The sequence below is a fragment of the Sander lucioperca genome, chromosome 22, assembly GCF_008315115.2.
Source record: "Sander lucioperca isolate FBNREF2018 chromosome 22, SLUC_FBN_1.2, whole genome shotgun sequence".
NCBI classification, from domain to species: domain Eukaryota; kingdom Metazoa; phylum Chordata; class Actinopteri; order Perciformes; family Percidae; genus Sander; species Sander lucioperca.
This window is the reverse complement of record NC_050194.1, coordinates 17,899,928-17,972,016: the sequence shown is the minus strand read 5'-3', so window position 1 is coordinate 17,972,016 and position 72,089 is coordinate 17,899,928. Positions and strand designations below refer to the sequence as shown.

The following is a 72,089-nucleotide window of genomic DNA, read 5'->3' as shown; positions in this document are numbered from 1 at the left end:
TAAACACCATTGCAGAAAACTGGAGGTCTCATTGCTCTGAAGTACAAGTTCATCAGGCAGTTGGGTAGGTTCATCATTGGAGGATTACTGCAGGATGGAGCCCTTACAAAACACGGATCAAGTATGTATAAATGCCCATGTTGCTCACATATCTGTGATGTAAACAGTACAACAAACTGCTACCTCTTGTGACAAAATGAAAATCTAGCCTGAAATCAAAATCAAAGTAGTGACAGTGGCAGAAAAAGCAGTTGTTTTCTTACAATTGTAATCATTTAGAAGGTTAAAGGGGGTATTATTATCTCTGCACAGCCCATCTGAGCAGTGATGGGCTGAACACAAATAATGTGTGTCCCCAACAGAGGGAAGATGTGTGGCTGCGGCCGCTGGGGGTTGGAGACAATCCCACAGTGACCTGACCTTGACATGTCTGAGTGAAATGGTGGCGGAGGCTAATACCTCATCATATTGAGTTTGACTTTGAGCTCACTGTGGTTGGAGCCATAAAACAAAAAGGATAACAGTGTGGACAAACAGTCGTAAACCATGGACAATTAGCATACACTACCATCAAATAAATCATGTGGTTTGTCTTATTATGTTAAGGAAATATAGAAACTTACCATCCGCACTGCTGCTACGTGCTTTCGCTCATTTCTCTTGCATTTAGAAAAATATATTCAATAATCTAAATATTACTCTAAACGTGAACTCCTTAACTTGGATGATGTGGGATAGAATACATGTATATATCTTAGAAATACACCTAAGACATTTTTAAATTCCTAAGCTAACAATGTGAAAAGGACACGATTCTTCTCGGACAATAAAACCTCAAAACCAATGGGATGACCGCATCATAAAATGTCTACATCAGACAAAAAAAATGAAATGTCCACTTTTCTGAAATCCAAACATAACTCATCATATCAAGCCAAGACTGAAGCTTCAGACATTATTCAGTCCAGGAGGACAAGTGGAGTGGTGAGGGAGACACCTCATGTGAGCGCAGACCTTTATATATTACCTCCTGCTCCAAAGTAAGGACAAAGGGAATGAAGATGACTACCCTGTCACCGGAAAAAAACAGATGAACCAGACAGACCTGACTGAACTGTTCACTTACTGCAACCTGGGCCTCACACAACACACTTCAACCTAACTAACATGTTTTTTTTTATATATATATATATATATATATATATTTATTTATTTTTTTTTTTTTTTTTTTTTTATCAATAGCCATTCTTGTGGAGTACGTTCACCCATGCCTTATCTCTGCTTACAAAGTATGTCAAAAATGTATTGAGTCATTTTATTGTTTTTGTAGGTTGTTAATATTGTGTTGCAAAAATGATTGAAACTATAGATTATACAGATAATATATAATATTTATGATAATTCATTCTTATCAATCAGGAATAATACATATTAAACCAAAATAACACAAAATAAAATTCAGCCAGTGTTTTGCTTGCAGCTAGCACGATGCTTGCTTGCATTTGTTCTTTGAGTTGAGCTAGCCTGATAGTGAACCGTATTGTGAATGTACTGCTAGTGTAATACCGAAAAGATGTGTAGATTAGCGATAGTAGTTAGTTATAAATAACTTTGCTAACAAATAATTTGCTCTGCTTGATTGTTGAATGACATGCTGTGGTGTAAAGTGAATAAACTGCATCATCAGACATACAGTATTAGCTGGTTGGTTAGCCAAATAGTGGCTTGTTTTGTCCACAATTTCCCCTAACAAGCTCGTCATTGTTTGTGCCATTTCTCAGGTCTCACACAAAAAAATAAATAACAAGAAAACACGAATATCAGATATGACAGGTAAGGTACACCATTTATGACTTGAGCCAGCCTCAAAATGAGCAAATATTCATATTGAATGGACATTAGATGAATGCATCACTTAGGGTTCCCCAGTCCTCTAACAGTTAAGGCAATCTTAATCTTTATGTCGATAATGAAGATGTGTGTGATATCAACTAGTCAGGGTAATTAATAGGAATGTCAGTGACATTGTATTAATAGCATCATGCAAAGCATCAATTTAGCGTAAATTGTCGGTTTGACAAGCCATTTTAATTAAAACTATAACACAAGAATTAAAGGACCATGGTCGTCATTTTGGGAGACTATCAAATAATGTTACCATCTGGTATTTTTTGCATGTCTTCTCCCCGCTAATTATAAGGGATACTCAAAAGGTTAGAGGCACTTTGGCAGATGCAGTGATCACCACCATACTGTCCCTGCAATAACCCACAGGTCGTTACACTATACATAGTGAAGATATGATAGCCTGCAGTTCTATTATGATAGACGATAATTATGAATGACCAGAACTCTGAATGCCCTTAGATTATATTCTATCTTTACCGTATTTCATTATCCGTTTCTAGTTTTGTTTTCTTCTCAAACCTACAAGGTCGGGTGATACGCAAGCTCTAACCAAAATGCACTTCAGTCTTCAGTGAGCGGAGATCTGGCCCAGAAATCAATCTTCCTGACCACTCTCAGAGCCCGGGAGTGAGCTCAATATGGGCTCAATTCCTGTGGGCTGCTCCAGGGATGAATTGAAATAGCACTCCTGTACAGTAGTCTCACAGACAGTCTTTACAGGAAATGTTGCTTTTTATTAATTCGAATGCAGCAACTGTGCTTCAAGAGAGAGAGAGAGCACAAGAGCTCTCTGCATGTTGGTGGAGTTTCACAATTCTGCAGAGGTCACCTTCCTGATTGAGGAGGATAACACTGCTTATTAATAATTCACCTTATCAATTGTTGAAAGGTGTAATATATTACTTGTAGTAATGTAATATTGTCCTACAATTAGACTACTTTACTGTAGTGACCAGATTACCATGCCTTTTTTAATGGTATTGCCACAGTACTTTCTGTCACGAATTTAAAGTTTCCATGTTTACATATAGAGTATAGTACTGATAATGCTGGAAAGGCAAAACCTATGTAAGCACAAAACTGAAAACTTGAAATCAGCATAATAGCAGTTACATAAGCTTTTTTCACACAGCCTATTCAAGGCAGGAATGTTGAGCCGTTATTCCGCCTTGCCATTCTGTATAAAAAAGGTATGAGCGCAGAATGGGGGGACAGAGTTGTTCCGCCGTTAAGCCGGCACCCGCATTTTGTGTTACACGTCACGTCTTTTTGGCTTCCGGAATGCTGGCATGCTATGGAACATCACACACTGGGGCAGCATTATGCCGGTGTTGTTTTGTTCAGTGTAAAAGCCGGCGTACCGGTGGATCTTCTTTACAGAAGTATTGGAGAATCTCTGTGTAAAAGAGTCTGTAGAATCCTGGTCAGTACAAAACAGTTAGGGCATGTTTACACCCAAGTTGTATTTCTTGAACTATAGTTTTGCATTTTGCAGTATATGTCACTCGATTTACAGACTTTTTTATGGTGGTAGTAGTAGCAAATACTGTACGGTATATTTGGCCATAATCTGCCCATCTGATGCTGATTTGTGTTAATTAATTATGTCTGATGATTACAGTGTTTTTAAATAGTCAGTTTCTGTTCATGCTGCAATACTGTTGCTGCTTTTGAGATGATTGTTTCGCAGTGACTGAAAGGGAAGCGTAGTTTGTACAATTCCAGAAAAGGTTTCGAAAAATGTTGGAAAAGTTGCTTTGTCACATATATTGTACATAAGGACATTAAGGGCAGATGTTTAAGAGGAACCTAACAGCTAAAATGCTTGCATCCTTGGTTAGTTAGTCTCGTTACTGTAATGCAATGCTGGTGTGCAACTAAATAAATAGACATATGGCCATATGATTTGCCGTTTATTGTAATGGGTTTTACCTATCCTATTTGAAAAGGGATATGTTGAAACTCAAACCTCCATAGAATAAAAAAATCATCCAATAGATCATCCAATAGGAAATGAAAACATATATTTTAACTGTTCTAAAATACTTCAATGATGTGAACTGTTTTACTGTATTACAGGGATTTGTCAATTGTCTTATGGAAACCAAAATTAGTGAGTAAGTGAGTAAGCGAGCGAGCAATAGATGAGTCAGGTGAGAGAGTGATGGAGTGAGTAAATGAATGAGTGTAGTGAGTAATTGCAGCGAATGAGAGAGTGAGCAGCCTGACCTCTTTGCTGACTTGTGTTTTCAGTCACTCTCACTGGTTACTATGCGTCATGCTTTGTTTCATCTGACGTGCAATTATTTTTTCCATTAAATACACAACATGTATTTCACTTAGTTTTTTCTGAATGAAATTTCAATCAGAGGCCATTACACTCTACAGACAAAGTTTAGAAAAATAACAAGACGCAATGGAAAAGAAAATAATGCTCTGTCAATAGAGATGGAAAACACAAAAATAATCATTTGCGCGAAGCAGGTGATGCATATGTTAAAGTGTCAAGAAGCAGCGGAGAAATTAATAGCTTTCTGCCATAAGCATTCTCTGATAAATATGATTACATTTGCATACTTCATTTTACTCTTGATCTGCTGTCTCGGTGATTCTGGTGATTCTCGTTGTCCCTGTTCCAAAAGGAAAAGTAATTTCCATTACTGCTCAAACATGAAACAAGTATTTCGGGTCTCATTAGGGATTTCCCTGCTGCTCGTCCCGTTGACGACACAACACAGCAAACATATGTCAGCAAGACCATGTAGGATAATTATGCATCAAGAGTAAAGGAAATGGTTAAGTTTTGTGTTCACGTGGACGCAACGTTTAATTACCTAGACTATTTCTGCAATGTAAACACTGCAATGTAAATAATGTGTAAATCAATGATTTGAGGAGATGGTTGTGGGGTGGGTGGTGGATGGGTCTTCTAGGAAGCGTTTTGTGCCTCATTAACTTATCAATAAGGCCATCTGACATTGTCCTCTATTCGCCCTGATGAGGAAAGCTGTCCATTCTAGTGTAATAGCCCTGCGTTTGTCCACATCTTGACATGTGGCTAAAGAATCTGCACACAGATGCACAACCATGATAACATGGTTCACATTTGCTTAGTGCATTGGTTTTAAACTCTCATTTTGATGAAAGTTGCAAGCTATGTTTGAGGTGCCAACTGTAGATCTCATAGTGGCTTTCCATCATGTTAAGCTACTTTGTCAAGGTGTTGCTCTTGTGTTTATGCCATAGGTCATTGAACATATGGGTGCCCTCTGGTCTGAGTATATGCTTTTTATGTGGATGGAGACATGCAGTGATTGAGTTACCTTTTTGCCAATCCAGTAATGGACTTCAATAGTCCACTGCATCTTGGAAAGTGAGCTCTACAGCATCCCCAAGTACTCTGAGAAATGTTGCTTTCATATTAAAACGAGACCTTTTATCTCTATAAACGCCCGTTACAAAACTAAGAATGAAAAATCTTTTGGTTTCATACTGTAGGTCTTGTTATTATGTACCATCTATCTATAACGGCTCTTCAGAAAACAAAGATTAGAAACTTAATTTCTTACTTTAAAATAAAATATATTTATAAGTAATCATTGTTAACAAGTTGTACAAACTGTACTGTACAAACATTGTTAACATATGTCTTTGTCATGGATTGGAATCGACACACATATTCATGGTCTTCGTAGGGTGATTCTCTGGGCAACGATGTTTGCACTTTTCCCCTGCTGTTTTCCAGTTCAGGATTCCAATTAACCTGTGCAAAGCGTGACGCCAATCACAGGACGCTGTTATCGACAACGGGCATGAAAAGAATAATGCTGTTAGGATGATGTAGCTTACTGACGGGGACTCCTCCCTCACTGGTGACAGAGAAGTTTGCTCCAGTCATTTATCAAGTCTTCTCTGGCCACCGAGGGGCTGGCGAGTCCCAGGGCCGCCTGCTGCTTGGGGGGCCAGCATGCAATATGTGCATTTTAGGCCTCTAGTGGGCTGGCAAAAACTGCTGATGTGCTCACTGCTGCTAAGTTTGATGGATTTGTTGTTGTCATTTGCTTTGGTTCTGTTCCCCGCAACAAAACAAAGGGAATCATTAACTCTTTTGTGCTGCATGGGACTTTTATGGGTTAGGGATAATGCAAAACGAGATGGGGTACAGATGGGGTCAGCTGGAGCATTCTGTTGCCAGAGCCTTCCAGAATGGGGCGTTGAACATGCATGGATGATCCTGCATAGAGAGCTGATTACAGAATGATTTAGTGACCACTGATATCCCCTTTCTTTCTCAAGCTCCCATCATCGGGCTCATTTCAGCCGCGAGAGTGCAACTGGCAGTGCTTACCACTTATATTTATAGCCAGTTGCTGTTTAGCACCTCATGCGATGTTCTGGCCAGGCTCAAGACTGAGCCATTACAGTGCATCACCGTTAGAGGCTTGCAGTGTTTACTGATGCAGGCTTGGCAGAGGACTGCTCTACCATTTGAGGCTGCTGCCATGACTGTAAAGCTAAGTGCTGTCAACTGAAAAAGTCAACACTGATTTAACTAAACGAAAAACAGAGATTCTTTAGAAATGTGTAAATAAAAACTGAAATGAATCTGTTCATTGATCAATAGACAACATTTTGATAGATTATTCATTAGTTTCAACTTCTCAAAGGCTAGGATTTGCTTTTTTCTTTGCAATATCTGCAATATATATTATATAGTATTATTATAAGTTGTATCATTGTAAAAAACTCTTTTTGGGTTTTGGACTCTTGGTCAGACAAAACAAACATGCAATCTGGGCTCTGGGAAACTGTGATGGCAATTTTTTCATATTTGTAAATGACTAAAAGAATCAATTTATTGAGAAAATAATCTGCAATATTGATGTTGTGATGCATGGTTTTTATTTGTGTGTTTTTTTACCACATAAAGTAGGAATTTCTGACTATGAAACATTAATATTTAGGCTCCTGGGAAGATTGTACGACTTTAAAAGGTGAAGAGATGTCAGGCTGTGGTGACAGGTACAGTAACGATTGTGGCTGGGCAAAATACTAAGACAGAAAGTTAAATTCCTAAAAATGTAATAAAAATGTTTACAAACAACCCTATTAGCAAATACTGTATATGATCTTAGAAAAACTGAAAACATGCATTTAGTTAACGGTGTACAACATATATCTAAATGCTGAATTCCTGATGTTTCACCTTTAGAGAAAACAAAACGTTGAAAAATGTTGTGGATAATTGCATTTGTCCAACTGTTTGTAAAGTAACACAAACTGTAACCGATGAAGGGACGTGTTTGGTCGAAGGCAGGTGGCCATGCAGTTGCTAAACTTCAAGGTGAAGACTTACTTCCCCAAGGGAGGGTTGAAGATCAAGACAAATCCTCGTATTTTTCTCTGTCAAGTCATCACAGTCTGAGACGAAATACAAATTGAGATTGTAGCAAACGGCCTGCGACAGTCTGATGTTGACTGCAAGGGTTACAGGGGTGATTGAGTGTGTGTTTGACTGCTCGAGGGCGAGGGCTAACAGTACTGTTACACATACAAGGTCGTCTCAGAGAGAGTGTGGCCTCAGCACATAATCCCAGCATTCCTGACTACTATGAACACAGGCCCGCCACAACATTTATTAAAGTGGAAGGACATTACTTGGGGAATAAGATCATCAAGACAGATGGAAGTGTATGCTTTTGGCCAAGGAATGATCTACTGTATTTCAGTCACCTCTTGCGTTCAAATGGGCATGGCTTCTTCTCACTTCCGATAATCTTGCCTCCCAAAAACAGGCGTCATTGAACACTTTGACCAGCGTTGACTCATGTCGCCTATTGAGGGGTCAGTAGTGGTGATAATAATTCGATTTAGCTTAATGTCACATGAGCATCCAAGAAAAATGGCTACACTATACAGTAGCAATATTTTATCAATATTGACCAGAGGCTCAAGCCAACCTTGATATGTTCCCCTTACGCTCATCAATAACGCAAAAGAGGAAAGTTATTTCCCATATAAAACTAATCTTTCCTTTTTATTGTATTTTAATGAAACAGACTTGGTTCTAAGGCAGTAATTCATTCCATTTGTTATGTTTGGACAACTCATTATATTTATCATCCATTATCATTAGACTGAAATTTTAAGCTTCTTCTCCCTTGAGATGCAGTGCGTTTCTTCTCTTCAGTTTGCATTAAAACAAATGTGGACCTGCTGATGCATTAGATTAATGTGCTCACTCACTGCCTGCTACAAAGCACCAGTCCAGCTTGAAAACTAGACCAAATGTTTTGTCTTTTGAGCCTCACCCAGAAAGAAAACCAGTTTATGCTTTGCTTTTATTGTGCCTTCTGAAAAGCTGACTGATTGTTTTATCCTGTCAAACAAAAAGAAACGAACGCCTGTCAGTACAAGTTAATCTTCGCATGTAATGTAATGTCACCAAAACGCACAACAAAGCTGTCTAGTGTCAGTAATTATTGAATGTAAACATTACTCTCCTGGAAAAACAGAGAAGCCTGTGTTCATACACACCACATTATAGAATTGTTTGCCCAGAGATTAATTTGTCTGTTAATTTACTGACTAATATAATCATCCACACGTCAAGCATTAGCAGCACTGTTTTTGCCCGACTTTATGTTAACATTTACTAAATCATAATGCTAATGAGTTATTTAGACTTCCAGATCAAATTCAAAGTTCCTAATTCTTGCTGAGTCTGCTGCAACAGATCAAGCCATGTGCTAATTACAAAGTTTGCTTTTTTCCTGAATAAATAATGTTGATTAATTAGCAATTCAAAATAAGTGAAGATGATCTATGTAATATATATCACTGTCATGAAAACTTACTGAAACGTTTCATTTACATTGCCTGCGTACTTAATTACATGCATCCAAAATGTACAGATTTGATGGAGAATTAAGGGTGAAAGGTTTCGTGTAAAAACCTGCTGACTAAAAATGATCAGGATGTTGGGAGTTCTAAGCATCTAAACAATAGATGTAGTGGCTTCTAAGCATTTTCAGACATTACTCATAAAAACAATGTAAGCTCATTTCTCAGGTGGATGTACAGTGACCAAGATTTACACATCTTAATATAAATGTTAATATACATGTCTGTGAAATTGCTTCACCTCATGCAATGAAAACATTTACGGACCAGCATGAACGTGAGTGTAGCGTAAATAAACCATCACAAACTGATGACCTCCAAAATGACCACAAAGTTGAACACCTTTCCGACAGTCTCCACAAAAATGTGATATTTTAAGTTTTACAAAAGTAGGATTTATAGCAGGGCTGCTGTACCAGATTGCATTGCATTTTCAAGATGTCTATTGTTCTTGTGAAAGAGTAAGTAAATATGTATAGGTTATGGCTGCACCATTATTCGCAATTTTATCGAAATCGCAATACAGACTAGTGCAATATTGTAATCGCAGGGAGGACACGACATTTGTTAAAGGCAAAATATGTGTCAAACCATTCTGAATGAAGTATTGTGGTGCTGCAGAGAAGTCCCAGCTTACAAATGGTATCTTACAGACTAAAGAAAAAATTGTTTGGTACAGATCCTGGCAAAAACCACAATATCACCATATTTTAATTTTCATATTTTCCAATGAAAATGAGAATAATGATACTAAAATGATCATTCCCTCCCAAATAATCGCAATGAGATATTTCTCTCATATCGTGCAGCCCTAATATTGGTTCTTATTTGGCCAGCAAGCTGTCATATCATTTTTGCATTATATCATGCTGACCAAAAACGTTTAATTTTGCAATATACTATGAATAAAAAGCTCATGTTCCTAGTGTGTTACTGCCTTTTCCATGTAATGTAATTCAAATATTAAACAGTGAATGTGCATAAAGTAACTTAGGTAGATATATATCATGTACATACCTGAAGTGTGTAAAATCTTGTACCATGGAGGACCTCCATGGGCAGTTTGACCATCCAGGGCACTGGACAGAATTAATTCACTGTCAGTCCCTGGGGTATAAATGGGGTTGTCTTTCATAACCTAAAACAAACAAAAAACATTTTAGGTTGAATGTTTAACGTTAGCAATGTTAGCATCAACATCATGTTCCACTTGGTGACTGCTCTTTCAGGACATATTAGCTAAGTTACCCCCAGAGCGATTCCAACGTTTGCATTATAGTAGGCTACCGTTTGTCTAGCGCCTTTTCCTAGTAGGCTAATGCTACATGGATGTTTTATAAGAACAAAGTCCTGCCGTTTTGCAGTTAGCAAACTAAACTATTTACCACAGCCATCGTGCGCACTTGACGTTCGTTGCGTGCAACCAGTGACGTTATGGATTGCTTAGTGAGACTGTAGGTTCGTCCAATCAGATTTTTTATAGGCAGGACATTTGTCACTCATCCACCTGTCCGTCAGGGTCAATTCACAAACACGAAAAGCTCGAAATAAAAGCCAACATACGGAGATTTGATGATTATTAGTATAAGTACAAGTACTGTACAGTACTTAACTACAATTTTGAGGTACTTTACTTGAGTATTTATTCATTTTCTGCTAGGCTACTTTATATTTAGGCTATTCTCCACTACAATTCAGAGGCAACTATTGTGTTTTTTACTCCACTACATGTATGACTGTATTTATGTGTGTTACTTTGCAAATTAAAATTAATAGATCCAATACAAAACATAATCAACAAACAAATGCTTACTTAATATTATAGGCTAGTTTAAGATTTAAAAATAAAAAAAAACGTTATCCTAGGGGGAAATTCTACCCAGATTAAATAGCCTATGTAAAGTAGTCCTACTAGCTTCAACATTAAAGTAATTTTAACATTAATGCATCAATAACTATAATCCAATAATATAATATACATTATTCTGAAATGGGCATTTTTGCATAATGAGTAGCCTACTTTTAGTTTTGGTACTTAAAGTCTATTTTGATGCCAATACTTAAATAAAATGTAGAGGTTTGTAACAGAGTACTGTTAGTTTTGCTCACTGTAAGTACATGATCAGAGTACTTATTCCACATCTGCTGTATACAATTGTTCATAAAGAGTACACATATGTAACATTGTATGAAACATGCTCTTAGTGCCATGGTAGCCTATTTGTTAAAAGTGTGATGCCACCATGGGCCATTTATATGACAACCAGTACTAACAAAAGTGTAGACCCCACTACAAACATACAGTAGAAATAAACATCACAATGCCACTGTCAAATATAAGGCTAATGTAGAAAGATAATTATCATAAAAATGTCAGAATCCTCTGGCTTGCAGTCACCATGGTAAGTGGCACCTCCTCCAAGACTCCTTCCTTTTCAGTAAGATTACACTGAAATTGATATTTAGGTAAATGATAATCCCTGTGTGAGTAATGTTGTCAATTTTGCACCTAAATCCTATTTTGGTGGCCATCTGGGCTCACCAAATTGCTCCCTTGAGAGAGCAGAGGTTATAGGTAGTAATTATATAGAAGTCATTTACTTTGAGAGGTGTTTAGTGCTTATCTGCTTTGCAGTTAAAATGCTGACATGATGCCTACAATCCATCCACCCCCCCCCCCCCCCAAAAAAAAAATATTATTTGGCTTGACACGTATAGACGTACTGTTAACACACATTGATTTCTCTGAGAACTTTTATTGGGATCATTTTTATATAGTGGACATTGTACAACAAAATAATCAATAGTCAAAGCAAAACTGGATGAACAAAAGTGTTCATGCTGGGTTTCAGGGAAACCCGTGTAATCTTTATATCCTGCAAATATCTGTTCAGGTTCATTTCTGGGAGTAAGAATGGTTGGTGTTTATAGGTCTATAATTCAAAACTTTCCAGGCTCTTTCTTCATGCAGATTACATATGTGATCTGTGTGACAAATGTTAGACTAACACAGGCTTATCCGACATGCACTGTCTGTGCATTTCACTCACTTATTGCTGAGGCACTCTGTCAAATTGATTATCCAGTCAACTAATTCCCAGTCTATGTTTAGCTAAAGTATGATAGAATCATTGTGTCCCATGGGTGCAATTCTCATTTGTGTGTCTGTCTGTGTGAGTGAGTATTTATGTGAAAGAGGCTAACTAATCAACAAACTGGGCCAGAAGCTGACTATTGAGCAATCTGGGACAGTTCTGGGTGCGCTTCAGGGCTCATCACAGCCAAATGTAGTGTTTGATAGACAATAGCTATAAGGGACAGTAATCATAGAGAGGTTGTTAGACTGCTTCATCAAAACTGATCATCATATACAGCAGGTCATTTTACATGAACACTGCTGAATAAAGACTGTCCAGAGAGGTTTATGATGGTGTTGATGATGGTGTAAATTGAGGGCTTTGATGTAACTTCATGACATTTTATGTTTTGCTATAGAATGCAAAATGAGAACTGTTTTGTTATTTCCTCTTGTGTTTTTTATCTAATTTATTTTGTTTGTTTGTCAGTAAAGTTAAATAGCATGTCTGAAAAAACTATGGAATACATTTATCTTTTAAATTTTCTATTTGGTTCATAATGCCTAGACCATGAGGAGTAGAGGCAGATTTCACTCAAACCTTGGTTTACACAGATTTATTTTTTGTTCCTAAAATGTAATACAAATCTTCACTCAATTTCATACAGACATAATGTAGATGAAACAGGATCGTAGCTAGGATTTCATGAGGTGATGAGTCCCAGTCGTTTTTCTGTTCCTATGTATTTTCATATTTTATTTATTTATTTCCCAAGATGATCATCAAAAACCATCAAAGCCTTCTTCACACTGCCAGAAATAAAATGATCTATTTATCTGCTGGCCTACAGATTTCTGTAATAGCAGTCACATTAAATATACTAAGTTTAAAATACTAGAATCAGCATATTAAAGCCCTTGCTAGTCTTTTAAATTGTGGAATTCTGCCCAGGTTGCTGAAACTCACAAATCCATTTGTGAGTTTTCTGGGATTTCTGACACAACTTCACATAATTCCAAGATGCATGAAGGGAAACGTCTGAAAAGGTCAACCCCCATTTTTACCTCTCAAAACCCTCAAAATACCCAGAATGAAAGTACAGACGACAAGACCTCAGAGGCCTGAAAAGCCATTCACATATTATCAGTTGCCAAATTCTTGTTAGTGTGACCCTTTTTGACATTAACTGACCCTAAACTTGCAAATGAAACCAAATGAGATGAACAAATCTATCTAGAATAGTTCTGCAAAATATAAAGGTGGTGCAGCTTCAACTTGATACATTTAAATTGTTCTAATGGTTTACTTATATAATGGCTTCAGCCAACCAGTATGATTGGATTCAGTATGCAGATCCAAATTCAAACTTTCTAAACATTATCTATAATTGAAATAATACATGTGTGCAGTCCTAGTGAAGCTATAGTATACATTGTATTTCACTATGAGTGCATCATACTGTACTTCACTTGTTGTACTTGAACCACAACCTTACAGACTTATGCACAGCAGGTATCACTCAGGTAGAGCACAGTTCAATCGTTGGTCGCACTAGGACACCTTCTTTATTTTCTATTGAAGCAGAAATATCTTTATTACATTATCTGGTGTGTCTGGCCAAGCAGAGTCCATGGAGAGGAGAGCAGAGGGTGAAAGAGGTCATGTAGAACCAGACAGGGACACTGGCATGACACTGTGACATGTTCAGATTCCCTCCACTGAGCTGTGCCTTGCACAACAACATGAAACAAGGAAATGAGCCACAAACATTTTCCTGACCACCCCCCAACACCCACCCACCACCCAGCTACTCAAACACACAACACAAACTCACACACACAAACGCTATGCAAACACAAGGATGACAAGATAAAATAGCAATGAAAAAATAACCTTATCACAATGGAAGTCTCAGCTAGATTTTGATTGAGGATAATATACATACAGTATGTTTGAAAAGATCTCAGGTGGAAATATGAATTCCATGTCTTGTGCATGGGGCAGAGGTAGGATTGTTCAACTATAGACGGCAGTACTACAGCCATGTGTTCATCTTGTTTAGTGCACTGGGCTGACAAGACTCCACTGAAAGGGAATTATATGTCCTCCGCTGGGTCTTCTCTCTAAATGAGAGCCATTGCCCCTATTAGATAAAGGTTAATAGTCATTTGGTGAAGAAAACAGCAGATTTTATGTCTGAAACACAACCAAGCAATGGTTACATTTGTTGTCCACCTCATGAGACCCTTTCTGTTCTCAGAAACAACCCTAAATATTTAAATTTTGACTCTGTGAAAAGGTTTTATGTTCATTTTGTCTGTGCCCTGCAGGCAGGAATCAATGACATTTGAAATAATTGTTACAGGGGTAATCTCTGGAGGGAGAATGGGGCAAAACTATAGAGAAGATTTGAGTAAATTACTGTGTCAGCTTCTATTTATTTGCGACCGGATTGCCAGAGGCAGCTCTTCAAGATAGCCATTAGGAGTCAGGGCAATAAAGATAGAGCGTGTAGCCATTGTCGAAAAGTTAGCGTGTAATGCAGCAAGTTATCATCAAAGTGCTCCCTGTGGAGAGAGCAGGGCGCACACTGGGGAGAATACATGTGAAGAGAACCAATTATAGCTCCTCAAATCTCTCTTTCTCAGAGGGAGAGGTCATAAATAGGTTGCTATAGTTGTATACACTCTGTACTGTATGTAATTCCATACGGAGACACTTGTCTGACTCTATCATTAAAGATAACAGCCATCCTCAAACTCATGCTATACTTTTGGAGAGTACAGTAAAAAAAACAAGCATAAAAAAACAAAGGTTTAAACAAAGTAATGTCGTCTTGGAAAACATTCTCATGTATTTGCAATACAAATTACTTGTAATGACTGCAAAGTATAGGTGTGATATTAAAACACTCTGAGATTGAGAAATGTAAGGGACCTTATTTGGATATGAAGAAATCAATGGAAAAATGTTTACTTCCAGTGTATTGTCTACGGTATATACTGTGGAGTATCTGCTGTTATTGAGCATGTTGATGACCATAGAAACAGTAGTTTGACATAAATAAATAAATGAATGAATAAAAAAGATAAAAATAAAAACAATTGTAAGAGGTAGGAATACCTTGTGATGTTGACACCATTTTGAAACCATTTAAGTGCCAGCTCACATTTTCTTTCCGTTGCCACCCTAAGGTTCCCTGGACTTACTCCATGCATTAGAAATGTAATTGCCCACTAAACGTATTATGGTCCTTTAGTTTTCAAGTACAATCTAAAGATAATTGTTGTGCATCGTATTTTGTTAAGACCATAGCTAACACTAAGGTCTGAAGACATGTGCTTCACATTGTTTTTCTAGATATATGGGTTTTCATTGGCATGGAAGAGTTTACATTCTATACTCACAAATTACATATGGCGAGCTTTATGAGTTTTTCGAGTCTGATTCATAAATATCAGTCAGTATTCTTACATTTGACTGTTTTTAGGCCATAAAGCCCCCCGAAATTAAAATGGTATAGAGATAAAATGTACAGAAAATGAATATGCAAAATATGAAGAAATACAATATTAAGAAAAATGTACAGGGTGGTCAAAAAAGTCTTAGTGGGCGTGGCTTGTTGTCTTGGTAATCACTCTGAATATATCATTATGTAACAGATATCTACTCTGTTTCAGGCATATAGTCTCAGAATATGAATATTTCTTTTGGGATATCCTAATTAAAATGCTAATTTCATGAACAATGTGAAAGTACACAATTAGCTGCAAATTAAATCACATGAAGCTGCTTTGAATAAAAGGCCAAGCATTAACTGCTTAATCCTTTTTACTCTGTTTAAAATGAATCCTGACCTCTTTAACTACATTTCTGAGCATATTAAGGGAAGTAATGGTAAAACAATGAATATGTAAGAAAGTCATAATCCACAGAAAAGACACCTTTTTAATCCCCAGCCACTCAAATTTGGTATGATAACCAGTGGAGGCAGTGACTTTTAAATCTGGGATTTAAGAGAGGAGGGGGGAAAAGGATCAAACAATGAACAGGAAGTGGAGATGAAAAGGGAGGCTGCATTAATTAGATGACAGCAATGGGCTACAGCAGGGAAGACAAGGCAGGGAGAAAAGGGATTGGAACTGTTTGTAGGGTCTGCTAAACAAATGGTGCAGGTCCCTGCGGGAAAGAGATTATTATGGGCTCTGTGTCTGTCAAACATGTGAACACAATACAAAAAGGAGGCAGGGGGGGCCAGAGGCGGCGCTGCAGCCTCTGAGGGCCCACTAGGACCCGGGCTCTCCGCAGCAACACTGGCCCTGCCAAAGAATGTCTGTAATCCGCAGGCTGACTGAGGTGATCCCGTGGCTCTCCCCGGCAATGCAGCAGGCTTCCCTATTGTCAGGAACGCTCAAAGAGGACAGGGAGGAAGCCAGAGAGAGGAGAGGGGGAGGCGGAGGGGCACAGGGAAGGTGGTGTCCCGTTTTCAGCCCAGCCTTATGAGAGCTCCCTGCCATTGTCCGAAAATTACAATTGCACTTTTCTGATCTTTTGTGCACTCCTGTTGACAGTGGTTATTGACTAAGCGGTTGGACATGGAAAGGATATGACCCCCACCCTTACCCCCCTCCCTCCCTCCGTTTTCATCGTCTTTGGGGGGCCTCTGTGAACAAGAGAGGAAGCAGGTCTGAGGTTTACATGTAGCATTAGACTTAAAAAGGGTTTGAGGAGGCTTATGCGAAAAAGGAAGACAGAGAGGGGCGGAGGCTTTGGTTCTGACAAAGATGGTGGGAGACACAATGAGCAAGAGAGAAGTTGGAAGAAGAAGAAGAAGAAGAAGGAAAAGGAAAAAAGAACAGACTTTTTCCTAAAGATTTCCCCCTGTTTCTCCCTTCAAACAGATGCTAAGGCAGATGGCGGTGAATTAGCAGAAAATGGGCAAAGAAGAAATGAGACAGTATATTAGAGGTCGGGGAGGACGGACATGACGAAATAAAGATTAAAGTGCCACTACAGAGGGGAGGAAATCTCACCCATGGGTTGTGGGAGGTCTGAGGTGTCATCTCGGAAACATAATGTACAGCGGCTTTGGTGATGAGCGATGTGCTCTGGGCCTTGTGTAGCAAAAGACTCATCACACAGCAGCAGCAGCAGGACACTGTGTTTCTCAGTGTGGGACTCACAGGGTGAAAAACATCTTATTAATGTGATAATAGGGTTAAATTAGATTGGGTTAACAATGGAGACACAGAATTAGCAAACGGATGTTAATACAAGTCATTCTTTCGTATGTGTGAAAATAACATTTTCATATGTTACAAACTTCTTCATTATTAGGCCATTACAATAAATAATTCCTATTACTAAAACTAGAAAAAGAGAACATATTGTCAGGAAATGGATCAGTGTAAATGTGTGCAATATATACGCTTAGTACCATTAAGCACACTTTCTCAAAAGAAATCACAAGGTAAAATGTCATATTCACAGTCGTCATGTCGTCTAACCTCTTTTTGGCCTTGTACTACATTCTACAAATCTATAAATAGCAAGCAGTCCCCTGCTATTTCTGCAGAGTATCCATTAGTTTGAGAGATTGACAGAAATAAAAATAGTGAAAGCGCAGACTAGGTTAAGACTACACAACATTACAACCAGTAATTCTGGCTGCCTATTAGATTTATCTGTTGCAGGCTGAGGGAAAGCATGCACTTTGTCTTCAGACATGAAAACAGCATCTCAAGTGTTACAATTCCAGAGGGGCTAAAGTGGAATTGCTGTTTTTACATTTCTGTATCATTTTTTTGCCCATAAGGAATATGGATAACAAATGAAATATTCAGCCCCATTGTCTGATTTATTTCTTTTATTATCTGCAAATATCACCCCGGCAATTTAAAGGATAGCTCGCTTCATTCTGGGCCTTTTCGCTGGGGGCTTGACAGCCTATCAACTTTATACTGCATAAACAGGTCAGGATTGTGTGAGCATTCCTGTATGTTATACCTTAAGGTTTTTGAGCTCGCAGAATTTCTAAATAGAAATTGAAAAAAGAAAAAAAGAAAAAGAAAGGATTCTTAAGGGGATGGTACAGAGCCCCTTGCCCAAGAAATGATAAATTTGCACTGTGTCCGTTTTTGAAACGGAGGAACAAAATGTTATTAATTTCAAACCAACTGGAGACCTCCGTATCACAATTTCTCAGACTGTAAGTAATATGACTCTCCTGGAGAGAGGATGATTGACTGACAGGCGTTCCAGCTCGGCTTTTTGTGCGGGCTCGAGTGTTTTGGAGCATCCCTACACTCCAGTTTGTCTTGAAGCAGTCAAACGATATAATAAGCCCCTGTTCTTGTCTTCTGCTGGCGCTCTGACATCACTAAAACTATTAGTGTTTCATAACTGGCTGTAGATACACAATTAAGAGACTGCATCCAGGTTGGAGAAGTAAAGAAATAAGGGATTCTATGAGAAGTCTTGGACAAGCAAGGCCGTTTGTATTGGAATTGTATTTGATTGTGGCAGATAAACACTTCTAGTCTCATCCATGAGGTTCTAGTATGCTGGTTGGCTGTAATACAGTATATTCAATCCAGTTGGTATTAAATGAGTTGGTTGCAGAATTGGAGACAATTTTAGAGAATAATTGCACTGAACGATTATTGTTGGTGTACAAATGGCCTCTTAAAAGGGTTTGAAGTGGTTTGTCAAAAATATAAGTGAAAATGTGTAATTACCCTTTAAAATTGTTATTCTGTCATATTACATATAAAATATAGTAATGCTGTACATAACATTATTTAACCCCAGCTCTCTAGCAGCTCAAAAAAACCTACTTTACATTTGTTTTATCACCTTGATGCTTCATGACTTTTCCTAATATGAGAATTAGTTCTAAACACAATTTTGAACTGATACGTTGCTGTGAAACATGGATGGATTTTCATATGGTCTGTATATGTTAGTAGTGTTGACAGGTTGTTTTTTTTAACATTATTTCTGTTATTGGAGTTTTGTTTGTCCATAAGAGGTCTGACAGAGTTCAATATTTAGGATAATTTACTGCAAATTGATTTTTGGCAAACAACAGGAATATAGCTTTGTTCATGAATAGCCCATATAAGATATAGAACATTAAATATTTCCTTATTTGGTGTAATAGCAGTGCTTTATGGTCATTATCATGTGTCACCTTTATCAAATGTGGAAGCGTAGTTTGTGGCAAAGGGAAAGGTTACCACTTTCAACAGAAGAAAAGGAAAATGATTGATTTTGAAATTCGTATTATTATTTTTACACATACAACAGCAGGTAACACCAATGTCAACCAAACACAAATGTTCATCCAATGTTTTTCACTCGTAGAAAGTTTGGCATAAAATAAAGACAAAAGCCGTTAAACTTTGCCTCTGGAAGCCATATAAAAACAGTTTCATTGTTGTTGACCAATAACTGAGACATATTTATTGGCCTGTAGCCTGCCTCATAATAACCAGAATGCATTCCGAAAAAATATAACATGAAGTTGGCTTAGAGAAAAAGGTTTGCCCTACGACCTTGCTCTGCCTCTCTGTTCCTTCCAGGTACTCTGTCCCTTCTCTCTGCATTTCCAAACACACTGCATGGCTAAAGATAGTTTTTCCACCTTGAACCGATCTACATCCCCTCCCCAGAGAGCACCAGTCCCTCTTGTGAAACCTTACACAGTGTAGCATTTCTCACTTCCTAAAAGGGGAATCGAATGACAGGGCGGCAGAACATTCAGCAAGCCTCACTTTAAATCAAGATAAAAGACTGAAATGGAAAATAATAGAGGGAACAAACCCCTGGACGGCAAAGGGCCCCTAATGGAAACACATGGCTGAAGGCTGAGGTGTTGTCAGCAGCCAACACTGTGACATTCCCTTTTGATAATCTGGCCTGCCATAAAATTAGAATAGCAAATACCTCCTGACAAAGATGCATGTTCCTCCTCTATTGTGCCGTGATAAAAAAAGAAGAAAAAAAAAACTCCACTTGTGACTCTGAATGCCACAAACTTCAATTTAAATTTACAGCACTGCGAAAAGAGAAGTGATATGCACTCAAAAATTTTAATAACCTATTAAGTTACGACTTCAATTTCATTTTATGAATATTTTCCTTGGGGAGCGCCGCCATCACCAGAGAAAGATAGAAATTTAAAAAAGATAAATAGTGCCATTAATCTACAACAAAATGAGGAGTTATTTTTGCTCAGATCCTCTCGTAATTAGCTCCTTACACTTGATTCACTAGCCAGAAAATGACCATGTTGAGAAAATTAAAAATTTGATATTAAGTGGAATTTAACATAATATCATTTATCTTTATATATTCCTCAGCTGACAAGCGGCAGCCTTGGATGTTGATCGGGCTTTTGTGTCGGAGGCAGTGTGCGAGGACTTAGCATTATGAGAGGAGCAGGACTCTTAATGTGTGCCGGGTTAGCAGGTGCATATTGGTGGTTTTAGCTGCTTTCACTCTGAATGTTTATCCTACTAATGGTGCTGTCATTTGAAACAGGGACTTGCCATTTGTGTTGAAATGAGAATAGGACTGAAACACTATGTTATACTGTTTTATTCTATTATGAAGACAGATATCCAGTTATGAGTCCATTTTGGTCTAAAAAGGCAAATTGTGTAGTAAGGATGCTTAATAGAGTATACTCACTTTATTCACACTTTCTTAGAGTTTATAGTGAAACATATCCAACTTAATACTTTACTTTAAGACATACAATGGTAATTAACCAAATCATTCTAGGTACAATTCCAAAATAGGTGCATGGTCTTATTGGGACAATGAGTAAACATGGTTTGTCTGTGGCTCAGTGGGTGTTAAAATACCATGAACCAAAAATACCGTCTAGTGGGAATCAGTGCTAATGTTAGCAAGCTAGGCCTGTTAGCTTCTAGTTTTCAAGTGAAATACAAACATATCGCAAGATGGGTCTTCCCAAATGTTGAATGTTATAAAGGAGCATATCTCTTAAGTGGACTAGTTGAAAAAAATCTAATGGCATAGACTTTTAGGCTGGACTATGGAAGAAGTTGACAGCATGTCTCCTAGCAACACCAGCCCTCAAATGTCAGTTAACTGCTGCAATGGGAAACACCCATCCACAGGCCTGCACTGTTTCCACAAATATGTGAAAAAAACTATTCTATTCTAACATCTTTTAAAACTATATCTACATTTTATATTAATATATAATTATTTTTGGCACAAAAAGTAAGAAGTCAAATTTCAAGGTTGACTTTGAAAACAAATCTCAGCAGGCAGCGACACTATAAGCCATAAAGGGTTTACTGGTATAGAAACTTTCATTAAGGCTCAAGAAGTTAACATTCATTTTAAACACCAACAGTGGTAATGAATAATTCCAAAAGAACAAACAAATCCCATAACGATGCATTTAAAACGATGTAATCAATGACTGAAACATATAGAGACAGATTTGAATGGGACGCTCAGTTCTGTGCTGTTGGCTGCTGTGTATGGTTGTGTCATTTACTTAGTTCAAAAACATGATGGTCATCATCTCACAGCACAGCGGGCTATCCATTAAGATCTAATTGATCATCAGAAGGAATGGGAGGAAGAAATGGAGTTGATAATGGTGAGAGAAACCATTTTGTCTCCCTCCCATTACAAAGTAACAACATTCTTGTTTAGTTATTATTCTCCTGTGACTATGAAAACAAGAAGTGTGGAGCCACATGCTGCACTTTTCTATTGAAAAACTTGTGTTTCTTACAAATAGACCTGAGCAAATCTTGTAAATCTTGCCTGTAGATAGAGAAAAATAATGACATGAAAACACTTGACATGACAGGAAACAATGCAAGATTCATTCACTATTCCAACTCATACAATCATGTACCACAGCTGAGTTGTTTTGCAATGTGCATGATGTCACGGTAGTGAACCAAATTAGGGATACATGTAGTACAATGGAGCCTTCACGTCAAGTGGTTAATGCAGGTTCTCGTCACCCATGCCTGCTCCCCTAAAGCAAAAGCACATTACTGCTAGCTTTAAAACTAATAAACTCATTTCATAATAATATGTGCAGCTGGGCTGGTAATAAATCATTATGGGACTCCTTGTTCCCCCGATACAGTACTGAGGCAATGACCCCAATCAAGTGCTTGCAACAAATATTTGGAATTACAAGGTGTAGATGAATAATTTCACCAGAATCTGAGATTCTTGGAGGAGATAGACCATAATTTCATCTGCTTTAAGAAGAGAAAGTCTAGAATATTTTACAACTGAAAAGTGTACATTGACTCAGACTGCACTGCACTGTAGTGAAATATTGTAAATTTTATCGAAACAACATATGAGTGTTCCTTGGAATCTCAAAGATGTCAACTTTTAAGGAACCATAAAAATTGTCTTTTGTTTTTAGACATTATCTTCAGAGTTTTAGTTAATTTCTCAACCTGTAGAGAAGCATGCAATGAAATATTGTTTGGTATGGTTTCATTTGTATCCGTCATTATTGAAGAATGAACATAGCTCATATTGCACAATTATTTGCACTGAGAATGTTTACTTTCGCTACTTAAGTATATTTGACTGCTAAGACTTTTGTTGTTTCCTTCCACTCCCTAAAGCTCAGTTGCAATATGACTTGTGCTTGAAACTGTTAATATTTAATGCAAGAGCAGATTGAGATTCATAAGGAACATTTCAGGCTTCATTTTGGTCTTTTAAGGATCAAATTTAGTTTTTTTAACCTCATAAATGTACCTATCCCATGCCAATTCCACCATAATCCTCATATGAAAACTTTAGGTTTAAAGGATTGGGTTGCCTCAAACATGATCTCAGACTACATGGAGTTAAAAAGCCGGATATTAAAGATGACATCTTAAGTTTGGGATCAGGGAGTCCAGTTGACACACATTGGGGAAGTGTGAACATGGTAGTCAATCACTTGTAATAGCAAAGGAACAAAAGTGAATCCTGAGGATGCGCCAAACTCCACCACACACATTTTTCACCAGCCCCTCCCTCTAAACAAAACCAAGCAACCTTACATGCAACTCACATCCATTCAGCTCCCTGGGGTTTCAAACCAATCTCTCTTTCTCCAGCCAGTCTCTCTGCTTCAACCTGCAACAACCATCAAAGCCATTAATCCATCTGCCGAAGATGACTATGACTGATTTGGCCGCCAAACAATCAATTTGTATCTCTTTCACTCTCTGGATGTACAAAATATCATGAAAGAGTGTCAGTGGTAACAGTTCCACCAGAGTGAAATAATAGAGTAATAAGGCAATCAGCGTTTGACCTTGGAGGACAGCTAATTCATCTGCCCATCTGTCTTAATTATTTCCTCTGAAATGGATACAAAAGACAAACTGAACATTTCATTTGTTCTCAGATGACAATTTCATTTTTTATCTGCTGGTAAATGCCTCCATTTTTGACATGATGCAGCATTTCTTTGCAATGAATTCTGTACAGACTGAGTAGTCATTTCAAGGCCTGTACCTATATATATATATATATATATATATATATATATATATATATATATATATATATATATATATATCAGATTATGTTGTGAGGGGAATTTTTTTCCTTTATAATATACAGACTCAAAATCCTCTGAAAACGTCTCTTCATCAATTTCCCAACAATATTTGTTAGATCTTCTGTTTTGTATATCCTTTTAATTGTTCTGCAAAAAAAGGTCAAATTCAAAGAATTCATGGTGAACAGAAGCTTTTAGCAACAAAATAAAATCCACTTCAAATCTAAGTCAATTTTATTTTGCAGGTAGTGTTCAACTTCTTGGTTAGCTAACTGCACAGGCTAGTGGCTACTAACGTTGCTCTCACCAGTTGCCAAAACTGAACCATCTCCTACAGTATATAATACTAACACTTAAGTTTAGTGACACTACATGACATGCACTGAGGTGCCCTTAAAGACTAAATTTAGGGGGATAAATGTGTGTACAACTGTCATCTCTGCACAGGCTAGCAGTTAGCTACAGAAATGCTAACAAGCAGGGCTTTCCTGAGATTCCTAAACTAGGTTTTACTCTCATTGGATCTTATTGCCATACATATTGTATTATTATGAGTAAGTTCTTTGAACAACCACATTTTTTAATAGCATTTTATCATAAAATAACTTCAATATTGTGCATTTTGCTGCAGGTTTTTGGAAAAGCAAAAAAAGCATTTAGTGCCACAATCACAATGAAGGAAGGACTGATTTAGTAAGGAGAAGTTAATGAGGGATGTTTGCTCTTATCTGGATTTTATCAGTGTACTTTTAAAAAATAGTTTATACATTAAAATATATGAACATAGAGCTGCTACAGAATCTATTCCACACACAACAATTAACAATAAATACATTAGCTACTGTTTTCCAGCATTTCTATCAACCTTTGAAAAATTAATAATTTTTAGTTCATGTGAAGACTTCAGAGACTGAGGTGTCCTGCTTTTAACTTTTAATAACTTTCATAACAACTGGGGCTCTGCCTGTCCTTCAACACTGAATCACTCAAGGCTAAAAACTGTCTGCTGTCAGCTACAAAGTGCTGGTGAGCAGCAGTTGGAGCACTTGTAGCTCGTCAGTCTCGGTTGGTCTCCATCAGCGGGAGTTTTTTGAGAGTCTGACAGATGATTCAACATGTAGGTTCAGTGTTGGCTGTCGGTCAGCTGAGGGCAGTCAGTGTTTGACAGCTCTAAATGATGCTGTGGACGGGGAAAGAACAAATCTTTTCTAGTAGATGACTGATTTGACTTCATATGTTCCTTCACATCCTACTATTTATCTCTTGACCTGCATGATTTTTGTCTTGGTTTTGAGATACCAATAACTACACATTGGACCTCTTGGTGCTGACATTTGTTTTGTCGTTTTTTTGTTTGATTGTTTCCTTCTCAGTGTTGTTGTCCAGTCACTTGGGAACATGTAATCTAGCGAGCTATGGCTTTACATTATACTTTCTACAGTCTTTTTAGTCAAGAACTGCAGTTTCAAAAATCTGGTTCTTGGAATTTGTTGTTATTGTCTTTAAGGGTTAGGGTAAAATTAGCTACAGACTGCAGCCAAAACGTCCACAAAAAACTGCTGATTTAGGCTCAGTGGATGTTTTTTGTATTTTAAGATAAATTTACCACAATATTCATAATGACTCATGAGATAAAGAAAAAAGATTGTATTTTGTGAAATCAGTTGGTGGAAGTCAATGGGGACCTAAATAAATAATACTAAATGTAATGGACTAACAAACAAGTCACATTCTACAAAAACTCAATTGATTAGCTCTCTTAATGACTTCATTAAATGACCCATGCTTGATCAACAAGCATTTGCAGTTGGACAGAATTAAGTAGACGGTAAACCCCCCCAAAAATACCAGTTTATCCATCACTATATTTGTAGAATCCCACTTTTAAAAGTTTTTGGTCTTGGAAACTCATGGCTTGCGTCAAATTGTTGGAAATTAACAGATTATAAAATAGCCTACCAGTAGTAAATGCAACAAGCATGTACCTTTCATTCATAGATTCATAGAAAGCGTATTAGCTAAATTGACAAAGCAATACAAAGCTTTTGCATAGTTATCCCAGATAAAAGCCAAAGAGTGAAAAAAGCATTTGGCAGTGTGGATGCAAAACATAACTGTGAGTGTGATATACCTCAGTCTGATGCTGGGCTTCCAGCAGCCGTGGAGATAAAGCAGCTCATAGTGAGCCATGCGAGAATGCAAAGCAGGCCATCTGATAGCACGGAGCAGAAGGTAGGAAGGAGGCATGTGTCTGGGAGAGGCAGCCGAGGAGCATTTGTCAGGAGACAGTGACAAAAGGGGGTTGAAGGGGCCTTGCTCGACGCTATTCAGAGACAATTTGTAAGCCCGGCTGTTGAAGCCAGGCCAAAGACTTGCGAACAGCTGGAGCCCTGCCGTGATTGATAAATGTGGGCCTCCAAGAACTTCATTTTGATATGAATGAAGACAAAAGCGCGACAACATTCTGTGAGTGTTTAATATTACCGTCATTAAGTGGCGACAGTGGACAAACGCCCTGTCCTCAGCTGGGGATACACAACGCCAAAAGGGAGGTCAGTACCCCCTGGTAATTAACATTTTTATGACAAAACACACTTTTTGTAGCAGATTTGTAATTAATTCAGTTTTCAAGTCGAGTGATTAAAAGAGCATTTAATCAGGATTTGAAGGTTTTGAATTGCACCAAGGGAATAATTAACAAAAAAGCTCTTGATGATAAAACATTATTATGGGCTGAGATAGTGTGTGGGCTTTCTTTGTATGTCCATCAGTAAACATGTCACTGGTTTGTCATATTTTACTATCCAACAAAAAAAAGTTCTATTTTCTTTCTACATTTTCAGAAAGTAAAATAATTCTTTGATGCTTACAACCCTAAAAAATAGACAAAGACCTCTCTTTTCTCACATTGATATGTATGAGCACTAATCTAATTACACTGCAGGCCGTTTGTCACGCTAATCATGCAATAACCAAATTTGAACATGTATTGACAGCGCGCCATGAAAAGAGTTTTGCTGCTTCTCTGTCACAGGCTTTTGCAGATGTTGTGACCCATGCTGACATGGGTCATTAAGAGCGAGGGTGACCAGCTATGATCCGTTCACTTACTGGGTTCACTGACTTTTAAACCTGCAAGAAACATCTTTATCAACTGCTGACTTTTATTTCACTACATTATTGATAAGACATTTTATTCAAAGTGAAGTTTTTAAATAAAAGAAACAGGCAGGCAGGTGAAATTCAATGAGGTAATCCTTTTTTCTTATTGATTATGCTTTTTAAAATATGCTGTTTTATCAACATAACACAGGATTTCCCATCTCTTTTATTGAATTGAGAGTAAACTATGTACATTCATCCCTGACCTATTTAATGGCTGGATTGTCCCAAAGACCTACACAGGAAAATTGAAAAGTTTTCCATCATTAAGTGATATATATGGCTGTGACCGGAGTCCATAAAAATTGGGAATTGTTCTATTCTAATTTAAAATTCCATTTCAGACACTCCTCATAGTGACAAAGGAGAACATCCATCCAGTAATACAGTCGAGAATTTGCTGCCAGGATTCACGATGAATGAGTGAATATTGATGAAGTTGAAAACTCCGCCGGGTCCCTTTTTCTACATCACTTCAGTGGAGGATGGGATGGGGGGAAGGGCAGACTTATACTGGGTTTGGAGAGAGCCACCTTTCTCAATATTCAGAATCCCAGTGTTCTGTGCCGAGTCTCAAAAGGAGATCAATCTCACTTTGAAGCACTGGGGGCTTCATTTGTTTGTGAAGGATGTGAGGTGCTGCCTAAATGACTATGCCAATTCTTCAAAACCCACTTGCAGTTGACACTCGGTGCCTCTGCATTCATTGTTTTTTGGGGGCTCAAGTTCGCAGACGCGTGATAAAATTTGGCCCACTTTGGAAAGGCTTGCTCAGGATGAAGATCTCAGCACTTGGAAGTCGAAGATTTTACTCAACCGAACCCCAAATATTGCGTAGATCAGAACAGTGAATTATAATAGACACTGAACAAAGAATAGAAGGGAAAAAATCTACAGAAGAAACCATCATTAGCTTATCATTACAGCCTCATGAGTCTTTCTTGCAGTTGAACAAAAGAAAAAAAGTGTCTTCTTCAGCTTATAAGAGCTCTAACATATCTTATTTATTGTTTGTGGGTAGGGTTGGGCATTGTTTGGATTTGAACAATTCTGATTCCAATTCCGATTCTTCCTTTCGATTCCGGTTCTTATCGATTCTCGATTCCGATTCTTTGAGGGGTGGAGTTGAAACCGGTCACATGCCTATTTTCCCAAATAAGAGGAACGTTTTATTTTGATTCAATGGTGGTTTGCAGTTTTACAGGGCTTTTTCAATGTAAAATAAAGACAGACTAGAGCGCTGCTTACTGTGCTCCAAGGCTGCAACACAACAAGCGCCTGGCTGCTTCGGAAACCAAAACTTGTGCATGTTAAATTGGGAAGTGATGATCGGATTTGAAACCAAATCCTCTAAACGATTCCAAACGATTCCAATAAAGAAACGATTCTACTGGAATCGTAATTTTTGAAACGATTCCAAGTAGGAATCTATTCTCGATGCCCAATCCTATTTGTGGGGAATCTGGATGTACAAAATTATCCAAAAAGAATAAATAAGCATATTGAAGAAAAATACCAAAAACATATGTACTAATACAAAATGAGCAATAAGCCCCAACTTAAATGCGTTTAACATCCCAACAGTGTATATGATGATGACTGACTTTGGAACTCAAGTTTCAGTCCACAGAATATGTTGAATACCTTGAAAATGTTTGCAAAGTAGATGATTGGTTCACCTTTATTTGTTCCCCCAGTGTTTATTCCACCATACTTGACTTGTTGTCTCTTCATGTTGTTGTGCAGTCACTTAGGAAAATGTGATATGTTGCCTCAAGTGTGTTTTTACAGTCTTTTTGTCAAAATCCGCCTGCAAAAAAATCTGATTTTTGGAGTTTATGTTTCTGTTGAAACAACAGTTCAAAAGGAACTCCAAGGCAATGCGCAAAAAGGCAAGTCAGTGACTCTTTAGTTTAAAAAAAAGCTCTTAGGCGAGTCTCAACTCAACCCCCAGGTGCAAAATATTATGAATGAAAAAGAGCTTTTGTATCAGAGACTACAGGTACCTAAATATAAATAAATAAAAGCTCTACAGTACTTAAAACACATTGTGGGGATGAGACTTGCATTTTGTTGTTGTTTGTCTTTAAATGCAGAATCGCCTTCCTGCCAAACAATCCTTGGATATAAATGAAAAAAGATTTGGACCTTGACCGTTCATAGAGGAAATTAACACGTATTTTACATAAATTCATATAATGCAGTTTGTTTTATGTTTTCAGTGGGATCAGCACATTTTCTGCAGCCAGGTTTTTGGGGAAATGTTTCAACAATGTGAGTCTGCCAGTGGCATCCCACATAAATAAGTCTTCCCTCTGTCGCCGGTGCTTAAGTAGCAGCACGTCAAGCCATTCTTCTAACAGTTTTAGCAGTGCAATGGCCCATGCACTTTCCTCACAGTGTGTTTAGAAGAGGACCCTCCATGTCTGCTCAGTTGTGCCTGGTTTACCAACACTATTGATTGCAGGTGATGTTCTGGACAGAGTCCATCTGACCTCTGGAGGGGCTTAAATACATCATTGTCCAGAGAGGGACCTCCTGAGACTCTGGTTATACTGTGTGTGCAGCCCTGTGCCTCCCTCCCCAACACACTGATAAAGTGGCAACAAAAAAAGTCAACAGGACACATGGATAAGCACTTCTTACTCCTTTACATTGGTCTGCAAAATCTAAAAATGCAGCTGGAGGACAGAGAACTATGTTGGGTGATAGCCTACTCCTTAATGAAGCGGTTAACACGTCTTACGTTTGTCTTCTTTTAGCCTTTGGACATTAGAAATGTGATTTGAGACGCTGCAGCCGAGCTGGTTTATGTATGTTGCGATTCTTCAGTCAGTACACTTCAGACAATCTTGCTTGCTCTTGTCATAATCATGCTGCTCTTCTCGTTGCCTTGCTGTGAACTCTAATTGGCGTTATTAATCAGCAATCATGTTAACACTCTCCCTAATCTGTGTGGCACGCTTTTGTTCCATACACACCTCAGAGCCATTGATGGAAATCCAATGAGACATAGGTTTACCTGCCATGAAAGTACCTCAGCAGCAGTCATCAACACATTGTGGGGAGTGAGGGGGGAAGTACACTTTAAATTAATTAACATCAGACCTCTTGTAGCACTTAATTTCTGTAAACAAACATTGTAATATGCGGTAATTAATTAGATATGCCAAGCTTCCTTTCTGGTTCTCTTGTTGATCTTTCTTCTCGTAGTTCACTTTTTTGGGTCAAATTTTAGGGTTTATCGCTGGTGAGGATGGGAAACTGCAAACAAAAATGTCAGTCTCTACAAAGGAGATGCTACTTATTTTCCTTTTTAGCTCAACTTGCCTAATATAGTCTAATACACCAGAGGTAATGACAATTTTGGCAAAACCTTGCAAAACACATTGTTTTTCTCCAGTTTTCTAATATAATATAGGTATGGGAAAATTAAAACAACAGCTAGCTATTAAAGGCCTAATCCTTTTTTTTTTTATATTTACACAAATACACAATTAAGTTCATTTCACATACAGTTATTGAAAGGTCTGTCCAAATAATGATGTTTTTTGGTTGATCATAATTTAAATTAAATGTTTACTGATATAAACAAACCTTTAAAAGTGTCTGAACACAAGAATAACATAACTTATTACAGTAATTAATTTATGTAGTGTTAGGTTGTGTATTAGAATATTGATCCTGTTTTTAATTTTGATGGTGAGCCCTTTTGTTTAGAGTCATGTTAAAGATACAATCACAGATTCAATCATTTCATTTTTATGCAAAAGATATGTGTGCGTTCATTTCTCTGTGACACCTTTTCCAAAACTATAAGGGTCCCACTTTCTGTTTTCCTGATTTCCATTTCATATCTGCAACACTCACATGCCCAGCTCTGCATGAGAGCTGCTCATGGCTGATGATTTTCGAATCGATTTGCCATTCTCACAAACGAAGGGCACAAAAGGCTGAGCAATCAGTCCAAGGCTGGCTGCTTTTGGCCCAGAGAGAGGAGAGATACTCTGTGAGTGGAGGGCAAGCATGGCTGATCTGAATCATGAAGAATAATGTTTAGCCTGGCAGATGATTAGGGATGTTAATTTTTTTGGAGGGGGGGTGGGGGCAAAGGGGCTGGCACTTTGTGATGTCACTTTGGCTATCTGAAGAATCTGGCAGGGCTGATCCTGGCGAAACGCTGCTCAATTTGCTGGGGCTCCTGCTCCATTTGCCTGTTAATGAGCACTGTTGTTGGAGGTACCCATGTGTACCATGTCATGAGGCTAGCAGGCAGCACCTTCACCTGACGCTCTGACCACAGAGGAAAATGGCAGCCGCTGTGACAGATGTTTTCACAGTCCTGGGGAGAGAGCCATGGGAGACCTGTCCAGTCAGAGGGCCCGGACATATATCGGTGGCAACAACTGCTACAACATGTGTCTGCCTCAGATTACATCCAGCATGCACCGAAAACAAGGAGTCAGCTCTTTTCTTTAAAACAACATCAAAATGGCAAGAGTGGATCCCTCAGTACGACTAAATAAAGACAACAGTTAACTATGGTTAGAAAAATCTCCATAGGAGCAACAAAAGCAAATTTTTCTGGTTAGAACAAGAGTGGACAGGCACAACAATGTAAGTATTTATAGTAGATGTATCTGTTTGAATAGATAATTTGCTGTTGCCTGGTGTGTGATTCAGTGGGAGGAGCCCTCAGTGTCAGAGGATGGATAGCCAAGGTAAACTCATTACGTCACAGCATGACAACAGCACTTAATTACTAATGAAAGGGTGAGCACTCCACAGTCCACTTTTGCTGAGTGAGTCCAGGATTAGTATACCAGTATACCAGTGACATTGCCATTATTTTCCTTTGGAGTTTTTTTTTTGGGTATTACCTCTTTTACAGTGGAGATAGAGAGAAGGGGATGACATGCAACAAATGTACCAAACCAGGGATGTATCAATTACATGGTGTGTGTCTTAAACAACATGGGTACCAGGATCCTTTATTTTACACCCTCTTAATGACAAAAGCACTGATCTGAGATAAGTAAACAAATATGGTGTAATTCAGATTTTTTTTTTTATGTGACCTGTAGGCCACCTTTATTGGTCAAATTATTCAGTAGTTCACTAAATACAATTATTAAAAGAAAGTCTAGAATAGAAACCTGATTTTGTGTAGCATAAATATATGATGTCGTGTGAGCTTTTAGACTTGGATGGTCCTGAACCCCAGTTTGGGACCCACTGCCGTAAACAGCCATTGGTTTCCATTCATTTCCGTATGGCATGGTCAAAATCAATTGGCGGACTCTTGAAACTGGCTTGAATTGTGTAATTCATCACTGTGAATGCTGTCAAGTCAAATATAATGCACTGAAGATTTTTATACCATTTGGAAAATAAATGGAAATCAATGAAAACACCAACATATTAAAAAGTCTAAATTATCTGCAGAAATATGAAATACAGTGGTAGAAAGTAACCTTGCAAACAAGGTTGTGTACTGAAGGCAAACACAAGGAGGATTGTGGGATACAAGACGCCTCTAATTTGAGATTAAAGTTGGAGGTTGCTGTGGTTATTTATTGATGCCGCTGAGTGAAATGTGTCAATAGCTTGGCTATACATTGTAACTCTATTACACAGTGCATCATTAAACAAATCCATAAAACAGACAGGCAACCAGACCAAATTTTAATGACAAATGTGCTGATCTGAGATAAATATAAATACTGTGTAATTCAGCAAGGTTTCATGCCTGGTTAAGCATGTACATCTTTTGGCGGCCCACTAACTGATATTACTTCAGTGCAATATTTCAGAGCACATCAACATCCTGGTGAAATTAACTCTGATGTGTGAGCAGACCCAGGTCCGGCTATCCAAACTGTCTCGTGATTATATCGAGATAGATAGAGCAAGTTGTGCACAAAACTCCCCACAATCTACAAGCTGTCCTGGCAAATTTAAAGACAAAAAAAAAAAAAAAAATTAGAGAATCATTCTCTGCTGGAAAATAGGTAATAGATGCAACGCCCCGAGAGTGTTTTTGGAGGCAGTTGGTTTTTCCTCTGTCTGATTACTAAATCCAGGGTTGATATACAGATGTAAATATGCTGCTTAGGAGCCCCCTCCTCCTCCTCTACAATCCCTCCCTCCCTCTTCTCTTCCATCTGGCAGATAATAGTTTAAAATTCTTAATCCATGAGCAACCATTGAACATTAGTGAATTGCAAATTACAGATGTTTTACTGTCTCTCCCTCTTCTTTTTTTTCTGTTTTGATCTGTGCATCCCACTGTCACTCAGTGTCACGTACGCATCCCTCGCTCCTCTGCATTCATTAGACACCCTGTGCCATCATGGCACCATATGACACTGTCATCATTTGGTAATTAAACCTTTGCTCGTTTAAATATGAAAAGCTGGCAAGGGTGTGCTCATAAACAATGTTGCACAAACCAGATTTTCCAGACTAAAGGAGAATCCAAGCAACATCGTGCCAGAGATGGGTTTTTTTCTGTCTTTACTTGGAGCAAAACAGAAATGTAAAACATTGGAAAAAGTTGTTCTTGAGCCAAACACATCAGACTGTCACACATTCAAATTCATATTAACTGTTACTTTATTTAAAGCACAAAACAATCCACTTTGGATTACAAACTCCAGCTTTGAGTCTAATGTGACACCATACAGGTATATATTTTTATGGCCATAGGCACAGATTACAGCTCTCTCCTTTTTGTCCAGAAGTAAACAATGATAGTAAACCACTGGCTGACAACTTCCAATATGTGCACGATAACGTCATGATGGCCGAGGGATTTTTAAATTCTACACTAAAATGATAAACACAGCATATAACATCAATGTTGCACTTTCTATCCCCTAAACACAGTTATGTGTTTGATCAAGTTGGACCACCAGACAATAAAATCTCCCCGGTGCCTGAGGACAAGCGTCAACATCTCCCAGATTCTCATCTAAATTCACACTCGCCTCCATCACTGAAGATTTAGCCAAATGGCTTTCGAGAGGAGGAATGCCCGAACCATTACAAGCCAAACTACTGGCTTTTTATTACCACTAAACAATCTTCCTCGGAGCTGTCCTTTAGCATACCTCCGAGCTCGGCGCCATTGAGAAAGTGCGTGGGAGGAGGCCATTCAGTCACATTATGGCTTTCCATAGATCAAGGTCACAATTTTCATGATCATTACACCACGGAAGGTGACAGGAAGCATTTACAGAAGTGATCAGGAGCTTATGTGGGAGCTGCTCAGCCGTAGATTTCTGGGGAGAGGAATATATGTGTACACACAGCCTCACACACACCCACAGACACACAAACTAATCAGCAAATGTGCAGCTGACATTCCTCATATTATCATACCATCATTACAATGAAGATAACAAGCAAAGACAAAGAGGGAAAATCAAAGAAATCAACTTGTGTGTGGTAAAAAAAAAAATACATTTGTGAGTTCAAAGCCTGCCACCAGGAGGTGACTGCTACATTATGCATTCACATGCCATAGGCTAACACATGTCAGCGGCCCACTGGACAGAAGCTCTGTTTCCCATATTGCTGACATGTGATTGGAAGCTGTTGGCTGTCTGGTTGGGACAGAGGCAGCTGGCGGGACACCTCCAAGCCGCCTCGGGCTGATCTGTGATTTGCACAGAGACACACACACATGCACTGAGAGAGACACACGCTCACTGAAGGATTCAGACGTGGGATCAGCTTCTCCCATGGTGATGAACCCAGGGCCTTATGGGAGAACTGGTGTCACTGCAAGAGAGGCTTCTCTGGTGGTTGTTGTAGGTGAAGGGGAAAGTGGAGATTTTTTTTTGTTTAGTGACTTGTTTGAGCATAACAAAATAGAAATATTAGGAAATTTCATAGTTGGATAACAGGATGAACTTTGTAGAAAAAGTAAAGAAAAATCTCAAAACGTTCCTGACTTCAGTTTCCAATGCCCTTAGAATTTTTACTGTAATGCCTCCCCAGTCTTTGTTAAGTTCCAACCAGAGGGGCACACATTTAACTATTCATGTGGAAAGTTTGATGGGGGAAGAGAAGGGATTTAGCCCTTGTTCCCAGTACAATAAATGCAACACGGAGAATACTTTTGAAATTGACAAGATACAGTCCTATTTTTAATCCAGCACTGCAGGGCATATTTAACAATTACTTGCAAATCTGCATAATGAATGAGGAACGAGTGTGTATTTTAAGTCTTTAGCGCTTTACTCCCCAACTTAGCGTGTTATTGCAGGGGAGATAGAAAGACAACGTGTGTGAAATATTCTGAATATTTATGGTAATTCAGATTCTTTTGGAAATGAAACTAAGCAAAATAAAATGCTAAAATTCTGAAATTAGCTTTTGCACAGTAGATTTAAAAGCTTGTAATAATAACATTATATATAATAATACAATATGTAATGTTATTTTTTTGTAATTTGGCACTTCTTTCAAGTTTAAATGCAAATTAGATGTTAATTTTTCTTAATGATTTGTTGTACCTGAGGCATGGAAAAGCTCAGAAACTCAACTGTTTGACTGCTTATGTGCTCAGGGTATGAAAAGTAATTTAACAAAGTGTTTTCTAATCAAAGTAATGTAACCTGATCTCACTTGTATTTAGATGTTTAATACAATACAAAATCACTGATAACACTCAGTGTGTGTGTGTGTGTGTGTGTGTGTGTGTGTCAGATCATCAGCTGAAAGCCAACCTTCAGATATTATTATTATTATTATTAATTGGAGTTAAAACCAAACTGGATAATAGTTTGAAAGAGTGAGAGCAGCTCAAAGTCCTTCCTCTGTGTGTGTGTGTGTGTGTGTGTGTGTGTGTGTGTGTGTGTGTGTGTGTGTGTGTGTGCGCGCGCGCGCGCGTGCGTGTGCGTGTGCGTGTGCGCTCGCGTGTGTGTGTGTGTGTGTGTGTGTGTGTGTGTGTGTGTGTGTGTGTGTTTTATCATCTGAAATACGACCCTGACAGCTATAAACTTCCCCGTTGACTTTTACGTCTATTCTTAATTTTTGATGATTCCCATCAAAGACAGCACACGGTTAAATTGGCTGAATTAAACTGACGTTTTATTTATAAGTTCGCTTGAAAAATGTGTTTTGAATAGTATTAAATTGGCAATCGAACCACTAATAGAAACAAAATAATGCTACTTTTGTTTGATATAGTGTTTGAATTCGCTCTTTACAAATGTATTTAAGCTTTTAAAATGTATTCTACAAACACAAACAACATTTTTAGTTAAAGGTTATTGTTACTCACCAACACATCCCTGAACTTAAGAAAGACCACTAAAAATAAAAAATAAATTAAAAAATAATGTTTATGCGTGAGCTACACTGGTCGATCATCTCAATTTCCCACAATCCCACGAGAACCATGTGAAAGTTGAAAATGTATGTATGGACTTTGTAATCAAGGAGTTTTGAACGACAGAAGCACCGTTTTGACATATGCATGTTATTCTATATTTATTTACAGAATATTTGTTTAAAAAAAGATGTTTAGGTGCATTAAAGAGAGATGCAGCCTGACAACTGATAACAAACGATTGATAACAATAATGCCCACAATAATCCTATAATAAAATATGAATTTGTACACATTACTCATAGGCCTATATACAAATCAGAAAATACAGAAAACTAGGAATATTATAGCGACTTTTCGTTATGGGATGCTGAAGAGGACCAGTGTGTGTGTGTGTGTGTGTGTGTGTGTGTGTGTGTGTGTGTGTGTGTGTGTGTGTGTGTGTGTGTGTGTTAATCAATAGGCCACATTCTGAGGTTATAATGAGTTTATAACTCTGCAATATTAATATGCAGTTACTGCATAGAAGCAAACGCTCAAATAGACCTAACTGGCGATAAACGATATAAACAAAAAAAGATTTATTTTTTTTGCTGTAGCATGTTCCTCCACAGAACAAATACGCAAATAAAAAGTCAATAAATAAATAAATAATAATGATAAGAAACATAGATCACATTCTAATTTTACATTTAAACGAGGGGATCAATGGAAAACAGTTGTAATGATCCAATTAATTACGGGCAAAATTAAAAGCAAGTGCAAAATCAATCTTTCACGATGTCGAGGATGGAATCAAATTGATGCTCCATCTGTTCACGCCAGCAAAGATTTGTAGCCCGGGAGTATTTAGCTGCTCGCTGCTGGAGCACGTGGACACAGAGAGGACATCTAATATACAGTAACAGTGTCAAGAGATCTGTTAGTTAGTGTTACAGGACTATCTGTAGGTGGAGGCTGCAGCTGAACTTCTGAAACCTCATCCTGTTCCATTCAAAGAAAGCACCTACTCATTTGCATGTATTTTAATTATTTTTAATGTATATTTTTGACACATTTAGTCAAATAAAGAGCCTGCAAAGATTATTATTAGTGATTTTATTTAAGCATGCAGAACTCTATATATTTGTTGACATTATTCTCAGATTTTCAGAATGTGCAAATAGTCACAAATCAGCCTCGACGTCGCCACAAATTCATCCAAATCACCATAACTCTCCTGACAGAGCCCTCCCTTCAATCGAAAAGGATTAATATTCAACTTACAACCAGTGGTGTCAGCTCCCCTCTGCAGGGAAACTCAGATCGATTGGTGACGTTGGAATAACGCGAGACAACCAGCAGAGACTACACGGGAGGAGGAAAAAAACAACAACATAAATGACACCTCTCCCACCTCGAGAAATAAAAGTTCTTTACCAGCACACAGACGCCTCCATCATCCTCAGTTGCCTGAAAGTGTGAGCTGATGTTCGGCGGGTGGAGCTGCATGCTGGACCCTCGGTGCTGCTTCTTTCTTACCTCCTCCTCCTCCTTCTCCTCCTCCTCCTCCCCTCCATGCCACCTCTCCTCTCTGCACAGGCCATTAGGAAGCGGGGCAAAAGATAAATTGCTCTCTGTCAATACATAACACCTCTCCTAATGGGTGCACCCGGGCTCCAAAAACATTTTCCAAACTCTTGACATGCAATGGCATCGTCTTAAATACTGCAGTTATGTGTCAGAGTGGAAATGAGTCAGTCATTGTAGATTTAAATTATTTCAAAACAAACCTTAAGAAACGGATACATTTGGGCTGTTGTGTGGCTCCAGCGGTCAGATGACTAGAAGTATCACTATTTAATTATTAAAGGTAGAACTGCAAAAGAAGAGGTGATAATTGATTCAGCTTTTGTGTTGTTTAAATGTCTTTTTAGGAGCTCTCTGACCCCGTGTTGTAGCAGCTGAATGGAGCGGCCCCCCTCCTAAAAAGAGAGGGGTTACAAGGCCCGTCTGAGCCGTCAAACACACCGCACCGCACGTGCTGTTCAAACACAAACCAAACAAATCGTCAACAATGGTTTGGATATATGTTTGAAAAAAAAAAAAAAAATATCAGCATTTTGTTTGACCCCATCTCTCCTTCCCTCTGCTTAATTTTTACACAGAGCTGATCAAATTGTGGGGAGCAGGAGGGCACGAGAGAGAAAACTGAGGGAGGGGGTGATGATGGTGGGGGTGAGGGTCTTATAGGGGGGGAGAGGGAAAAAAAGAATGTAGCTTTAAGGGAAATGTGCAGCCGGGTGTGAAATTACAGCCTATAGTGCTACATATTGTACCAGAAGCTCACTCCAAAAACAGTAACAAAAAGAGAAATCATCCCCTAACCTGACCAGGAGGCAGAGCGCGAGATGTGGCCGTCTGCCCCTAAGAGATCCCCCCCCCAACCCCACCTACCCACCTACCTAACTACCCCCCCCAAAATATATATATATATATATATATATATATACAAATATGTGGCGAGAGCGCACGCATAAAAAAATAACAAGGAAAGTTAGACAGTCACCTGAAATTAATGTTTTTTACTCTGAAATTGTATTATTATTATGATTTCATTATGGTTTTTATATTATTATTTTTTTTCGTTGTCACTTCAGGCATGCAGAAATAAAAAAATAATTAATTGAAATTTCGAGCAACATAAGATTTTAATTTATTAATTGTTAATATTTGTAGTGTATTTGTGTATTATTTTAAATTTTTTGCTTTTATTGCTATTGCGTTTCCCTTGTAAAACACGTTGTAACTTTGTTAAGGAAAAAGCTGCACACATTGAGTGTATTATTGTATATTTATTTATTCTAATGCAGCTATTTATCTGGTAAATTAAACGGTGATATAAACACGTAAGAATAATTTGAGATATTACAAATGTCTATGTAAAACGAAGCACTTTGACTTTCACATGACTCCATCATGCATTGTTTAGTTTAACTTCCCATGATGAGATAACTTCATACTGCAGCTGTGGTCCAAGTCGTATCTGCTGTTTAATTCTTTGCATCACCTTATATGGATCTATAGCCTATTGATTATTGTTTCAGAAGAATATTTTTGACTTCTCAGTTTGATCACAAGCACTCAAGTGCACCCCAAGTTTTACTTTTGGACTACTTTGACAGCGCCTTTAAATTTGAGAAACTAGGCTATACAGCGCCATCTACAGAAGCTAAGCGACATTGCTGCGTGCAGATCAGTTTCACCTCCAACCTCCAACCACCACCACTGTTCCCAGTTTGGACCACTGCAATCACCACACCATCAGCTGAATGTAAAAAGGTCAATACATCTGCATTAACATATATTAGCCACCAGTTTTAACATTGTATAGCCTAAAGCAAGAAATAAAGCTGTAAAGAAATGATTTAGGCCTAATTGGGTTCCAAAGCGAACATAAAGACAGATGAGCAAACAAATGAAATAAAAAGATTAAATTCTAAGAAGGATCGAGCTAAATCCGGGTTGTGAGGGCACATAGATATACCCTGTATATTTCCAGAGATAGGCTGTTAGTCCGTGTGATAAAGGGAAAAAAAGATCAGAAAGATATACACAAATTAAAATAATAATAATAATAATAATAATAATCTCTATTTCATTGATTCAAAACTTCCAGTTAGCGAGCATATAATTCACAGCTGTTATATCTAATAAACTGATATTTCTAACTCCAAATCCATTCTTTATTTATCTCCCTCCCCTTCCTGCCGGTGTGTCAGACCCAGGGACCTCCTCATTTGGACCCCCGTTTTTTTTTTTGTTTTTTCTTTTGCGTTGGCGAATCACAAAGTGTTGGCATCTATTGCCTTTGTCATCCATATAAGCAAAAGGGGGGTCTGCAGAGGGGAGTGGGGGAGGGGGGGGAGGGAGGGGAGGGTTGCAGCTTTTAGAACCACAGACACACAGAGAGGCTTCATTCCCAGCCCAAAGACCCAGCCTAACGCATCCAGCGCTGAAGAGAAACCCGATGTGTGTGTGCGCATGTTTTCTCCGCCGGTTTGACGCGTGAATCAAGGCCACCAGGATTGAGGAGATACCGGGCCCTGCACGCTGGACCTCAACGTTTCATTTTCAAGAAAGCTGCTCGCTGGCATGCTGTGAGAATTACCTCTGCTCACCCAAGGCTTTTGAAAAATACCGATAAACTAAACACAGGTCGTATTACTGAAACAATCCTTCGGTCATGCTGCGCACCTGCCAGACCTCGGCTCCCGGACCGGACTGTTGAAGAAAAGACAGGCAACTTTTGGGGAAGAAGTTGCCATCAGATCGGTTGTTGAAGCAGGGGTGGAGGGGCAAACTAAGTCCCTCCATCGAGTAGAAGCACCTTTTTTTCTTCACATTTTCATCCTTGATAGGAAGGCGAAACGGCGACTTCAGTTGATTATCTGTCTTTCCTTTGCTATCCAATGGATATTCACTGCAAAGCAGACCCCTTCACCGCGATGCACCGTAAGTAGCTCAACCCGAGTTTCTCTGCAGCTTTTACACGTATGCGGATAAAAAATAACAAGAATGTATAATTTCTGCATTTTACAAAGGCCTGCAGCAGAGAGCATATAGCGAGTTGTATGTGCCAACAGCATTTTGGCGCATAAAAGCAGGCTAATAAACTGACATGCAGGCAAACATGGAAACATAAGGATCAGTGGAGTAAATTGTCTCCTCATATCTTATGTGTGCACATTTCAGCAAATATTCTGCTTCAAAATTATTTAGAAATATAATAAATGCCAACAATACTTCTGTGCACAAAGTAACGATGTGCAGGAATTAAACTTGTCATAGTAAACAAAGAACATGAGTTGGCAGGCACTTTGTAATTTACACGTGTATCACCCTCCAGCTTCCCGCGCAGTGTGTGTGTGTGTGTGTGTGTGTGTGTGTGTGTGTGTGTGTGTGTGTGTGTGTGTGTGCGTGTGTGTATAGGTCTAATAAGTCTTACACATCTATTATTCAAATGATTCAAATAACATCTAGGTCTGTGAGTCCAACTTAAGTCCACATACAGTGCTTGTAATTTGGTGAATGTGTGTAAATAATTGATGACCTCTTTGTTTACTAAATAATATGTAATATGAGTAATCAAAGCTCGTTCAATTATTTAAAATTACCGTGCAGGGAAAATGAGGGAGCTTGTAACTTAATAGCCATAACATGAGCCGTGGAGCTGCTAAGAAAACACGAGGTCTGTGTTTTGACTGTGACAAACTTTAAAGTAGCCTAGTCTAATAAATTCATTTTTTTTTTTTTTTTTTTTTATTGTTTTCAGAATTTAAATAGCAGTTATGACACAGACCGACATATTTATGGGTCAAGGCAGGTTGGACTTATTGTAATAATCTGCACAATAACAGTGTGACAGATGAAAAATCATGTGTTCAGCACTGAAACCTTGTGTTTTATTTTATAATAATAAAATAGGCCTACAATAAAGACATTATTGTAGCCTAATTAATCGTGATTTTAAAAAAATAAAGAGAAAATTGATTTAAACAGAAATAGGACATTTTTAGCTGCAATGTACACTTTTGTTTCATTAAAAGAATATGTAGCCTATATTCATTATGGAAACTTGGTTAACAGTGTTGTGATGATCTACTCTTTGCTTTCTCCTAAATCACCAAAATATCCAAATCCTCTTTTACCCATTTGTTATTTGGAATAATAACTAAATATTATTATTTGGTCAAATATTATTGTTTTGTCATTGTGCTGTATTTTATAAAACGTTTAAAAAATCAAGGCGCCTCCATGATGGCAGTAAACAACTTTCAGATTCCATGCAATTCAAAAATAATAATATAGGCTATATGTTTTATATGAACAGGTTGTTTTCAAACAGGAATGTTTATGTGTAGCATTTTATGCAGCCTTAAAGGCTCCTTCATAATACCATGAATGCATGTAAATTCACCTGCTCCATAGGAACAAGGAAACTGCCCTTGTGTTATTTAAGCTACTCCGTCATTTCTGTCAGCACTAGCTATTTAATTGCAAAGTAAACACACCTGCGCCTTCCTGTCCATTACGACTTTATGTAATGTTACGGTTGTGTGTGTGCTGCTGTTGTATCCCACGTAGGGCACGGAGGTGTGAACCAGCTCGGCGGGGTGTTTGTGAACGGCAGACCCCTCCCGGACGTGGTGAGGCAGCGCATAGTGGAGCTGGCCCACCAGGGCGTCCGGCCCTGCGACATCTCCAGACAGCTGAGAGTCAGCCACGGCTGCGTCAGCAAGATCCTGGGCAGGTGGGTGAACACTCTCCGGACAAGCCCTGCAGCCAGGTACACTCTGCTGGGTGCGACGAGGTGGATGAATATATGCACGATGTATATACAGTGGTGGAGGTGGAGGAGAGAGCTCAACCTACAAAACTCACGCTACGTTTTTAATTTCTTAAATAGGTTAAATTCTATTTTTAGTCGTCCTAAATTATAGATAAATAGCCTATTTTGAAGTTTACTAGAGTTCAGGTGGGCTTCTCCTCCATTTTTATATGTATATTGGTGTGTGTTGAAAGGATGCAATAGGGATTTTACGAAATGAAATCCTTGCCGTGCATTTATGCATGCGTTAATGCGTTTTTCTTTCATTTTTTTTTTAAAGCAAATATGTATTTGTTTTGAGACATCATGAATATTGCAAAACGACTCATAAAACCCTCACGTTTGATGTTCTGCTTAAAAGTTGGACTTTTGGAAACTTTCTTGTTAAAAAAGTAGTTCTCAGAAACAATAACTCTCCATGCTTGTAACGTATCATTGCGTTTAAAATGAATTTAGGCAGAACTACGTCTTCAATATTGCAAGCTATCATTGGGGAATACTATTGTTATTATTGCAGATACTACGAGACTGGCAGCATCAAACCAGGGGTGATTGGTGGCTCGAAACCTAAAGTGGCCACGCCAAAGGTGGTGGACAAAATCGCAGACTACAAGAGACAAAACCCAACCATGTTTGCTTGGGAGATCAGAGACAGACTGCTGGCAGAGGGCGTCTGCGACAACGACACTGTCCCCAGCGTCTCATCCATTAACAGGTAGGACATACAAATTAAAATATAACCGAAAGAAATAGATGCAAAATTTCAATTTTCAGATTTTTTTTTCCTTTTGTAAATTTAGTTACCGGAGCTGCGGGATGTAAACACTTGTTTACTAATGTATTCACTAATGGATAAATCATGTATCACAGTGTATCTGTGCTAAGCGCACCACCCACAGCACAATATTGTTAGACCAACTTTGAGCTTCCCGGCACGACGAGGCTGCCTGCGGTCTCAGAGGTGCAATTCAATCTTTCAGACCAAAGTCCCTCAACAATCAGCAGTACATCCAGGACTGAGTGAATCTGTCGAGATGAAAACCGATCAATATTCGGTGACCAGATCCCGTGGCGCTATAAAGCAGGCCAATTTTCTTTAGCACATCTAATGTGCTGGAGTTGCTGCACAGACACAGAGAGAGAGAGAGAGAGAGAGAGAGAGAGAGAGAGAGAGAGAGAGCGAGAGCGAGAGCGAGAGAGAGAGCGACCAACACTCATGGCTATGCAGGATTTCTTTTTTTTTTTAAAGAAAACGCAATTAAGGGGAAACAGATTGGCTGTCATTTTTTAAAATATTGCATCACGTGAAAATAAGGTGATAAATAAAAAAAAACATATTGTAGCAAAAACAAAAAAACCTTAAAAACCACTTCCTGTTTATAAATAAGGCTCCTGATTAAAATCCTAGCATTACAATTCGAGCTGATCTGTTGCTGTAGCATAATTATTATTGACGTAACATTATGGCAATGCATAAAAGTGCAGCATCAATTTTGCCTTGATTGTGGCTTTAAAACGTGACTATGACAAACGATCTGGTAAAATACCCATATTTAACATTTCAAAAATCATTATCTTTGCCACAAATCTTCAGTTTCCTTGAAGAAATTCTTTAACGCCACCACATTTATAGAGTGGCAGATACAGGAGGACCCAGGACACCCCACCCTCAACCCTTCTCATCCCCACCAGAGATTCCTGGTGATGAACTTTGGTTAAGAGGCACTGTTCCATAGAGCCAGCATCAGCATTACATTTTAATGAGCTGATGGGAGAGCATGGACAGCTCCACACAAGACGTCTTTTAAATAGAGAAAAGGTTGAAGAAAATTCATTTCATGCTTCGTGGCTGCTTAAAAAGCCCCATTTAAGGAGGCTCAGACACATGTATGTGATAAATTCAAAATGTACATTAATATCATTAAAAGAGCTCTATAAAGTTTTTTCAATTCCAATTAAAGCTTTCTATTTTGGACCCGGGGGAGGGGGGGGGGGGCTTTATGTGTCTTTGTTTATGTGGGAAATTAAATTGTGAATACAAAGAACTGTAATTCTATCAGCGAAATATGAGAGCTACTTTGAATTTCTATTAAGGCTTAATGCTGAATATTTTCTTCTTTTTTCGAAGCAGATTTCAATGAGTTGCTCTGTGCCACACACACACACACACACACACACACACACACACACAATGGAGCACAAACACACAAATGAAACACATTTGTTTTGATTCAGCTGGAGGTTAATATTTCAATACATTTCAATGAATTTCTGAAGGAGCAGTCCGCAAAAAAAACAACCTATGAAAACATCCTTAGTGCTTCAATCACTACAGCAGACTTTGCTCCAGATCATCTAATGCTACTTCAAGTTGTCTGAAAATCCCTAGAAAAAGCATCTTAAAATGTCAAAGACAAGTTTTCACTCCAGGTGTTAAAACAGGGGTTTCCACATTTAAGACAATTCAGAAGAAAAATAAAATGAAAGACTGGAGCCAAAGTATTTTCCACTTGAGTGATTCAGTCGTGGGTTTCTGTGGCAGACAGTCTGACCTCAGGACTGTTGACAAAAGAGGATGCTCTATTTAAACACCTTTCGCCTGCATGCATTATTAAATGCTACACAGATAGTGTTGTACTACGAGTCAGGGCCACCACAACCAACAAGTAACGCTACCCTGTTGGTAGACATTCAAACAAAAAAAAAAGGTCCTCAATGGCGCTCGATATTATTGATTCAGAAGGAAAGCAATTTTAATATTTCTTCAGGGGATTTTCAGCAACAGCCAGGTCATTAATTCATTCTCCCAAATTGCTTATTCAATATCAAGAACATGGATACCAAATAAAGTCTTTGAATTTATGTAGCACACACAAGTCAAGGGGTCGAATAACTGTTATGGGGAGAAGTGAAAAAAATTAAAACGTCAATATGCGCTCTCTGGAAAAGCTTGTTGTTAGGTAGCTTTGCCTCCAAGGGGAGTTTTCTTTCTTTTCTTTTTTTAATTTGTGACAGTGTTGGATTTATTCCTCTGAAGCCTTCTGGCACCTACAGTAACATCAATATCCAAATCAGCTGATGCATTTCTGAATAATGTGAAGAAAATATATAGTATTTTGGTTCAAAATTGTTATCTGTGGAGCTTTATCGGAGCGGGTGAATATTTCCATTCTGAAATTAAACATGCAAAGGAATTAGGAATTCAATCTGAATTGTGCAAAGAAATTAACCCTTAAAGGCTCCATAGTCCTTGCCCAACCTTTTCTCTTTGTGCTTTAACATATCTCACGTGGCATACATGATAAATAGTCTTAAAGTTTACAAATTATTGTGACAGCTCCCATTCTCCCCAAGTGACATTCAGATTAAAGGAATCTAATGCTGGCGTAAGCTTGTGCAAGGCAATAAGGAACTATTGCTTTCCTGTCACATATAATTTATAGCTTTCTATTTGCATCTGTTTGCCTGTGTGACTAATCCCCAACTTTTTCTCCCAAAGCCCCAATCAATACAACCTCATCCGCATTGGCACATGGGGGCCGCTGGTTCTACAGAGATGTTTGATCTGGGAAGCAAAGGGCTACTATAGGGCTGCGTTCAGCCCCAGTGAAACCCCCTCCACAGTGGGGGAGAGGGAGCGAGGGGGGAGAGAGCTGATTAGTGTGGGCCAGGTAGAGTCAGTGAAGCTGATCATTGAGGTGAATTGATGTGATTTCATGCTTTGTTTGCAATATCACTCAGACCAAAAGTGCAATGAAGACTTTTCTCCAGACCTCACCTTTAAAGTAGAACCACTGATCCCTTCTTGCGTATGAGTTACGTTTGATATCTTAATCACACAATATCTCCATAGTAGCTGCTGTGAGGGGCAGTTTGGAAATCTCTAGGCAGGAAAGTCGGTTATAGAAAATCAGCAGTGACATCTGCTTTTCCCTTTGTTCCCCAGGATCATCCGTACAAAAGTCCAGCAGCCTTTCCATCCATCTCCTGATGGGTCATCCCTGACACCAGGCCATACTATAGGTAATACTGCAGCTCACAGCATCAGCTTCAGCAGGGGCATCATTTGGCATCACAGCACGTACTGTACTGTAACATGCATGTATTCATTTTTTGTGTCATTTTTTCCCAGTACCAAGCACAGCCTCTCCGCCTGTAACCAGCGCCTCCAACGACCCTGCAGGATCCTACTCCATCAATGGGATTCTGGGAATTCCACGATCCAACGGTGAAAAGAGGAAAAGAGATGAAGGTAAGAGATTTTTTCTGTCTTGAGGAGAGAGAAAAAAAAACATAATCTCAGCTCAGGATTAGCATGCAGAAAATATATAAAATCCTACAAAAAAAGCTACAAAATTGAATAGATTTCTGTACAGCGTTATGCTATAAAACCCACTTTACTGAACTTGCAATTACAGTATTAAAACCTGCTTCAGTTCCAGTAGATGACCCTTATAAAACACCTACGTCTGAACTCTGTTACACCGCTGTGTCAATCTGCCAAAGAGTCTTTTGATTTGAAGACACGACCTCCGCTGTTGTCTCCTGCAATTAATCTTTATGGAAGTGATTAAAGGGCTTTAGATAATTACATGTCAAGATGATGTAGCCAACCACCCAGGTCAGTCAAGAAAGCCGCTGTAGCTCTGTGGAGGGCTTTTTTTTTCTTCTCCCTTTAACAAAAGTGGCTCCACTTCTGCTGCTGAAGTAGTAGGTTAGTGGATATAAGGGGGCTTGAGGTGATATAGATTATTGGTTGTGTAAGCAATAGGCTTCCTTAATGTCACTACATATGTCTGATGAGAAAGCTAAACAGATGCACTCATGGTACAAAGCATGTATAGGTATGGAGGGATGATGTGGCTGCTGAAAAGGGGCAGTTATCTCAAACTGGGTGGGGAATAAGTGCCTTATTTCTGCAGTGCTCTGGAATGAGAGCTAATCAGAGCACGGCAGCAGTTTACATAGCGTCTTCTTTGTTATGGCGTTTGTTGAGAAGCACGGGGGTTTGCGGGATATTGAGTGGAATTGATGTTTTATGTGCGTGCAGGGAGGGAGGGATGACTAATGACCTGTCAGAGGTAGATTTCCTGGCAAAGATATAAAAACCAGCATGACGTGGACATGGCAAATGACATAATCAAGTCTTTCCCTGTAAGAGATGCAATCGCGGAGGCATAATGCAAACGTCTGGTATTTTCAAGGGTTCATTTTCTGTCGTTCGAGGACCTCTCATATTAGCCAGGGTGTAATGTCTAGTCTCTGAATGATAGAATGCACACATTTCTATGCAGATTGCTACTGAAGGGCAAAGAGGTATTAAAGGGCATGGAGAGGAATAAGGTATGTGTGTGTGAGGAGGAGAGCTGGCCTGTTTTGTGGAGGTCTTCCAGGTGACAGCGCCATGTTTCTATGGCTATTCAGTCTCAAATGATTCCCCTGATGTGCTGCCATTTCTGTGATTTAGGTGCTCGGCCAGCATTACAGTGAAAGAGAAGAAAGCTGTGTGGGCGTGTGTGTGTGTGTGTGTGAGGATGTGTGCGCTTGTGTGTGTGTGTGTGTGTGTTTGCATCAGGGTAGGACTTGTACTGAGGGTGACGGAGGGAGCTGTGGTTCTTATATACTCTCTCAACAGCCAGCTGGTGCCTACCTGGAACCACAGGGTCAGGGATACTTTATCTTTCCAAAACATAAACCGCAGGCCTTGGCCACACACACACGGTTGCAAAAGCAATGTCTCGCCTCGAGCCACAGTTTGTGAGAATAGTATATTACATACGATGTTACCCTGTAGACACTATTGTCCTGTTGCTGTCTTCTCTTAAAGTGCACCTTACCCCCCCCCCTCCGAAATAAACTAATGAATTTCAAGATTTTGCAGCTGGTAGGCTAAAGTGTGCTTTAAAAAAAAAAAAGGGGGGCGTCGATGTCATTCAGGACTCTTTTATGTCCTCAGTATTTCAGATGTGAGGTTGTTGCAACCATGAGTAACTTCAATTTTGGTGGAAATTTTGGGATGCATTGTTGAAAGAAAATCATCACAGATGCCATATTTTGCCATAATTGCCATCAACTGTTTTAGGGGGTCTTCTTTCTTTGCTTCCATTCATGCATTTGTTTTGTAACATTTACATTGAAAACCCATCACATTCAGTCACACAAGAAATATGTCTGGAAATGATCAAATGCTATAACCATTAGCCTACTGGTTAGTCTTTTTTTCTAACCAAACAAGGCAATTGATTTCCAAGAATCTACAGACAAACCTTTGTATTGGGAAAATCCTGGCTCTGAAATCAAACAAATAGAAGTGAGAAGCATGTGTGTGTTGCCATTGTGGTGTTTTATAGTCATTTACGTTAAAGCAGTGGTTTTTTTAAAGTGCTCTTATTATGCTCATGTTCAGGTTTATAATTGTATTTAGAGGTTATATCAGAATAGGTTTACATGGTTAAATTTTTTTTAAAACACCATATTTTTGTTGTACTGCACATTGCTGCAGCTCCTCTTTTCACCCTGTGAGCTCTCTGTTTTAGCTACCAAGTGAGGCATCACACTTCTATTCCATCTTTGTTGGGAGTCTCACATGCGCAGCAGCTAGGTAAGGACAACTAGCCAGTCAGAAGCAGAGTATGAGGGCATGCCATGCTAGCAGCTAGGCGAGCATTATAACGTGTGTTACAAAGTGACGCACGTTTGTCATGGAAGTAAAGGCTGGACTACAATAGAGCTGTTTGGAGCAGTTTGTGAACAGTGTTTTCTGTTGGGGATGGTAAGTCCCTTTGGGGTGGACTTTGGGCTTTTTCACTTTGTAAACCTATAACGTGCACAAATAAAGATATATAACACAATAAAGGAAAGGGAAAAAGCCAAAAAGCATAATATGAGCACTTTAAGTCGAGGTCTATGTTTCAGCGTTGCCTTGTTTGCTATTCAGACGTATTTTGCTTCCCTCAGTAGGCAGTAGTCTATAGTCAGTTAATGCTTGGATTAAATTTCCTCACAGCACAGTAGCTTGCCTGAGCCCTATTTAACTTTGGTAAGCCCCATAATGATTGTGGCACAAACAGTCATTATCAAGGGTTGAAAACATGAAAAAATGAGCGAAGGAAAGGAGGGGAAGGGTTACAGAAGGGAGAGCGGTGTGCTGAAATGGATTGGCTGTGTAGCCCAGAGTATTTGTTTTAGGCAGTAGTTGTGGCTCTCTGCCAAGCAGGCAGACAGCTCCTAAGTTTCCAAGTCAGCAGTGCCCTTAAAAAAAGGCCCCCCATTACAGGAGGGATGTAGAGATAATGTAGTGTGACACACGTTATGTACACTGGGTCTCGGCAAGAGGAGCTTCAGGGACACAGGTGTCATAAGAGCCATTAATCTGCTATTGTCACATGTTATTGCAAATTAAAAGTAGCATGTTACACTTGGCAGCCATTGTTGCAGATGGACAGAGTTGGGGAGAGCAAGAGAGAGAGAGACCCCTGGAGATGGTGTTTTCAGTGACCAAGGCTGTCCGCACCTTTTACAAAGTGACATATTAGAATTTGCAATTCTGCAGAGAAAAGCTATTACCTCACAGATTAACATCCAAGTACCTCACATCCCAACTCCTCCACCCCCACTGCTTCTGACACTGAAAAGACAAAGGAGAAACTGCTTCTCTCAGGGTCAAATAAAAATCTGCCATACAGTGTCTGATGTTAAAGTACAACTCTGCTTTCATGGATGTTTCTGTTCACCTTCTTGTTATTAGTGAGCTGAATTGACCCGAGCAGACAGCTTGGAGGTCTGTTGAGAACATGCAGCGTCCGTGAAGTGTGTCCAGTTTTTAAAGTCATATCACAAGTCCTTTCAGAGCAGATTGAACAATCAGACCTGTAGATGATTCTTAATTTCAGCCATTCTGGTCGCTTTCTTGCTTTGTGTCGGGCTTTCTTCTTGATTTATGAGAGAAATACAGAGAGAGAAATTTCATGATAAGATGATCATCATATATTTCAAAAGCCAACAACAATAGCCAGTGGCAGTCAGAATGGATGTGATTCTGTGCTTCAGTAGCTGTTGAATTAATTATTTCTCATCTCTGAGCGTCATGAGGACTGAACCGATGTGTGTGGATGGAGATGAGTGATGGAGCGGGCCGCTGTCACACCCTGCTTTGTGTATCAGCATCTGTTATAGGGGGAGAGGAAGAATCAACACAGGAACTCAGAGCGCAGCAAAATGTCAGCATCTATGTGCAACCTCCAAATTAGATTAATAAAGCCTTTAAAAGCTTAGGAACATCAACTCACTGATGGCCGTCAGTAAGCAATGTTCCAAAATGTTTCCCTCTGAGTATTATGCAGGATCAGACGCTGCAAATAAGAAATATCTTAATTAGTTTAATTTATTGTTTGGCCTATTAAATGTCAGAAAATGCGAATACCACTTCTAATTTCTTTGTTTTGTTTGACCAACACCCATAAACCATCAAACATTTAAATTTACAATTAAATACAACTGAAAAAGCAGCAAATTCTCATATTTAACAAGATGCAAACAGAGAATGGGCATTTTTCAATTGATCGATTATCAAAAATGTTGTTGGTTATTTTTCATCAATTTACCATCCAATCCCTTTCAACACTAATCACAGATCTTTGGTGATGCAGAACAAACGTATCACAGTATTTCATTTATGTTTACATAATCAAAACATTTAATTAGACAAAACAAAATGCAGCTGAGTTCATCCAATTTGTTTTAATTTGATTTCATTTAACCGAGAATTGAATCAGGTGGGAAATTATAGCGGTGTATTATTGTGACATACATAACAATGTGTTAAGGGAACGAGAGTGTATGTATGTTGACATGTTATTTAAACAAGGAGCAGACTGAGATGGGGGGGGGGGGGTAAGCTCATACATCTGAGGGGGGCTTTCATGACCTCAAGGTGCCAGCTCACCTCCCCATGCCTCAACAGGAATTTAGAAACTCTATTTTTATAGCATGACAAACTTTACATTTTTATTCTGAAATCATTCTGTTCCTCTATTAAAGTCAGACTATTATTAAAGCTATACTATCCATACTCAACCTGCTCTTCAATCATGATAATGATTCTGTTTTTGTTTGGCGGGCAGTCAGACTCAGACTCCAAGTCCCAGAGTTGCTTTGACTAAAGCCTCCTGCTAGGGGTTGTGACCTCTGGGTGCCAAACCCGCAGAGAGGAGTCTGCTTTATAGAGCCGGTTATCTGATCTGATAGAGGCTGCTCCCTCGTTACCGGAGTGTTAATACAGACCGATGTCAAGATGAATACACTCAACTCCAGTGATGATCAATAAACGACCATGGAGCGGGACAAGCGTGTAACGCACCGACAAAGCCACTGTGGTCAAAGATTAGTATCACCGCCGCTGCATAATGGGCAGAATTCAAAATGTCCAAATGATGACTCTGACTTCTTGTAGTGACGAGAAGTGCTTATAGATACCTAACAGCACCTGAAAACTTTTTCAAATTGTAAATATTTCTATTTAACATAGAACAACATTTAAGCAAAAAATCAAAGTGAAAGTTGGAAAAAAACACAATTAGGTACAATGAATAAGTATGTAATGCCCAAAAACAACTAATCTGCTTTATCAGGTCTGTTGTTTATTATTGAATTCTGATTTGTGCATGAAAATACCATAGCAACAGGTTTTTCTGCCAAGTTCGAGCAGAATCATCAGAGTCATGAAATAACAGTATTCTTCTGAATATGCAAAAAAAAACATTGTTTTTTTATGTCTTATTGTAAGTGTCTTAAAATGACAAGTCCTTCAAATTGAAGGAAAAAGTACGCTGTTTGGAACTACATAGAAGCGTTTTCGGAAGACAAATGGGGAAGGAAGGAAAAGAAAAGAGCATGGTTTGGGTTTAATTGAGTACTTGGTTAAGGTTACAATGGTGGTCATGGTTGAAAGATACAAACGTTGACTGTCGGTAGAAAACGGAAACAGTTGACTCGTTTTGTTGACACTACGTGGCTCTATAATAACATCACTACTTCCTCCTTTGCTCCCGACAGAGAAAAGAGTCATAACTTCTACACGTTTTTTTGGGCGACTGATGCTATGGCTTTGAAAATGATTAATGATAATTCACTTGATTTACGCTTGACATAGCGTACAGCAACATAAACTTTCTAATTGTCACCAGAATCATCGTCATTACCAAAACACACGTTGCTTCTGATTTGTCAGCTGGGAGTAAGTAGCTGGGAGGTGTCCTCAGTCTGAGTGGGAGGAAGAGTATATAGGTTGACCTAGGATGGTTTGTCTTGTGTGTGGGAAGTGTATTCCACAGTGGTGAATGAAAAATATGGTGGTGGTGGTGGTGGTGGGTGGGGGGGGGGTATTGATTAGGTGTTGTGGCTTGGGCCGGCTGATGCAAAGTAATTAATGACTCTATTTGCTTTGGTAGCAAAGAGAACAATGGAGTTTGATAAAGTGACAAGCACCAGCTATAGTCGGTGAGGGCCTGAAAAAACATGCTGAATATTCACCTGTATGGACCAAATGTTTTTTTATTTAAATGTAGCAAGGAAAAGTTTAACCTATTTGCTTTCTTCCCAAGAGTTGGATGAGTCATTTCTGTGAATTAAATATGAAGCTACAGTCAGGAGACGGCTAGCTTAGCTTAGCTTAGCATAAACTAGAAGCTGGGGGGGAAAGTGAGCTTTAGGGGTGCTGGAAGGAATATGTTTTACCTTTGCAGAGAGCCAGGCTAGCTGTCTCACCCTGTTTCCAGTCTTAATGCTAAGCTAAGCTAAGCATCTCCATATACCTTCATATCTGACAAACATGATTGGTATTGATCTTCTCATCAAACTCTCACCAAGAAAGCAAATACGTATATCTCCCAAAATGTCAAACTTTCTTTTTTTTTTTTTACATTCTAATCCAATTCCATGTTATGAAGAATAAAAACCTATTTAAGCTAGATGAAGTTTTGAGATAACATGGTGGATTTTTAAAAAGTTAAGGAGCTCTGACAAAATGTAAGAGTTAATTGGTTTTCACTGGAAAGTAAAATACTTTCATACAGTGTGGAAAATGTTTGGTTTTCAACCCCCATATATATAGAGACGTAAGAGGAAATGTTGAGGTAAAATCAAGCGTTTCACAAGCTTAACGACATTACAGATGACACTGTGAGGGGTAAATGATTGTGATGCACCGATCCAACTTTTCTCTCCCAATACTGATACCTCAACTCAGTGTATCTCTCGATAGCAGACCAGTGATCTCTTTTTCCCATATTTAAGACATGTTTACCTCACCTGTTTATATTACCTTTATACCTTTATGTAAGGTACCATGAGGACAGGAATTACTGTGCCACTAAAAACTGAGTCGGCAGCTCGCTATGACTGAATGAAATGATAGCAAAAGCCTTTGATTTTTATAATGAAATCTGTCACATCATGGCCAAAACCCAGTCGACCTAATGAGATCAGTATCGGCACCGATAACGATCCAACATACTGTATCACATCGGTGCATCACTTGTAAATAAGTCATACATTCATCTGTGCAGTGAAAATAGAATAGTTAACAAGATATTGTTAGCAAACTCGTGATATTTATTGCTTGACATTTTCGCAGCCATCAGCACAATTCCAGGTTACACACACTCACACAGGCTCAGACACACACACACACACACAATCACTCACTCACTCACTCACACACACACACACACACACACACACACACTCTTTTATAGCTCAGAGTCGGGTTCATCCTCTGGCCTCTGCCGGTAAAAAAAAGGTCAAGCAGCAGAATAGAATGGCAATAACCCTCCCAAATGGTACTATCACACAGACATGATTGATCAATTGAATTCCATGGCAGAGAAAAATGTGGGATTAAGTAGAGTATTATACGCACAATGAGGTGAGGCATGATGTTCATTTCAAGTTCATTTCAGCTCCCTCTTGCCACCAGATCAGGCAATCAATAGGGGCCTTGCATATCATATATCACCACTCTCCCACTGAGGGGAGAACATAATCTGCCGCAAATTTAGAATGACAGATTTGTAAGGGAGCTGAAGCTTTCTGGATCCAGGGAGGAGACACAGCCACTGCAGCCAGGATACATGGAGGGGGTGATGGAGGGAGGAAAAAGGGAGAGGGAAGGAGGTATGGTAGGTTGGTCTGTAAAGGCTTTAAAGCGTCACACACAAGTGACAACGGGAAAAGCTAAGGCATCCTTCTCCCAACTGCCGGGTAATCAGGTCAGGAGTCAGGAGAAAATTCCTGTGTTTGGAGAGCAGGATGATTGAACCAGACTGTACGATTTTATTCAGCCTCTTGTCCTCTGCCGCTGTTTCCAAATGAAACCACCACACTCGCAGAAAATGAAAGCAGTATTGAATTGTGAAAGGGAAATTGTGTTAAAAAAAAAACTGCTCTTGATTTCAGCGAGCACCAAGAGGGTTTTGGCGAGGAAAGGAGGGGGAAAAAGGCACTATAATGGGCTAGCTGCTGCTTTCATTAATATACATGCTTGCCACAACATGTATATATTTGCAAGTGATGGTAATCCATCAATTACTAGAGGGCTTTCAGATCATGATGGTGTTACTACTGTGGCGGGGGGGGGGGGTGTAGGGATGTAGCCAGTGGCTCACTACAGCCATTAAGGAGTGGGAAAACCTGCACTCCATCCCTTTCTGTCCTCCTCAGATCCCCTACAGTAGGTGGTGCAGAAAATACATGAGGAGAATATAAAGTGCATAGATTGAAGTAAAGGCCAGCTTCCCGGGGTCAGTGTCTCGATTGTTGCTCTTTCTTCTTGTAGATGGTTCAGATGGTTCTGGCCCAAACAGTGATTCTCAGGGTAGTGTGGAGAGTTTACGGAAACACCTTAGGGCAGATGCCTTCACCCAGCAGCAGCTGGAAGCGCTGGACCGGGTCTTTGAACGCCCCTCGTACCCTGACGTCTTCCCCACATCGGAGCACATCAAACCTGAACAGGTTAGTAGCACTGCAACTCACCACTTCTGCTCTTTCTCCACATAATGTACAAGTAAATACACCCAAAGTGTGCATGCGATGCTGATTCTAGCTCAAAAAGAAAAACACCTTTGTCACAAATATTCCCAAACCTATACCCAGAAAGCTAATTAAACAAACGTCTGAGGTGTTCAAGCACTGGATTACAACCCAGCATGTATAATGCTGGAGGGATCACCAGGAAAACTCCCACACATTATTGATTTTCTGATGAAAAACACATTCCCTGTATCCCCTATAATTGAGAATAACAGTAAGGCAACATGAAATTAATCAATACCTAGATTTTTCCTCCATTTTTGCTGTGTTATTCAACGGCTGCTTCTTGCCTTTGTTGTTCATTTTCCATTTCAGTGTCATATTTTGATGTTTAATGACTGATGCAGTCTCGAAGGCTGCCTTTATTGTAACATGTATTCATGAAATGGATGTATGACAACATGTAGTATTCCTGCTCCTTCCTTCTGATATTTGAGCCACACTGGCCATCCATCCTCATTTCAAAAATTAAGAGGCATTTGGGGACCAGCCACCCCCCACGCCAAAACGACAGCAAGAAACCACCGCTTATTAAAAGCTCTGGGCTTATTACAATGGATAACCTTTATTTACTTTCATTATACTATTAAACAACAAGAGACTATTAATTTTTCCCACCGAACTACAAGTCGGACCCATAAAGCAAAAGCACTCGCCTAATTGAGTTCATTTTAATTTCTCTCCAATCGGGGCGAATTACGCAGGTGATAAATCAGTGGGACAGGCCTCACCTCCAGAAGAGGGCCTAATTTGCAGCTAATTACAAAACTGATTTCTACTGGAAGATCAATACCAAAACGAATTGGAAATGACTTGCAATCACAAAGAACGTCAGGGAGAGTATTAAAAGGCAGAGGGAAAAGGGTAAGACTAAAAAAGAGGGCAAGTAAAGAAAAAAGAAAAAAGGAGGCCAGGAACAGTCTAGAAAAATCAGGTTTAATTTAATGCAGTATTAATCAGAGCACTTTCCCTTTCATGGGTGCCTCATGTTTTTTTTTTTTTTTGTGGCCCTATTAGCCAGTGTCTGGGTTCTGTAGCGAGGCATTAAAAACCCATTCTGGAGATGCAAAACTCAATGGATTCACCCCTCCCACACTTCTGCTAGCCATTTGGTCATCCCTTTCAGACCTATCTTTTCAGTTTTCCCCCTTCTGCCCTTTATCTGCATGATAAAACGTCTGTTTGGCGTCTGAAGCCTCCGAGAATAGAGGAAAACATCCGACATTGTGCCAGTGAACAGTTGTAGCAGACAATTAGAGTTTGTCTGTGATAGTGGCAGACAAGAGCGGGGTCACGGGCGTCCCCCTGTGGGAGCGCGGCCCACTGAGCCACTCAGGCTCACACTGGGCTTTGGACAAACATTGTCAACACTCAGACTCCGGAAGTCTCATCTCATTAAAAGAACCTGCTAACATCTGCCATGAGTGTCTTCTAGTGGATTAACAAAAAGAAACCTGACAATGAGAGACAAGCTGGAAAGAGATTATTTTTAGATTTAGTATTTTTTGTTAAAGGGTCAGTTCACCAAAATTACAAAAATACATGTTTGGTTTTATTTCCATCCAGATAGACTTGGCTGTGAATTCTTTTTACTGGAACTACTTTCTACTCAGGAAGCAGTCTGTATTAAATCAGTTTTTTGTTGATTATCCAGAGTAACCAGGACATTATTTCTGGAAAGACATACTTTTTGGCACCAACTGGCCCTGGGTATTGAAAATCTCAACTACACCAAAAGTTGGCATCAAATGCCTGTCTTACTTTAAATCCATAGTCTTACTTTAAATCACATATACATATTTATATATATATATATATATATATACATATATACATATATATATATATATATATATACATATATACATATATACATATATATACATATATATATATACATATATACATATATATATATATATATACATATATATATATATATATATATATATATATATATATACACAATTTAGGGCTTCAGCTGTGTTTTGAAAACATCCAACATTTGAGTAGTTTGTCTTAAATGTAGTTTTTTTTTAAGCAATGTTTAGGTATTGGTACTCCGGTAACTCAGGTATCACATTGCCTCCAGTATAGAACATTTTCAAATGGCACCAAGTTTTTTTAATTAAAAACATAAATGTTTTTTGGAAGAAAAAAAAAAAGCAGCACTAACGCACTGATTCCACTTACCACCTTTAAAGTGGGGTTGAGATGGAATTTTCAAAAGGTGGACATTTCAAAATCTGAGCACATAAAATTATTTGCATCGCAAGATACTGCTAGCATTAAAAACGTGTGTTTTGCTAGTGATTTGGGTGAACTAGTCCTTTAATACAAAGTCTGAATGCACACAAGAAGCAAAAACTCAAACAGCTAAATGTTAACAAAAAGTGCAAGTTTTACAAGTGATTCTATTCAGAGATAAGCGGTAATGAAATTTAAAGGTGGGTTAGACTCCAAATTAAAAGCAAAAAGCTAAAAAAAAAGGTGACTGGTGTCTCTCAAACAGGGCCACATGGTGAGCCTGTAACAAAGCAGAACTGCTTTCTCCCTTGGCTGATCAGGGGTAGGACTGCAGTCAAGCACAAAGGGCCAGCTGACGCCTTGGCTTTTCACTCATCTCAAAATCCCACTTCCTCTCAGACAATACCAAAATACATTCATGATATGCTTGAACTGCCACCCTGCACCAACACACACACAAACACACACACACACACACACACGCACACAATGCTCTCGTACAAATGTATAGTCGCACAGGCCTGTGTGGAGCGCTTAATGGAGGAGGAGAAGGGAGGATTTCCATCTTGGTATTGTTTGGTTGTGTAATGATTCAACTGTCCTTTTCCCAGGCTAATGAGTACTCGCTCCCTGCCCTGAATTCCAGCCTGGATGAAGTCAAGCCCAGTTTATCCTCTAGCGTCCACCCAGACCTGGGCCCCAGTGTGTCACAAAGCTACCCTGTAGGTAAGATCAAGTGCCATACAGTACGCCTTTATGCTGCCACGCCACAGCTTCAGCTGAGGGGGTTTGAACAATGTAAAAGAATGAGAAAAACAACTAAGAATGCTTGTGCAATTGACAAAAAAAATGAAATGTGTGAAAATAAAAGCAAACCAAAAAGTTAAGTGTGAAGACTTTTTTAATACCATTTCACTCTGAGCTGAAAAGGTGGTACAGTGATGCGATAAAAGCTTAGCAGCTGTCCTCCGCCTGGTTGTTTGCTGAGCAAGCAGGGTGATAAGAGAGATTGTGGGGTGGGGCAAGGGGGGGTGAGCTGTTCAGTCACCGCTGGACAGACAAGGACCTTTGGGTGTCAGCACATCACAACTATGACTGTGTATCAGAGCAAGGTCTCACAAAAAAGGCCACCATGCAGGACTGACTGCTTGTTGGCTGCTGCTGTGTTGCTCCTGTGATTTGTTCGCCGGGAGACAGTTTGTGTGTCTCAAAGCACGAGTAATGTGCCTCTGTAAATACGTTCTGGCATTTCTGCCGCCTAACTCTAACACTATGATCATTTATTTCACCCTCCTATTTCTTCCCCCCCCATCTCCCCCTCCCTCGGTGTCTCCTCTCCTTGTCACAGTTAATGACTGCCTTGCTAATTGAAATATTGTTTCGTTGTTGCCGTGTTATTACCAAGAAGAAGGTTAAGTTTACTGAAAGTTTACTATGACTGTCAGGGCCTGAGATTTATATACAGAGCTTTTATTAAAATTCATATAATTATGCAGCAGCCATCAAAGGCAAGGAGTTCTGCGTGGGGGAGGACAGGGTGATTGAAAATTGCTGCAGCCCCCCTTCTCAAATGATAGCCAAGCAGTCTTATGAGAAAAGAAAGGGCCCTTTTCTCATTAATATGTGGGAGGTAGATTTCCCCTGTAAGGCAGGCCTCCTGAGAAGAAAGGTGTGTGTTTGTCCTTTGTGGACTGATGGCCCCGTAGAATGCAAGCGGCTTTGTTTGCACCTGGGATATTTTAGATGGTCTCTGAAGAGAGGGTCTCCTTACTGTTTTACAGGTGCAAAGAGACATGTAGAGGAAGAAAGATGGGATTGTATGCATTGCAGCGTGTGCGTGTGTGTGTGTGTGTGTGTGTGTGTGTGTGTGTGTGTGTGTGTGCTTATGAAAAGCGCATTACTTGCTTTTGTGTTAGTAAATAAGTTTATTCCATGCCCTTTTCTGGTGGCAGATCTCACTGGAGGCAGAGGAATAAAGCATGCGGAGGTTAAACTAATGACACAAACATCACTCTGACTTCCACTTGGTAATTAGTATTTGGTTAGTGGCTCCTCTGCTTGGTTTTCCCTCAGTGGCTGCCTGTGTGGATATTAGGTGATATTCAGGTGTGTGGTCTCTCTAATGGCTGAGCATTACAGTTTACTTGCCAGCGATAAGCCTACCAGAGGAATTTTAAGCCATGCAAAAAGTAGTAAATTATCTGCAGTATTTAGGCCGAGATCCAATTTCAAATTAATTGTGTCTTTACGGGGGAAAGAACTGGAGATTATGTTCATCCTTAAAATGTTTTCCAACACCAATTAAAATGCTGCAGTTATTGATCTTGTTGATTTTATGTCCTGGAATTTGCATAATCTATTAAAAATGAATGATTCATGAAGTGCTCATTGCCAGAGATCGGGATTCTCAGTGAACTGAAGACTTGAGAGATAGAAATCTTTTGTGTCCTTTGCTTATCCTATTAAGGCTCAAAAGTACCTGCAAAGCAGGCTCAAATAAGAAAGGGATTTAAGGGCATTGTGCACATCATCGAAATTCAGCGGCAAGAAGCCACTTCCATTAAAACAGATTTTTTCTCTCTCCCTCTCCTCCACATTAATGCTGTACTACCTGCTAAATAGTCCCTCTTACCCCATAAAAACACCAAAGGGTTCCATGAATATGTGGATAGGACAATTGCATATTGTGAGGTAATTTCTATTGTTGATATGGGAAGTCATTTCTTTGATGAATTCCCTTCGAGAGATGGATTTCATCTCAAGTGCTTCGTATTCTTGTTCATTCGAACTGCTTAAAATTCAAATAGTGTGAGTCGTGGCTGAATTCATGAATAGCAGAAGGAGGAGCTCTGAACTTTTTTGTGTATTTTGAGAAATAAATGGAGAGATGGCCTTGATACGGCCAATTGTCCACTATTTCTATAGAGAGTTTCTGTATTTCCTGAAATTAGTCAGAGCCCACCTGTTTTCTTGATGGTGCTTCAGGCTGAAGAGCCGTCTCTGAGCACTGAGCGGATTCCCTGGAGCACTCAGTGGGAGTTTTACACATCTCCACTCAGTGTCTGCATACTGAAGACTCTTTAAACATATTCCCTGCTGGGCCTGTTAATGGAGGCCTCCAAAGGCTTAAAGCCCCCGTGTCAATGACACTTCTCCTCCTCAAGCAGCTGCTCCAGTACGCTCCTGTCAATTCTCTAAACAAAACTCCATCCACCAAATACAACAATCCACATTCAATTAAGGTGAGTGAGTGCTCTCAGGGTGAACTACACAGAAAGTATCAGGACCTGCCGTTGTCCAGTGAGCAGCGAGCAAAGATCAGACAGCGAACCTGCCGTAAGTGATGTGTGGCCTCATGACAAACCGCTCGCCCGTCTCCCCACAGGGGAGAAACGCAGGCCCAGGTTCCGAAATTAATGCTTATTTCGTCTTTACAAAAGCAAACTAACCTTTGAGCACACATTTGATAATGAATGACTTTCAGCCAGTGTTTGGGGAATTAAAGCAATTTGGCTCTCCAAACATTCTTTACTTAGTTGTAATTAATTAGGGTGCTGAGATTTTTTGGCTTGTGATAAATTGCCCCATTCTGCATATAGCCTAGAAAACTGAGGTCAAAAGATTTTTGGTTGTTGTTGTAGCAAACATGAAGGTGTCCCTGTCATGCTAAATTTAATACTCTTGCAAGCAAAAGAGTCATTCACAAATTACTTTGTTGCCGTGCCAAATAAAGAGAAGGTCATCTTGCTTTTTCGTTTGTGTTTTAAGGAACTGAGTTGATGTCAATGAAAAAAACACACGTAATAGTTTCTTGTCACGTTGTTGTGGGTTGATCTTTGTCTTCTCAAAGTGTTGACAAAATAATTTAAAACTGTATGATGTTTTCAGTCACTCTGTGTAGTTCATATTGAAAAAAATCACCAGTAGTGCTGTCAGTATGCTGTCATTTGTTCCGTTTGTCGAAGACTCAAACAATCTTGTCTGTAAAAATCGGCAAACCAAAAGCAGGAACTACTGTATTCCCAGCTCAGCAGCGACCATTACAAGCCACTACTCAAATTGAGACAGAATCAACAGGCTTTTGTAACAGCAAACCAAAAAAAATCTTTGAATTGATTTTCGCAGGGAAAGAAAAAGAGGGCAGAGGAAAATAAATAGCTTGATTTGCTGGCGTTCAATCTAAGGGGACTGTCAAAGGAAGCAGCAATATACAGAAGCCCATCTTTTAATGAGAATCTGGACACACATCTCTGTTGTAAAAACAACAAAGGCTAGGAAGCAGCTAATGAGGCTATCATTGCTGTACAGAGAGTTCTCCGAACTGGCGCCTCTCAGAAAGAGGGCTTTAAAGGGGACATAGAGCAACAGTCACAGAGCTGCTGGCAGTTACTGCCAACTGTATCCTGGAATACACAAAAACAGTATTCAACAGAGGCTGTGATTATTATTAGTATTATTATTATAGGAGTCAACATGTGATGGAAAAAAGACTGAAGTTGATGGCAATAGACTCTTGTTAGCATTCATTACAAACCTTTAAGAAAACATATTCTCCACATCTCCAATCTTTTGCTTTCGTACATTTACACATTAAGATAATAACTCCTACTCTTACCAAAACACTCGTCTACTCCCAAAAATGAAACAAAAAACCCCACCAAAATGTGTGTTTTATTGTTACTATTTAGATTAGGTTAGAATTAAGATTAGGTCAGAATGAAGACTGAAATGTCCACTGAAATTAAGTTGAAAGTATTGATGTCCTGATTCGATACACTGGATCAGTATCAGGGCTAATATCGATCAGGTATCAGCTACAAAGTACCGGCCCACATTAAGTGCGAGCCTTAGAGCCATTCACCGATGTTATAAAATTGCAATAACAATACATTGAAATTTGGTGTTTGACGGTTTTCATTTACAACCTAAAATTTGCTCAGTTCCAACACTGAAACAAACCAAATCTGATTCAGAATCTGAAGAGGAAAAAGCGAGATTGGCATCTCTAGTTGCAATAACTGCATTTCTTGCATTGCAGTTTTGCTATATCTTAAAGAGATTAAACTGTTCCCCATCAGACTGAACAGTAAGGCAGGGATCTGGTGCTCGTAATGTATTTCATCTCTTTGAAGCGAGATAATAAAGAGATAAGAGTATTTACTTTTATTAAACATGTACGACTGCTGTAGCTGCTGCAATAATAATGAAGAAAAGATTGGGTCAGTGTTTGCTGAAACAATTAAGACAATAGTAACCAATGTCTACACAGACAGACAGACAGACAGACAGACAGACAGACACACACACACACACAATCTGCTTCACCCCTGCTGGACCCCCCACCTACAGTACTCCCACAGCTCCTTTTGACTTATGTGCACTGGCTTGTGGCTAACTAATTCTTATTATAAATGAAAGGTCCGGCATGACCTCACTCTTCTCTGTAAAGCTCTTTAACTCCGCAGCCCTCCAGTCTCGGCGCTTTAACCAAAAGTCACATCTCAGCAGGCCTCATACAATACAGCAATCAGTGCTGAGATTTGCAAATAATAGAGAGCAGTAAGACCGAATCTTTTCTTTACTGTAAAATTTCATGATCACATTTTGGCTTTTTTTTACAGAGAATCCAGTACAAAATAGATCTCCCATTTGTATTTTCTGTAATATTGTGTAATATAGTGACTTTGAACAAATCTCTCTTTGGTTGAGCAACAGACTGAGAAACTTGGAGCTGCTCCACAGCCATCCAATAACAACTCCTAGGACTCTATGACAACAGTATGGTATTTTTTTTATTAAGATACAACTACATTTTGTAATGCAGAAGTGGAAGCTCTGCATTAAAAAAAAAAAGTGGTTTAAATTAGCTCCATCCTGACATGCTACCTCATTAAAATGCTGCCTATATATATATAGTTTGTAGTTTAGTATTGACGTAAATCTAGGCAGCATTTTAATGAGGTAGCATGTCAGGGTGGAGCTAATTTAAAACGCTTTAAATTCTGTTCAGTAGTTTAATCTATAGCAATGCATCATATTCTATAGCAAATCATACAGTCTGCAAAGTAGCTATAGCTGTAAATTGGAATAAGTGAAGTAAAAAGTGCAATTGCTTTCTGCCACTAGGAATCTAAAATGAACTGCTAAAAGTGTCATGACAATATCCTTGAAAACAAGTCCTGTTAATTTCAGTATTTGTGCACGTGTTTGAGATTATTTAATTGTCCAAGATCAGTGTAATAGCCATACGAGGCTTCCATGGCTCCTTCCACCCCCATTCTCTCCTCCTCCTTCTCCCTGGCAGGCCTGAGTCTCGTAGCCATCCAGGCCTCTTCACCAGCCGTTTCACTCCCCAGCCCCCCGTGGCCCCCACTGCAGCCAGTATGCCTGCCAGCCTGCAGTAGCAGGTACTTCAATACCCAGAGGGCCCATTTGCTCACCCTCAATTAAACAAATAAGTTGCTCATGATATTTCACGTATGAATTGGATTTTTTGATCCAATATCTACATTTTCCTTTGGTTTATGCCCTCATTAGCAATGCTAATTGGCAGCAAGAGTCAGTTTTCAATATTTGGACAGATAAATGGGTTTTGTCAATGGGAGGTAAAGTGTTGCAATAGTTGTATTGTCTGTATGAAGAATGGTATTTATTTTTGCAGATTATTTTATATTTTTCTCTGCATAAACTGAGACCTTTCAGGTGTGCTGCAGTGTACCAAAATATATAGTCAATATCGACGACGATCCATTTAGGGGATTGCTCCGGTGCTCCCGGAAGATCCGCTGAATGTCCCTCATTTTCAGCCGGATGTCCGTTACCTTCCACTTTCTTTGTGTTGGAATTTTAAACTCTGGTCAATTTATGAGGACTACGGTTAACTGCTCCTCAGATCTCTGCAGGGTAAATCCAGACAGCTAGCTAGAGCTATCTGTCCAATCTGAGTTTTCTGTTGCACAACTAAAACAACTTTTGAAAGTACGCCTTCCACCAAAACAAGTTCCGAGGCTATTTTGCAGGTATCTTTGCTCCGTCCGGCACTTAGCGCCGCCCAAGCGTTTGTGATTGGTTTAAAGAAATAGCAATAAACCAGAGCACGTTTTTCTCCCATCCCGGAATGCTGTGTGGACTAGGAAGACCCTCCTCTGCTGAAAACAGCATACAACAATAAATACAAACAACATAAATAGACTAAGGCAACTGTCACAAAGTACAAACGAGTACACACAATATCCAATGAAGATGAATAAACAGGTATTATTTTTCCAAACTATAAAGTATTTTATAGCAGTATAAAATAAAGTAACAATCACATTGGCCATCCTAATATTGAAACTGTATGTCATGAAAAAACAGTACTATAGTCTACACCGATGTTAAAGGATGCAAAAAGTATCTGTAGACTCCACCAGGCTGTGAATTGACTTAGTGACACACTGTTCCATAAAGAACAAGAAAAATGCAAAATCATTTTGCCCCATCATGATAAAAACTTTTCCTTTGGGTAGTCAAGAGTTTGTTTGTAAAGGCAACAACATAGACTAGCATGCATTTTGTCCACTAGTGCCTCATTAAAGTTCCATTGAGTCCAAGTGGCCCTCACAGCTGACAATATAACAGGGGCCCCTGTGCGGATTGGGGTTACGTGCAGTTTTGTCCAAAGCGAGGACAACCCAACCGTCACTCTCAATTACAGAGTTGAATATCTGCAGCCGGACGGGTGAAGCTCTGCAGAGAGGCCAATGTGCTCGAACTTTACAGCCGCATAGGAAGAGAGAGGCTGCCATATTTAGAAAAGTTGGAAATGTGTAATGAGGGGACATATTTATATGACCAGTATTCAGTTGGCTCAAAGCAGCAGCTGCTATCTTGTTTTCAGTTCAACTGTTAGAGCGGCAGACTGATCTTTTCTGGTGTTTAAATGAACCTATGTTCTTTGAAACTATCTCTAAACTACAATGAAAATCGAGTTGTGGTGCTGACTGACTTGCGGTGGTGGTGATGAGTCATGATGTCTAAAGTAACATTTTTACTGTGTGTGTTATATAACTGCAGTAGCTGGTTTGCATTTTGAAATTGAACACTAAAAGCAGAGATAGAAAGTAAAGAAGAACATATACTCAAGTATTGTTTTTAAGCAGTTTTGAGATAGTTGTACGTATTCACCTTCATGACATTTCAGTGCGCAACATTTCAACATTGTACTTTTTACTTGACTACTTTTATTTGACAGAGCAGTTACACACTTATTTACTTAGATTTAGATTTTTTTATATAAAATAGGTATGACAATTTTGTATTTCATTAACAAACCAACAATATATTCAGTATAGTATACAAAAATAGCTCCAACTCTGCATGCTACATCATTAAATGCATAAGTAATAATATCCCAGTAACTCAATAACCCTAAGAATCAGAAAGGGACCAATCTGCAATGTGAGTATTTTTGATATTTACAGTAAGCACATTTTGATTTGATGCAAAACTGTTACTTGTAATAGAGTATTTCTTTCAGTGCTATATTGCTGATCTGAAGACTTCATCCACTACAACATTCAATCCAAAAAGTTGTATTTTAATGCAGTTTCTAGTCACAGATTAAAACTGGAAAGCACTGATGAAGTGTCTTTTTTTTGTTGTCGTTTCATTTTGTCTCTTCAGGGCGGGATATGGCCAACACAACCTTACCTGGGTACCCCCCTCACGTTCCCCCCACAGGCCAGGGCAGCTACCCGACCTCCACGCTCGCTGGAATGGTTCCTGGTGAGTGAGAGATGACACATGTCACTGCTTCATATTGTCATTAGGGGTCTATTTAACAGGTGGCACTGTCCTAAAGATGAACAGGTGTGAAGCTAAAGAAGCAGAGTGAAGAGACTTTAGCGCCAAATTACGTAGATAGGCGGTAAATATTGACCTGCAGAGCAAGAGGCACACCCATCCTTATATTAGCTCTGTGTGTATGATGGGATTAGACAGGCTGAATAAGTGATCAGAGACAGGAGAGAGGACAGTTGATCTCCCTTTCCTTCCCCGCTTTTCTCTCTGCCTTATTGGCTCATTATCTCCCAGCGTGGCCATTCACACCAGCCGTCGATAAACGGCACTACTAGCCCTCCCCAGCCTCTGGGCTCCAGAGCATATCCCTTTCCCCTCCTCTACTTAACCTGCAGTTCAGGTTCACAGCAAACAGTTAAGGGTCAAAAGGCAGAGGCATGGGAGCCCGGTAAATATTCAAATCGTTGTCTCTCTGAGGAGGTCAGGCTTGTGTTTCACTGCCAGGGATGCAGTTTTGGTGCTGGGTTATACGCTTTTTTACAGCTCCCGCATCACCTCACACATTTTCACCAAACCACAGCCGGCATTTTGCTTCGATGTGATTAAACCACATGGATGGGGAAACCAGTGGAGTGTGTCATGTGTTTGCATATAATTTACCAATCACACAACCCATCACAGGCTCTGGCTGTTCCTCTCTTCTCCTTTATGAAGGGCTACGATGACGAGCTTCGTTATCACCTCAGCCAAGAGGGTTATGATAACCGTACCATTTGTTTAAATCTGTTAGTCAGCAGGTAATCTGAAAAAAACTTTATTTTATATCATTGAAACTCGAAAATTAGGTCATGGAAGAACAGGATTGTAAATGTTTTCTTAAAGTGTCAAACCAAAATTACAAATATGCACATTTCTTCATACCTCTAGTGGCATGTTACAGTGCAGATTTTAAGAAATCTTATGTTCCTGCCACTGCCAATACAATGAAGGTGAATTGAATTTTGTTTGTGGTGTTCAAAGTAAAAGATTTGTTAAAATGTTTTTTGGGGTAAACTGACCTTTTAAAAAAACAAAATCAATAATTTTTGCTAAATGACAACACTTACACAACACTTGATATGAATAAAGAAAATCTGCCACATGTATCCCACGATGCTTCGACACTATGTATTTTGAGGCAAATCGGCTTTCTGAACATGTATTATTATTTCAATGATTAGCCTTTAATCTAAATAAACTTTGGCACACAGTAGGCGTGCACTCTTTAAGTGCTTTATAGGTTTTCTCTCTGCCTCTGTTATGAAAAGCTATTTTGAAAATATAGAGACTTTACATTTTTTTGACATACCATTGCTGTATGCTATAGTTGAGTCCATTTAACAGCTACCAGTAAAAACAGGGGAGGATGTGGTAGCACTCAGTGGCAGTGCAGTCTGGATTTACTTTTGGATTTTGATTAATAAAACTGTTAAATCATGTCGGTGGAAAACTGTCAAGTCAAACATACTTTTACTTTCCATTTGTTCTTATGTGGCACAAAGCAAAAGATGAGGGCCTTAATCCCATGGCTTGTGGTTTTGTGTTACAACCCATTCATCCTATACACAACCACTAAGATTTAGTGACAGGCGCAAAACACTGTTAAAGCAAAGCCATTTCTCACCAGCTTTATATAAAATCTAGCCTTTATTGTGTCATAAAAGAAAGAAACGTGTTGAATCAACAGCAGTGTTCACTGACATGCTCCAAGTTAGTTCCCCTGCAATGAAATCCCATCGCTCCAAACACCAGAACCCAGACCGGAGGGGGTTCAGATTGGAGGTGTTAAAAAATTCTTCCAAGAAAGGCTGCAGGATTTATTGCAGCATATCAAAAATGTATGCATGAAACTGTTTATTACCACTCTGTATTTATTAAACCGGTTTGGAATATAGTGGAGGAAGAAGAATGGGTAGATATCCATAAATGGGACAGGGAAAGCCGCCTTCAGTGTCACATCCTGTATTGTTCAGTGTTGCATAACTTAAGTGAAATGAAAAAGAAATAAATTACTTGCTTGACTGGTCGCACATCGATGACTATCATTTTCCCCCTCCAATTGCATCCTGTTTTGAATGACGAGAAATGACTGCATGTGAACGGGGTAATGGTTTGATGCATTGAAATGCTAATTGATTTGTTGTTTTGTTTTGCAGGGAGTGAGTTTTCAGGGAACCCCTACAGTCACCCACAGTACACAACCTACAATGACGCTTGGCGATTCAGCAACCCAGCATTACTAAGTGAGTAGAGAGTAAGAAACTGGATTAGCTGACCATTCGCTTCACCCCTCCACCGAACAACGATCGTCCAATTGTAACCTTAGCAACTGTTAGTAACCACAGCAGCTTTGGATTTCTCCACATGCCAAAACAATGTGCATGGGGCTGTAATAAGGGACATACTCTACCTTTACATACGAGTTTTGAGGGTGTTGTCTTTTTTCTCAGCTTTCCAAAAACACAAAAGCAAAAGTGTAAGGAATGGATTAAACAGTGTGTTTAGCTGCTCTATCCTGAGCTGTAATCGTTAGCATGCCCTGAAAACTAGCTTACTATTTACAGTAGTAAATTCTAAAGCCAGCAGCACATCATTAACTAACTGCATTAGTATGTGAGGTTACCGGTTACATTTAAAAAAGCCCTGTTTAGATGAGCAGACCCACTGTGTGAAAGCTGGTCGCGGATGTTATAAGGGTAGAGGCTAACGTTAGCAGCTCTGTCCTTCTCTTTGTTTGTTACCCGAGATAGCGCTACATTTGCGACACATCAGTTAGTCCTCATCCTGTTATGTGACTGAGGTTTGTGCAAGTTAGAATATATGACCATGGCTCTGATATATTAGTACCTATCTGTGCTGTGTATTGCTAAATCCATGGCGCTGTCCCTGGTGCTGAAGTAGCAAACAGATTCGTAATTGCGAATTTCTCACTGAGTCCGGTCCTCCTGTCAGGTTCGTATGGATCTATAATATTCTCTACCACAAGAGTCGTTCATGGGGCGTATCGCTAGTCGTGAGTGAACTAAACGAACCCCTTGTTAAAAATTAACAAATCCGCAACCGAATAAAAGAACAAGATAAAATAAAAAAAAATAACAGTCTGACCTCATCGTACAATCAGTCTTTAAGCACGATATCATGTACTGTATGTAGCCCTCAAGTGCATAAGACCAAGATTCTTTTTTTTAAACCAGTTAGCTAGAAACATTAACATGAGTCAGATGAATATGACGTTTTCAGCCTAGTCATAGACCTAACGTTAGCATTTTTAGCTTTTTTGTTTTTAATTTTTTTTTTTACAGGTTATGTTAACTGTCCCACGCTGGCTAGAAATTATAAACCTACTTTTGTCTATCTCTGTCTGCAATAATCATAAATTATTAAAATTTCAAGTAAATAGTCGTCATTGTAAACTGCATTATGTGCCCATAAAGGAGTGAATAGCTTGACAGGCATAAAAACAGTAAATATGAGGTTGGGGCTTAGCGGACGGTCAATTAACCATTAACATTTTGAGTAAAAGAGCTTTTCAGTGTGGAACAATGTGTAAAACAACAGCTCATTAACAATTGCACTACTAATAATGATAATACATCTGGTAAATGGCATTTTGTTGTTGTTTGAAATGGTTCGTTCTTCTGTTAACTTTCAGGTTCCCCTTATTATTATAGTGCCGCATCGAGAGGCTCCGCCCCTCCCACTGCTGCCACTGCCTATGACCGTCACTAGTTACCATGGAAACCAAATCAACCTGCAGGACCATGGCCTTAGCCTCCATATTGCCCCGGTGTAAGCGGCATGGTCCACTGGACACTGAGCAACTGCGCATAAAATGTTCCCAGCTCACACAATGAGAAACTTAACGTTTTTTGGGGGGACTCCAGACGACTTCTCTCTCTCCTCGCAGCTTTTTTGGACACTCAAAGCCAAAAAAAAAAAAAACTACAAGAAGATCATCAGAGACATTGAAAGTCACTTCACACACACGATGAAAACTGTGGCTAATTGCAGTAAAAAAAAAAAAAAAAAAATGGAAAAAAAAAAAAAAGACTAAAAACAAAAATATCTGAATTTATTTCCCCCCTGTGGCAGTGTCACAGTTTCATTCCATCACGGATCAATACTGTACATTCCTTTTCTTGACGGCTCTCAGCAGGGACGCTGTCCGGAGCTTAAAATTAGCAGCAGCCTTTTTTTCCTGTTTCTTTTCGTCTCCCACTCCGATTCAGATGGAAGCACAGTGAGATCAGAGGAGAATAGCAGCAGCACATGCAGGCTGTGGCAGGCTAACGTTGTTTTTATCCATCTGAACAGTCACCAACCAAACATCCAGCATGAGTAAATCGATCGCTTTTGATGCCATGAGAAGATTAGGACATGTTCTCTGTGATACACAATCAAGATGTAAAAATGAAAATAAAATAAATAAAGAAACATCCGTTTGAAAATAGAGGGAGCCATGACAATATATCACCATGGCCCGCTATTTGCAAGATTTCAAGAAACTAGTAAATATATTCTTAAAATGATTTTTTTATTTAATTTTTTATAATTCGTAACAACTAAACTGCAGACTGCTTGGCTAGTGTTTTACGATTTCTTATTTGTCAGGATACAAGAGGTCATCAGGCAAAACCTTTTTGTGTTTTTTGTTTATTTTGCACTATGTTGGAGGTTTGCAACACTGGAGCGTTATTATGCAGAAAAATGATGATGCATATTTGCTTTATTTCATGAAACTGAGTGTAATTCTAATAAGTTTCAGTCGGAAAAGGCACTTACAGTTTCACACTTTTTCCTGTAATTCAAGGCCCATTATGTCACTGCCTTGACATGCACTACTATGTTCTCACAGCTTACATTTTTATTTAAGTTGATTAAGTCTTTGGCATTCAACCACAGAAAAATAGGATATAACAGCCATCCCAAGTCAAACCAGTATCATTTGTCTAGTTTGATGCCAGAAGCATCCAGATTCACTCTGATTCTGACGACTCCAATAATGTCAAAAAGCAGAGCCACGATTTCAGCTAAATGCCTTAAACATGTTCCCTCCTAACTTCAGCTCCCTCACATGTTTCAGGCCAAGTTATTACTTTGAATCAAGCTGGAATGATGGTTTCTTCATCTGTCAAGTGAATGTATTTGCATTTGCCAAAGACTTAGTTATTGTTAATGTTTATTTACAGGCCACCTATATGCATCATGAGAGCAGTATTATTGTTGTTATTAGGGAGAAAAAAAAACACGTTCATGAGGAAAAGTATATGTATAAATTCTATGCAGTGCAGAGATGGTCATCATATGCATATTCAGCTGTAAACCTAAAGGTAGGTGAAGTTTATTTAATTGTTATGTTATTTACAAATTGTTCATTTTGTAGAAGGATTTTTTTGTGTGTGATGTGAAGACACTTCTCTGTAAATACAGTAAGACAAAATGTCTTTCATGTTCATGAGTATTATCACTTTCATTATGCTGGTCTCACTTGTACAATAATAAAAGTGTCTGAAATCTTTTACGCAAAAGGGGCTTAATGGTGTTTCTGACAATCTGGAGTAGAGCTGAAATGATAGAAAAAAAGATTGATTTTACAAC

At 39.1% G+C, this 72,089-nt stretch overlaps 1 protein-coding gene and 1 long non-coding RNA gene across 8 annotated transcripts in view; one reads left to right on the top strand and one right to left on the bottom strand.

Moving 5' to 3' along the window:
- LOC118494316 overlaps positions 1-10,282 on the bottom strand; it is a 10,434-nt gene extending 152 nt beyond the window's left edge. The window contains exons 1-3 of the long non-coding RNA XR_004896432.1: positions 10,197-10,282; positions 9,829-9,949; positions 1-102 (exon numbers count right to left, since the gene is read on the bottom strand). The exon at positions 1-102 is cut by the window's left edge and continues 152 nt beyond it. This is a non-coding gene — a long non-coding RNA (uncharacterized LOC118494316). The remainder of the gene's footprint in view (positions 103-9,828; positions 9,950-10,196) is intronic.
- Positions 10,283-39,892: 29,610 nt separating this feature from the next.
- pax2b (paired box 2b) lies at positions 39,893-71,727 on the top strand. Of its 7 annotated transcripts, none has more exons than XM_031315643.2 (10): positions 39,893-40,462; positions 42,095-42,260; positions 42,856-43,053; positions 46,285-46,361; positions 46,471-46,590; positions 55,171-55,346; positions 58,283-58,397; positions 66,336-66,437; positions 68,648-68,734; positions 70,163-71,727. In XM_031315643.2, exons 1-10 carry the CDS (start codon positions 40,420-40,422, stop codon positions 70,282-70,284), a joined length of 1,206 nt encoding a protein of 401 aa, XP_031171503.1. In that variant the 5' UTR covers positions 39,893-40,419; the 3' UTR covers positions 70,285-71,727. The 7 variants fall into 7 exon arrangements, with proteins under 7 accessions (XP_031171503.1, XP_031171504.1, XP_031171500.1 ...); XM_031315644.2 differs by having other exon boundaries at positions 70,144-71,727; XM_031315640.2 differs by having other exon boundaries at positions 42,095-42,296.
- The last annotated feature ends 362 nt before the right edge of the window (positions 71,728-72,089 follow it).

Coding starts and splice junctions, on each gene's coding strand:
- pax2b (XM_031315639.2), top strand. CDS start 40,420: ATGGATATTCACTGCAAAGCAGACCCCTTCACCGCGATGCACC. Junction 42,297..42,855: donor CGGACAAGCCCTGCAGCCAG/GTACACTCTGCT, acceptor TTATTATTGCAG/ATACTACGAGACTGGCAGCA. Junction 58,398..66,335: donor GTCACAAAGCTACCCTGTAG/GTAAGATCAAGT, acceptor TTGTCTCTTCAG/GGCGGGATATGGCCAACACA.